The following is a 72,089-nucleotide window of genomic DNA, read 5'->3' as shown; positions in this document are numbered from 1 at the left end:
GCCGTGTTCTCAAGATGCCTTCAGCCTTTCTCGAATTTGTACTAAGTCAGAGGTGATAACTTCTCCTCTGAGCGCTGCATAGGGCGTGCTTTAGTGTTTCTCGTTTGATTAGATCGGTAGGGAACATATGGGTTTGGTTTACGCGACTGGACTTATTTGGATGATAGGACGTTCACTCGTACTCCTGGGTAGCCTTGTCCCGAAGTTCATGGCAGGACTCGTACCTGGTCCATCTATCATTAACTTGCGCATATAGGTCGTATGTACTTAAGATTGGCAAGACAGTTGGATGGTTGACTCTGCCCCAAGTCCATAACCAGACAAGGAGCAGGAAATAGGGCGGAAACATACATCCAATGTCCGTAGAATCCTAATTATACATTATCCTCGCGTATACACTTAGTAGTGATAGACTAACCGTATTCGTCCCAAGCTTCTGTGCTTGAACCTTATCTGCTGCATGCGTGACATTCCCGAAGGGTCTTCTGGAAATACTTGTGGTAAGGTTTCGGAAGGTATAATACTCCTCTGGTGAGTGTTTTGGGGTTTCACAGCGAGAGATGACCCGGAGGTCCGTGTCGGATTTGTGTTTATGAGAGACGAAGGTTTTCGATATTCAGTGGGTTAGGTGAAGGGTCCTTTCGTAGCCATTTAATCGGGAAGATGAGGACTATGCCAATCGAAATTGAATGGCGACAACAGTATCTTTTTAGGTAAAACATGTGTTAAGCTGTATTCGCAAGAGATGTTCGTTAGAGTGATAGCTTATCTTGTGTTTCTTTTCAGTGCGTTCCGTTTTGATTGATGTTATTATTACTGCAAATGATTCATACCACAACAACTAGCACTGGTAGTAAGTGTGTTCTGATAGCTAGTAATGATACTTGATATCATTATCCCTGATAGGTCACTCTATGATCGAGCGGTATATGTAAGTCGCATGTAATTTGATACTGGTGAAATCGTCGAGTGAGTGGCTCCACCCTAACCCCACTACTAGACATGGAACAAGAGTCAGGACGGAATTATTCGCTTTAAGTCTTTAGTATTTTGATTATAATTAACCCCAATGTAGGCACAAAGTCGTCACAGCTCACCTGTAATGATCCTAAGGTCATATATGAGCGTTTTTGATTTGATTTGAACGAGAGAGTATTTTAACTACTTTTTGAAAGATGGTAATTTTAGCAAGCATACCAAATTCATTACAAACATATGGTACTTAAATGTTTTTGTTTGTTGGAAACATTACAAAGGTCCTAATAAGGTTTCCTTGTTTTCTCCTGCTGTTTTGTTCATCACACTCCTCCTGCTCCCTCGTCATTCTTCTCAGTTGGACAGTCTCTCTTGAAGTGTCCCATTCCACCGCATAGGTGGCATACTGGACTTACATAGGCATTGGGGATTGAAGCGATGCGTTGGGTCTGGGTCCTGCAGAAGCGGGAAGTATGTCCGTTCTTGTTGCAGTTTTTACAGTGCATCACCCGGCAAACCCCATTGTGATGGAAGCCACACTTGTTACACTTTGGGAGTGATCCCTTATATGGTTTGGCCGGTGCTTGGGTGACAGACCTTGTGGCTAATGCCGAGGCATGTGTCGTGACTGCTGTTGTAATGGCAGGGGTGGCCATGGGTTGTTGTCTTTTAGCGAATCTTTGAGATAGGTTGCACTTCTTTTTGTCCCAAAACTTTCGTTTCTTGCTCTTGGGTTTGTGGTCTGAGGCGTCTTCGTTGGCAGACACCCGTTGGCGTTCTTGATTGTTACTGTGGTTAGAATTGCCAACACCACCTTCACCTCTGCTGGTGTTATTAGCATTGAGTTGCGCCATGACGGCTGTCACGGCTACCGTGACTGCAGCTTGACAAGTAGCAGAGTCTATTTGCAGGGTTGGCGCCTTGCTAGTTGGTTGGTTGCCTCTTGGTGAAGACATAGTTCTGTTTCATGATGAAAAACAACTCAGTGAGTGGGGATGATTATCTCAAGTGCATTCTTACGATTTATAGTAACATATATAAATTTTTGCACATTGTCGTACTATTCTTAGTGTTTCTGTTAAACACTCCTGAGATGGAGTTACGGAAATGGGTAGAAGTAGTTTTGTACGAATGTTAAATTTACTTATCCTAGTTACTGTCCTTGCCCAACACACTTAGCTGAGGAGTTCTGATGGGATCCGATGCATTAGTGCTGGTATGATCGCACCCTATAGGTCTACGAAGAAGGCACCTTTCAACCAAAATGTTTAAAGGTGAGACGATAATGAGTCCTTAGAATGGCTATACGTCGCGAGTTTTCTAACTAAGTTTATCTTAGTTCAAATTGTAACATATTCCGGTGCTTATGGTGTTCTAAAAGCAATCCATAATGAAAGTCTATATATAATAAACCCATGCATTTTAGTAGTTCTGTATCCAAGTGAAACCTTGTAATTTGATCCAAGCTAGGTCCTTCTTACGACCAATTGATGTATGCTTAGTTATATAATTAAGACTAAGTAGACCTTCGAGTCTATTAGGTATGTCCTAAGACCATCTTGTTAATATGATTCTAGTAATTATGATTTCAGAGAAAATTTTGACCTCGATGCAGGTCTACCTCACATCCATGCAAGGAAAAGTTTTGATTGCAAATAGATCTCTCGATTAGTATAACCGCTTAAATCACAGTGTCGAGCTTACACATAGAATAGAGTAGCACCAACGCATGCTCATGAACCTAATCTACAAGGTCTTGTGAGTAGCATGAACTCTACTCACGACGATCCGTCCCTTGCGGTGCCTGAGGCAAAGTCAATGCACCTTGCAGCTCTGCTAATCGACGCTTGGTTGCAACCATTCTCTCTTCGAATACCGTGTGTCTACCCTGTTACTCTTTTGCCTCTGCCCGAGCGACGATAAGGTCCTAAAAAGAAAGTTGGTCTCTGAAATAGCAGTCTCTTTCCAAGTCTCGGGTACGTGAGATGGTAGGGTCTGTAGTAGCGCACAGTTTCCGAACTCGGTTTGTAGGCTCCCTGTTTTAATCCCCGATGTTCGCGATTTGCCGGGTCTTCGCCGGGAGGGCTCTGTCAGTCGGTCCCCCGTGGTTGAGGTCATAGCAACCTCATTGGTCTCCAAATGGTGACTGCTGTCATTGCTGTCGACTCCAACCCTCGATCACGGTTTCCCAACGGGGCACAGATCCGATGTAGTCGAAACGGTTCGCGGGAACCCTGGCTATGCATGGAGGGTTGATTACCTCCGGTTCCTCTTCTGATTCTTCTCATAACCATCCACCATTTCCCTGGTTGGGAAGGTAGGGGTCGCCTGGTAAGTAGAATCTTGCTATGTTATATGTGCGAGGATAGGAGGGGTAAAAGAGATAATTAATAGATGTCTAATCCTATAATTACTTATAGGGGTGATCCTTATTAGTCACGTCTATAATCACATAGTGCATACCAGTTATACATAATCTGAGATAGAATAGACCTTCGAATAAATGACTCTACTCTAAGTCCACAACCAAACAAGGAATAGGAAATAAAGCAATAGTCATAGATTCTGAGTCTATAATATCTTTAATTATGTATAACCTTAGCGTATGCACTCAGTCATTATAGACCTACTAATCGGGATCTTTAGTTTTTGTTGGATTAGTGTCTAAGTCCATAACTATAATTGGTATGTACTTGACCCGACTCGGCATGGTCCATTTGGGTTGCATGGCATCGGAACATTTGGATAGACCGTTTATGAGGAAAAGACATTTTGTGACATATTAATATATTATAAGTTCTAATATATTAATATAAAATCATGTTATTTAATTAGTATTGATCAAGAATTAATTTTGACTTAATTTACTGATCAAAAAGAGACTAATTAAATATATGGGGATTGATTGTGTAAATCATTCATTCTTATATATGTGGGCTTATGATCCAAGATTCCTTTATGTTGGGTTTAACCCATGTGGTGATCCATGGATACTCCATGGAGGTTAAAACCCATGGAGCATAAGGAATGGGTAAAGTCATGAGTTACATGGTGTAACCCTAATAGCCACACTATATAAGAACCCCTTTAGTTCAAGAAATGGGCACTAGTGATACATATTTTGAGGGCTAGCCGATTTGAACATGTATGTCTTCTTGTCATGGTTATTCCAAGAGTTCATGATGTTGTGTGAACCATTTGAGGTGTCACACTTGGGGCACTAGGCTCTCAAGCTTCATGGAGTCAAGCAACAACAACAAGGAATGTATTCTATCTATTTTATTATCCTAGTATCAATGTTTTGGTATGCTAGTTAGGATAATACCTTGGATAATCATATTTGCGTGTATAATAGAGAAAACATAGATCCAAGGTATTTAGGGTTGCATGTACACTTAGGAGTGTTAGAATGCTCAAAACCCAACAGTGGTATCAGAGCCTTGGCTTGTTTTCAATTATACTTGATGCAAATTGCTGAAAAATGCTGAAAAAGTCGAATTTCGGGCATTCTGGGCACTGGACTCGCCGAGTCCACTGATGAACTCGCCGAGTCCATGAAGAAAATCATCCTACTCGGCCAGTAGGTTGATACACTCGACGAGTAGGAGCCCCAGACAGCATATTTTCGAGTTTTTTGGCTAGAAATGGACTAGAAACATTACCCTAAGATGTTTTTGAACTTATAAACTTGTTTTTGATGTGGTAATGTTCATACTAATCCAATTTCAAAGATAATTGTCAATAGATTCATGTTTTGTATTAGTTTAGTGATTAGGCTAATTACATGAAAAAGTTTGATTTGAATTATCTTGTTCTTATGAGTTGCTTAGATTAATAGAAAAGTTAATTGATTATGTGTTTTCAATCCATTTTAATCTAAGAGTTGATTCTAAAATGTGTTTTTGTAACTTGTCCTCAAGTTATATGAAAAGTCACATTTAAGTTTCATAAAACTCATAAAGGTTGGTAATGGTTACAAAAAATGAAGAGTCTTGTCCTCAAGATATGGAGGTTCAAGAGTCACTTCATTAAGTAATAAAATGTGTAACCTTAATTAATTCCATAAATTACAAAATAAAGAAAAGTTACATTCTTTTATTAGTTTAAAGTCTTCCATAACTTGTCATCAAGTTATGGAACTTGAAGAGTTTTTTAATTAAAACTAATTTAAACACATAAGTTATGGAATTAATTAGTTTTGAATAGTTTCAAAACTTGCCCTCAAGTTTTGGAATTTGAAAAGTTTTCTCTTATGAATACTTTAATTCCAAGTTAGCCCTTAGAATTTTAAAAGTTAAAATTCAAACCCTTATACTATTATTATAATTTTAATTATATAGATAAAGTCAATCTTACCGTTAGTAGGCCTCATTCACGAAGCCGGTCTATAAGGGTATAAGGTTACTGCCTATAAAATGGCAGTTTAATGGGTGTCCACTCTCACCCACCGCTTCCTTGACTGGTGGAGGGTCGTTAGTCGAACGGGTAGGAAAGGACTATAATTCTCCCTTCATTAAAAGTATTAATGATAAATACTAAGTAACTAAACACTTGTAAATTCCCAATCTTAGTTACTTAGGAAAATGTGAATTTGGTGCTAGCCCATAAAATTACACTTTGTACCTTACCAAGTCGTTAGTGGAGCGTGTGTGGTTAACCGGCACACTAACATGGACTAGTAAGAGTGGCAAAGGGTAACTTAACTTTATTATAGATCGGTGGAGCGTGTGTGGTTAACCGGCACATCGATTAGGTAATATTGTTAGGGTACCAAGTCAATTTGTATGGTTATTCACACCTTGTTTGTGATCCTCGGCATCCCAGTCACAAACTTGAGAGGGCACAATCGAGATTCAAACATGCCATTGAAAGTTCAATGTATCTCAAAAGATCTAGGAGTTTCAAATCCAATTAAAACTTAATTATATTTCGTTTTTCATGGTGGAAATTGGTAAATCGTCATTTACCTACCTTCAACTACTTTATAACTTGGATTACGGCATCCCTCTTCCAGTTATAAATAGGTTGTTGGGTCCTAGCCTTAATATTTCATATTGGGTGTTATATTAAGGACTTTAAATCAACTCTCTTGAATATCTCCCAAAAGATGATCTTCCCAAATCTCTTGAAACAAGTTTTCCTAAATGAAGATGATGTCCCATGGAAATCATACTTCTTTCACATCCTCCAATTATTCTCCCTAACCCACAAGTTCCTGAAAAGTTTAAGGTCACTCAAGCAAAGATCTATATGTGATCACATCTTGGAGATGTAGTCAGATATTGACAAGCCGGGAGAGTTGGGTGTCAAAGTCTTGAGAAAGTTGGTGACTCAACTATTTTCTAAGTCATATAGTGATTTCCTTTGGGACTCCTATGAAACAGACTATGACAAGACCCTTAATGATCTTATCTATTTGCTAAGATCAACTTCCTAAAACTTTATGGACATTGACAATGATGACATTGGATATCCAGTAAAGCTCTCTCTTCCCAATGGAAAGGGATCGGCCATAGTCAACTCGGTTGACCAAATGGTAAAGAGAACGGCTAAGTCTGAGATAGTCCCATTATCAAGGGTCTATTGCCAAAGAAAGGGGCATTGGTTGCGAAGCTGCCAAATTTACCTAAGGATATTAAAGTCAATAAGTTTGACTCTACTTTGGGTAAAGTCCACTATCTAACTCTGCTAAGTTTCTATTATGAGATTCTTGATACATGATGTGACTGGGTCACATGTTGATGTTTTAAGAATCAAAGAAAAAGTGAAAAACTTAAAGAAAGAATATGCTGAATCTGATGGCATAGATGGATTTCTATCGCATAGTTTGAAGATCAGATTCTTGAGCTACTGCTTAAGAGTTATGATATATTGCTTAGGAATAAATAACAACAAAGTTTTCATGTGCTTTTGCATTGTAAGGATAGTTTTTCCGCAAAGTTTTAAAATAAAAGAAATTTTTTTTTATTTTATTTATTTTAAAATATCCTTACAATGGCATTTGTGAAAACTTTTGTTGCTTATAAGATTCCATTAAGAGCAAGAGTGGAAATATGAATTTGATTCTTTCATTTGTGGTAGTGTCTAAATTTACCAAATAAGGAAAGATTCTCATCACCTAAGTTTCAGTTGGATAGAAACTTGGAATCATGCAAGTTGTATAGCATGATGAATAAGAACTTTCAAGCATTGGAAAATTTAAGACTAACTACTTGTTCACATGGATGTGTGAGTCAAGTAAAGGATCGAGTACACATTCTTGTGCACTGATCAAGCCCACCACAAATAATCGTTAAGACTATTCGTCATTATTTACTAAAATTCAGTAAATATGGTTATACTTACAAGCTTAAGTGTAATTCTGAGACATTGGAAAAGGTTTCAATGTATGGTAGAGCGAATAAGAAGAATCAACTTAGGCAGAAAGATAAAAGTTTCTCAAATCTGAAAAGATGGGAGAGTACTTTAGTATCATGTTATATAATCATCTTAATTATTAAGAGACCTTATCACAATTCATCCTCTAAGTGCATTCTGGTAGCTAAGAAGAGGAGCTATGAATTGTTGAAGTGGTTAAATCAAGAAGATGATTTATACTTCGTTCCAAAAACAATTCTTAGAGTTATACTCTAAGATTGTAACTTAAGTGACATGTCTTAAAGAAGATTTAAAACACTTGTCAAATGTAAGAGTAAAAGTTTTCTACTCTTGTACATTTGAAATTGGTAAGTTGTGATGTTTTGGATAAAACAAAGACCAACTAAGGCCAATTGTGTGAAGTGTTTGTCTTGATTAGAATCCACACTATCTCTTGAATATCTGACAAGAAAGTCTTATATGTCAAGAGGACAGTGGGATTCTTAAAGGTCTTGAAAGTCTCAAGAACTAATCAAGAATAAAAACCTGAAGTTCTTCACTAGCACACGACTTGAGGTTTATAACCTATCGTGTCGACATGTCTGTCCCTATTCAAGTTGGCTTTGCATAGGAGTTCTGAGAGTTCTCAATTGGTTGCACAGCTACTTGGAAGCAATGGCAGGCCCTTGAGCTGCCAAATGGCAAGAATTTAAGATTGCACAAGTTTAATCCATACAAGTGTGGATTTGTCAGTAACCTTGTCTTGTGATTATGGTTTTGACAAAATTCATATGGATAGGAACTCATACACCATAAAATCTAAGTGTCATAAGGTTTCTCTCCGATTCATGAAAACGATGGTGAGGAAACACTTTCACTAAGTAGATTTTAGCTAGATAGCAATTGTGATATTTGCATTCTCAAAGTCGTTAGTGGAGCGTGTGTGGTTAACCAGCACACTAACATGGACTTGTGAGAAGTGGTAAAGGTCTAAACAATCGAGACTATGATTACGGCATCCCTTTTCATAGTTCTTAAAATTGTTTAGACACACCTGTGAGCTATCTAAGATAAGGTGTATGATATTGATAAAGTTTTATCAAAGCAATCTAGTATCCAAAATCTGAACTTTGGTAAGAAAGTCAATAAAGTATTGATTTCTAGAAGTCCAGCTGATTTCTGATTACATGTCAAAGCTAGTGGGAGCATAAGTGTTATGTTAATAATCATCATGTTGGTGGGAGCATGATAATTATGATAAAGGTTGCAAGTTAGCAATGTTAATTATAGAAAACAAAAGTTTCAATTCGTGAGGCTGCAGGGGTTGAAAAAGTTGTTTTGCTATAATTAAGGGAGAGAAAATTATACTTCATTTCAATTCTAAAAGCTTAGATTGAGATTTTAATCGTATTTAGTCAAGGATATATATATATATATGAATTTCATGTTGGAATGGCTCAACATAAGGAAATTCTATATATGGGTCCATTATTTGCGTTCTAAAATTCGATTATGATTATGGCGTCCCTTTTCATAATCTGAATTATGAGAACTTGGCAAATAGAAATGGAAATGTTATAGCAAAAGACTGGTTTAGTCTTTATGTGAGACATCATGACTCGTGTCCCATATGCTTCGGATATAGGATCGATTTCATGTGCTATATTCATCCTTTCTAAAATTTTCCAAATGCCTGGGGCATTAAGAAGGGAAAAGGTCTAGAACTGGATATGACTAAAAGGATTAAGCAATTGTCGAGGACAATCTAAGGTTTACCAAAGATTGGTTGCTCAAGGACAGTTGGAAGTATAGTCTTAATTCTGGAAGGACCATATTGACATAATCTGTAAGGAGGCAACTCTTGTTCAGAAGTGATAGTCAAAATGGAATATGGAAATGTTTCAAAGTTGGAAATTATTCAATTTGTGTAAGATTAGGAAACTTAATGTAAGAAGGATGTTTCCAAGGAGTTGATCTCCTTGGAATGCTCTGTAATGTTTGTTGTCAAGTCGTTGTGACTCTGTGCATAATCATTACAGGAGGATCAATGCATATAAGTTTAGAATCTAACAGATTTCAGTAAATGGCATGAATTTGGAATTCTTGCATTTGCAGTAAGGATTTGGGACTGTGAAAGAGGATCATTGGAGTTATGTTCAATTGATCTAATTCACAAAGTCAAGATCATAGACAAACATAGTATGCATACTTGGTGTATGGCATGACTAGTGTTTAGAAAACATAGTGTACATGCTTGGAGCATGGGACAACTATTGTTTTAAATTCAAGAATAAAGTTGATAGCTGAAACAGTATACAATGAATAATGTGTAATCATATGGTGATAAATAAAAGGTGTTTTATTTATGTTCATAGGTCTTGATACCATATTAGATTCTATTATTATTGTGTTTCATTTTGCATGTTTTGACTTCCAGAATAACTAGGTCGTTCTTCCTGATTGACTAAGTTATTCAAACTATCCACAGTCGGTCATATGTTGGAAGTAGATATGAATCAAGACTGTCATGGGTTGGCTTGTAGAGGTCTAAGATGTTGGACAAGGGGCTACAACACTCATGAGTGCTCATAAGTTCTAAGTATTGGATTCAACCCGCGCTCATTGGAATCACTTCATGGATTTTATCACGAGTGATCATGAGACGATAATATCTTATATTCTTCAAACCTAGAGATATGAGTTGTTACTATGAGTTGGTTGTACATTGATTGCACGAAAACGCATTCGGTAACTCGGTGTTATAAAACGTGCCTTTGTGTATGATTCAACAAGTAGTAGAACAAGCCATATGAGTCGAAGTTTATCCATTCCTTTTACCTTCACGATAAAAGCAATATCTGTGGGCCCCTCGATGATTTAAAGATGATACATGTGAGTGCTTGGCCAAGCCAGGACTGATTTGATTTGTTCAATCAGTCAGTCATCATGAATCGGAAATCGGGAAACAACAAATGGACAGAGAGAATGATTGATAATCCATATCTCAGTCCATATGATATCTAGAATGGAGGAATATATGATCCCTTATCTAATGGACAAGTCATTGACAAAGGTCAGAGTTCATCTACAAGGTCAGAGTTCGACAGCGGCTTTTGAGAGCTACGATTGCCAGTTGGTTCCTGAAGTCATACACAATAATAGTTTTAGACTTATCCAAGTGGGAGACTGTTGGATTAGTGTCTAAGTCCATAACTATAATTGGTATGTACTTGACCCGACTCGGCATGGTCCATTTGGGTTGCATGGCATCGGAACATTTGGATAGACCGTTTATGAGGAAAAGACATTTTGTGACATATTAATATATTATAAGTTCTAATATATTAATATGAAATCATGTTATTTAATTAGTATTGATCAAGAATTAATTTGGACTTAATTTAGTGATCAAAAAGAGACTAATTAAATATATGGGGATTGATTGTGTAAATCATTCATTCTTATATATGTGGGCTTATGATCCAAGATTCCTTTATGTTGGGTTTAACCCATGTGGTGATCCATGGATACTCCATGGAGGTTAAAACCCATGGAGCATAAGGAATGGGTAAAGTCATGAGTTACATGGTGTAACCCTAATAGCCACACTATATAAGAACCCCTTTAGTTCAAGAAATGGGCACTAGTGATACATATTTTGAGGGCTAGCCGATTTGAACATGTATGTCTTCTTCTCATGGTTATTCCAAGAGTTCATGATGTTGTGTGAACCATTTGAGGTGTCACACTTGGGGCACTAGGCTCTCAAGCTTCATGGAGTCAAGCAACAACAACAAGGTATGTATTCTATCTATTTTATTATCCTAGTATCAATGTTTTGGTATGCTAGTTAGGATAATACCTTGGATAATCATATTTGCATGTATAATAGAGAAAACATAGATCCAAGGTATTTAGGGTTGCATGTACACTTAGGAGTGTTAGAATGCTCAAAACCCAACAGTTTTCACATAAGTTGGTTATAGTATCACCAAATACTCCTATAATATTTTAATGTTTGACTTATGTTTTTCAATGTTTGTTTGTAGATAGAATTGGTAAGTTTTTAGACTTGTTGCAACGCCACAACCATTCCCGGGCATATGCTAATTACTTCTGGGTTAGACATAGTTGACCATGCTATGTCATTCCCAGACCTGGCCATACATCCCCAAGCCTACTTGTGCCATTCAACAATCACAACTTTTGTTTTGTTCTAGTATGATGCTGACCTTAGTATGTATGCATGCATGTATACTTTTAACAAGAAACTATTTATTTCTAAAAGTATAGTTATTTGAAAATGTTAGATCGAGACCTTAGTCCCAATGCATTTATAGTTTGTATATCTTATGTGGTTCGATATACTTAGTTCACTATAAACAATGCTCTGATACCAATCTGTCACACCCCCAAACCAAGGATGGCGGAAACGTCCGGGGGTGGAGGACTTCATGTATAATATCACAACAATGAGTATAATAGTGCTCAAAGTACATACAACCATCATAAATATAATTGAATAGGTTACACCATAGTATATGTTTACATGTCTCAAAATCAATTACATTATGATGACAAAATGAACTGTTTGATGATTAAACGTCCCATCCTCAAAATGCTGTTGATTTCCTGTATCACTGATTTCTTGAGAATACAAGTAGTTTTGAAAAAGTTTCAACAATTAAGTTGGTGAGTTCATAAGAGTTTTGTTTGAGGAAAAAGCCGTTTTCCTTGTAAATACGATAGAGTATGATTCCAGAAAATCCAATATTTTCCTTATAAAGGTCATGTAGTCCTAAATCCCAGGACCGAGAATATGTGTGTGTTTTGTACTTATAATGTTCATAATGGTAATGTGTTTCCAAAGAAAATCCAATATTTTCCTTATAAAAGTCATGTAGTCGTGAATGTCAAGACCGAAATGTACAAGTATTTTTCCATACTTAAAGTAACTCATGCAAGTTTAAATCGACATAAACTCGTTTAATTTAGAAGTAAAACCCCTTTTTAAAGTAGAATTTTCCATGTAAACTGAAAGATTGTTAACTCCCTATGTGAGTCGCTATAACCATACTATGACGAGAAATAACCTGCACAACGTTTTTCAGACGTTAAGATACTATGACTCATGTCACCCGCAGACCTGCCGGTCCGGCTGTAGCTAGCAGCGAGGTGTGGGGTGTCAATCCCAATATAGATCTATACACAATTATCACGCTCTCCCTACAAGAGACTCTGGTTATAACTTACAGGAATTGGAATCGCGTACTCGAACGTACGGGGAGAGAATTGCCTCACAACCTAAGTTAACTAGTTTACACATAGTTTGATATTAAAACCTCTTCCGTGGAGGAAGTAAAATCACCTTTTATGAATAAATTAGTGATATGAAATCCTTAAACTATTACTATTATAGTTTATCATGTAGTATATGAAAAACCCATTTGTTTTGAGAGTAAAACCTTTTTCATGTAGTAAAAATCCATAAACTATGCTTATTGTAGTTTATTATATGTGTTCGAAATGAATGAGTAAACATTATCAAGAATGAATAAATTTCAGTTTATGATGATAAACTAACAAGAAAATACATTCAATACTTAGAACTTATGGTTATACACTTTGCTCAACATACTACAAAGTGTTATGAAAGTTGTAAGCTGTTAACTAGTTTTTAACCTTTCAGCACTGTTTTAGAAAAATCATACGAAGTCGAAAACTGAATCCATAAATTCTGAGAGTTCACAAAATATGTCTAGTTTATTCATAATTTTTATTATGATTTTTAGAAGTCTTTAACTTGTGTTAAAATGTTCATATTCACAGACTGGTCCGAATTCGTTTTTGAAATGATAGGCTGTTTTGTAAAAATCACCATAAATTGTAGAAAAATTGTATGGTGATGCGAAAGTAGTCATTTTGAAGGTATGAACCTGAACGATTTGCATATTAAACAATTTTGAAAGATATTAAGTTTAAGATAGTCTAACCAGTCCGTGAATAAGAGTCAACTTTTCTGATGAAAGCTGTTGTTTGAGTTTAGTTGTGTTCTTGGTGTTTTAAGTTGTATTCCCCCCCCCCCCCCCTTAAAACTTAAGAAAAACATGAAAAGATAGGGGTATGAACTCACCTTGTGTGATTTCAGTAGATGGATGATGAAGAAAGGAAGTGTTCAACTCAAGAACACTTAGAAGATTGCTTGAAGATTCGAAGTTCTAACACAAATATGATGAAGTTTGTGTAAGAAACCTATGATTTGAGTAGAAAGGAGTGAAATAATCATATGAAGGATGATAATACTTACCAAAAGTAGAAGAAAAACTTGGAGAATAGCCTTGACTCTCGAAATTTAGAGAGAGAAAGTGAGAGAGAATGAAGTTTGTTCTTTGGTGGAAAAATGAGAGAAATGTGAGGAGAGAGGGGAGTTTTCCAGCTCTTGACCAAGTGTGTGGCTGAAAAATGGTGGGAAAAGTACTATGGAAGGACTAGGTATGGTGGAAGGACAAGGGCTGGTCATGGAGTGGGCATGGGTGGTTGCTTGTGTCATACACTAAAGTAAAGTCAACACTCCACCAATAATATCCCACCCACTCTTCTTGGATAAGGATTATACCCCAAAAACGTGATTAATTATGAAGTATGGGGTTCTATAAGTTAAAATATGATTTTGGGTGAAAATCCCGTTTTAAAATCATGTAAAACGGGCCTAAAATGAAGTCGTAGTCGAAAACCGGGTGAAAATTGCCAAATCCGAAATTCAGGGCCGAAGGTGCGAAGGTTCGGCTCCTTAGGAGCATAGAACCGAAGGTTGATGGGGGAACCGAGAGTAGGGTTCGGCTCCTTAGGTTGTGCATCTCAGACCGAAGGTAAAGGCTTGGACCGAAGGTAGTCCTCTCGGACCGAAGGTGGCCTCTCGAACCGAAGGTTACTTTCGGTTCCTTAGTAGTTTCGGTTCTCAGGAGGTTCGGTTCTCAGGAGGTTCGGTTCCTAAGAAGGTTCGGCTCCTTAAGAGGGTTTTTCGCGTAGACTTCCGTTTTCGAGCGGTTCTCGACTAAGTCGAGGGTCGGGATGCCCCGAGTGATTATAAAAAGTTGAGAGAGATTTTGAGAGAGATTTGGGAGAGATTTTGCACACTTGGAGAGATTTCTCATTCAGAGAGAGACTTGGGAGAGATTTCACATACTTAGAGAGATTTGGGAGAGATTCCACACACTTAGAGAGATTTGGGAGAGATTTCACATACTTAGAGAGATTTGGGAGAGATTCCACATACTTCGAGATATTTGGGAGAGATTTCACATACTTAGAGAGATTTGGGAGAGATTTCACATACTTAGAGAGATTTGGGAGAGATTTGACATACTTAGAGAGATTTGGGAGAGATTCCACATACTTCGAGAGATTTGGGAGAGATTTCACATACTTAGTGAGATTTGGGAGAGATTTCACATACTTAGAGAGATTTGGGAGAGATTTAAGGTAGAGAGAGATAGAGTGAAAGAGATTGGGAGAGACTTCTTTTGTGACCTTTTTGAGTGTTTGGCTTCGTAACGCAAGGTTTGTAAACCTCGTTAAGTCTCGTTATGATTGTTATATGCCCCCGAGGGTTAAGGAATAATGTTTTATCGAGTAGTTTCATCACTTGCCTTGATTAGGGTTTAGAATTTCCGAACACGTGAAAACTCTAAGTGATACTTTGTATTAAGATTGCGAGTTGTTCAATAAGGAACATAATGGAAACCCTAATATACAAGGGTTAGATGAGTTGACCGGTTTGACTTGTTGACTTTAGTTGACTTTGACTTGGCCAAAAATTGATGGTTGTCACACCAACTCGGCGAGTTGAGTCAACCAGGAAGTTGACTTTCACCCAGATGTTGAATTTGACCTTGACCATTGACCAGAATTGACCCTTAGAGAGGTTAAAAGTATGAAAGAGTAATTATGGAGATTTTATGTGTAAGAGTTTGAGAGGAGTTGATCTAGGAGTCGAGGACAGTACAACTACTACACGACACTCGAGGTGAGTTACCTTCCAGTAGAAGTGGGTAGAAGGCACCAATGCCGACCCACTAGTAAGAGCTATAGTAGAGATTATTGTCTTTGTGACAATTATCTGTATGCCACTATCTGTTATGTTTTATGTGCTAGTATGTTATGATGTTATGTGATAGTGGTAGGAGGGGTAGGTTAGACCCCAGTACTGGTCGATAGGGCCGAAGGGGTATGCCAGCACCCGGATAAGCTTGGCAGTATATGATTTATATGTTTATGCACTAGGATGCTATGTGGTAGAAGTAGGGGGTGAAATAGTCTCTGTTCCGGGTTGAAAGGACCAAAGGGGTAGGCCAGCACCATGATATGCTAGGCAAGGTACCGGTGAAAAGGACCAAAGGGGTAGGCCAACACCCTGATATGCTAGGCGAGGTACCGGTTGACAGGACCAAAGGGGTAGGCCAGCACCTTGATATGCTAGGTAGTTACTGGTTGAAAGAGACCGAAGGGGTAGTCCAGTACCCGGATATGTTAGACAGTATGTTTATTGTATGGTATGTGGTATGACGGGGGAACTCACTAAGTTTCGTGCTTACGGTTTATAGTTTTGGTTTCAGGTACCTCTTCTTCGAATGGTAAGGTGCCGGCATGATTGCAGCGCATCACACACACGATTTTTCGCACATGAGATTCTTGGGATTTGTACTCTAACATTATTACTATCTGATGACATGTTTTTGAGACATATGATATATGGTTTTTATGAAATGAAATAACTTGATGATGTTTTCTATAAATTGTTCTATTAATCGTTATATCAAAAATGAAATTTTTGGTCTAGAATTTTGGGGTGTTACAAGATGAGGTGTTTGGGAAGTTTTATGATTGGAAGATAATTGTTGAGAAAAGGACTGGAAAACAAGTAAAGAGTCTAAGAACTGTAATGGATTTGACTTTCACAATGATCCATTTGATAACTTCTGCAAAACAGAAAATATAGTGAGACACCACACTCTACGACACAAACCACAACAAAATGAAGTGGCATAATGGATGAACCATACACTCATGAAACGTGCAAGGTGCATGCATATATTTGCTAATTTATCTAAGAAATTCTGGGGTGGAAGTAGTTAACACTGTGTAACTCCCACAAATTCAGGCTAGACAATGAAGATATAATAGATAATCTCAGCTAGAGATGTAGTAGCCGTAGTGACTATCTTGTGGATATAAGAAGTGTTGGATTAGATGTCTAAGCCTATAACTATAATTAGTATGTACTTGACCCGATCGTAACATGGTCCTTTTGGGTTGCCTTCACCATAGTAACTGATAGGATGAATTATAGAGAAAGAGGTTAATTATGATTTATTAAGATATTATATGAATAATATATTAATTGAGAAATCATATTTTTTGATTAGTATTGATCAGAAATTAATTTGGAATTGATTTGGTTATTAAAAGAGACTAATTAAATTAAGGGGGATGATATTGTAATTATAAGATAATTGAAAAGTTGGGCTTGTGATCCCTAAGGAAGGGATGGACGAATTCTATATGGAAGCCAACATATATTTCGTCCATAGGGTCTTCTGGAAGGATCTTGTGGGCTGCTTGATGATTAAGCAACTATATTAGGGTTTTACCTGAAACCCTAGCTGCTCTGGTATAAATACACCTCCTAGGCTAAGGAAATCGACTCTATGCTTTTCTAAGCAACCCTAGCCGACTTCCTTAGCTCTCCTCTCTCTCTTGTTCTTCCTTGTTGCTACTTGGTGTTTGTGACTCCATTAGAGGTGCAACAATTGAGGCACTAAAACTCTAAAGGTCAAGATCAACAAACTACAAGAAAATATATTCTTTTAACTTTGTTTTTATGTATTCAATTTCGAAAATTGTATGCTAGAACTAGGGTTTATGCCTTCGATGATTATTGTATGTATAACTTGAGAAAAACCTAGATCCCAAGCATTAAGGTTGCATGTGCACCATATGAATGATGTAATACTCAATACCATTATTGGTATCAGAGCTTAGGCTAGTTTTTCTGTTATATGATGCAAAAGTAAAGTTTTCAAAGCTGAAAATTTTTCATTTTGATTCTGCATCATCTTCACGACGTTACAACAGCTTGCCATGACGTGAAGTCGGACCTGACAGAAAAATTTCGAATTTTTTGTTCAAATTTGATTCGGATAATTACCATAAATTATTTTGAAAATTAAAATTTGATTTTTCTATTGTGGTAATGGATATCCTAATCAAATTAAAACATAATGGTCAAATTTTAAGATAATTACAAGATTATAAGATAAATTAATTATTTGTAAAATTTGAATTGTGTTTATCTTTCCAAATAAACTAATTAGGTCAAATTATATGATTAATTTAATTGGTTTTCAAATTTGATCTAAATATTTTGAAAGTTTTCAAAAATTGCCCTCAAGTTTTGAAATTTAAATTTTTGATTAAAAAGTCTTAATTTTAAAATATTTAAATTATACACCCTAGAGTTTTAAAAGTTTAAAATTCAACCCTTATACTATTATAATACTAAAATATTAATACTTATATATATGTATAAGACGATTCAGTCTTGCCGTTAGTAGGCCTCATTCACGAAGCTGGTCTATAAGGGGGTATAAGGAAATTGCCTATAAAATAGCGATTGAATGGGTATCCACTCTCACCCACATCTTCCTTGAATAGTGGAGGGTCGTTAGCCGAACGGGTAGGATAGGACATTAATTCTCATTAATTAGTATAATGATAATTATAAAAGTAACTAAATGTTTTTCAAAAATTCCCAATCTTAGTTACTTTAGGAAAAATGTGAAAATGGTGCTATTCCATGAAATTGCACTTTGCACCTTGCCAAGTTGTTAGTGGAGCGTGCGTTCTTAACCGGCACACTAATATGGACTAACAAGGGTGGCAAAGGGTAGCTCGAGAATTATCATAGATCAATGGAGCGTGTGTGGTTAACCGAAACATTGATTAGGTGATAAATGACATCAAGAGTACCACACATATTTGCATGGTTATTCACACCTTGTTTGTGATCCTCGGTATCCCAGTCACAAACTTGAAGGGCATAATCGAGATTAAATATGCCATTGGAATGTTCAATGGATCTTAAGAAACTAGGAATTTCATAAAACATAATTCTTTTAAATTTTGGTTTTGGGTGGTGAAATTGGTAAATCGTCATTTTCCTCCCTTCAAATAATTTGCAATTAGATTACGGCATCCCTTTTCTGAATTGTGAATTATTGTGTTTGGGTCCTAGCCTTAATATTTCATTTGGGTGTTATATTAAGGAATTTCTGTCAAATAAAACTTGTTCTTCCTTTTCAGATGTCTACCTCAAACAATGCTTCAAACTCCAACTCTTCTGGTTCTTTCTCCCTCATGAACTTGTGTGGGAGGGTCATTTTCGACAGGTCAAATTTCAATGACTGGATTTGAAACATTCGCATGGTCATTCAATACGAGGAAAAGGAATATGTCATCGACAAAGAGCTAAAGGAGATCAATGAAGAAACTGCTACTCCTGAGCAACTGGCTGAGTATAGGGCTCATAAGAAGGACGCGACAAAGGTGTCGTGCATCATGCCAACCACAATGACTTCTGAGCTTCAGAATTCCGACAAGGACTTCTGGCCTTACGAGATGCACCAAGCCTTGATGGAAAGTTACCATCAGAGTGCTCGGCAAGAAAGGTACGAGATCATTGCTTCCATGATAACAACAAAAATGGAGGATGGAGAGTCTATCACGACCCACTTGCAAAAGATGCAATGATATGTGGACCGCTTGCTAAATTTGAATGTCAAATTTGACGAAGAGTTGGCTATTGACATTATCCTACACTCTTTGGCTCCTTGTTATGATCAATTCAGAATGACTTATCATATGAACAAGGAGGAAGTCACTCTAAGCAAGCTTCAAGGCCTACTGAGAACTGTTGAAAGTAGTTTGAAAGGCAAGTCTGTTGTACCCACTCCTACTGCTGCTACCCCAGTCCTGGCAATTGGACATGGGAAGGGGAAGAAGAGGAAAGCTCCCTCAAAGAATCACAAGGGAAAGTGTCATGATGGATCCTCCTCAAGTGGGTCCAAAGGTGGTTTTTCTACTCCCTCATCTAATCCAAAGGAAGCAGAGTGCTTCCATTGTCATGAAAAAGGGCATTGGAAACAAAGCTGCCCTAAATACTTGTAGGACATTAAGGATGGGAAGATAAAGCCCACCTTCGCAGGTATTTACACTATTCAATCTAACAACTCATCACATGCTAGTTAGTGGGTCCTTGATACAGGATGTGGTTTTCACATTTGTTCTGATTTGCAGGGTCTATGAATAAGTAGGGATGTGGAACATGGGAAGATGAACCTGATCATGGGAAATAGGAAAGCGTCGCCTGTTACCAAGATTGGAGTTTATTCTTGAGTGCTTAGTAGTGGGTTAGGGTTAGAATTGAATAATTGTTGCTACTCGTCAAATATGACGAGAAATATTATTTCCTTTCATGGTTTGTACAAACAAGGTTTTAGATTTTTGTTTAATAATGATATTGGTTCTATTAATGCTTTCTATAACGATACTCTTTATTTTGAAGCATTGCCTTGTAATGGAGTGTATGAAACTGTGATGGTTGTTGATAACTTAGGAAATAATGTGTTACACATTGATTCGTCTAATGGTCTAGACAAAGCATGATTGTGGCATTGTCGTCTTGGACATGTCAACAAAAAGCGCGTAGCCCAATTCCAAAAGTATGGAGTGTTGGAGTCATTTGACCTTAGGTCGGATGACACGTGCGAGACTTGTTTGCTTGGAAAGATGACCAAGTCACCTTTCACTAGTTCTTGTGAAAGAGGTGAGGGTTTGTTGGATCTCATATATACAGATCTATGTAGATCCTTCAGATCCACCACAAGGGATGCAAATCGCTTCTATGTGGCTTTTACTTATGATTATAGCAGATATGGGTATATCTACTTAATCAAGCATAAGTCAGAAACCTTTGAAAAGTTCAAAGAGTTTAAACAAGAAGTAGAGAATCAATTGGGCAGGAAAATAAAGATGCTCAGATCTGATAGAGGTGGTGAGTATCTTAGTATTGAGTTCCATGAGTATCTCAAGGAATGTGGAATTGTTTCACAATTGATGCCACCTAGGACACCACAACTTAATGGTGTAGATGAAAGGCGCTATCGAACTTTGCTGGACATGGTTCGTTCCATGATGAGTCGAGCTTCGTTACCTATCTAATTTTGGGGGTATGCCTTAGAGACTGCCGCCCATATTCTTAATCTAGTCCCAACTAAGAAGGTTGCCAAAATACCTCATGAAATGTGGACATGGAAGGTTCCGTCGTTAGCACATGTCAAGGTTTTGAGTTGTGAGGCTTTTGTAAGACGAGAGACTCACGACAAGCTCAAACCACGTAGTGAGCATTGTATTTTCATCTGCTACCCACAGAAATCCTTTGGATATTTGTTCTATAGACCTAGTGAGAACATGGTCTTCGTAGCACGAAGGGGTGTCTTTCGTGAAAGAGAACTCATATGCAAAGAGGATAGTGGGAGGCAAATTGACGTTGAAGAGCTTCAACAGTTGTGCGATGAAGGAACCTTTAACACTAGCACTTAACCTGAGGATGAGACTCATGTTGAACCAGTTGACCAATCCTTACCTCTGAGACGTTCCACTAGAGTTAGTGTTCCACCTGTGTTATATGGTTTTCATATAACAAGTGAAAGTGATACGTTTATCAGTGATAGCACACTGATAAATTTGGATGAACCTAACAACTACAATGAAGCCATGGCGGGCCAAGAGTCTGCGAAGTGGAAAGAGGCGATGGAGAGCGAGATTCAGTCTATGTATGAAAATCAAGTTTGGAACTTGGTTGACAATGTACCAGTTCGTAAGACGGTCGGGTGCAATTGGATCTTCAAGAAAAAGACTGACATGGATGGGAAAGTACACACATATAAGGCGCGATTGTTTGCGAAGGGCTTTACTCAAACTCCTGGAGTTGACTATGACGAGACCTTCTCACTAGTAGCGAAGATAAAATCTATAAGGGTCATGCTAGCCATAGCTGCGTTTCATAATTATGAAATATGGCAGATGGATGTTAAAACCGCTTTCCTTAATGGGAAGTTGGCTGAAGATGTTTACATGAGTCAGCCAGATGGTTTTGTCGATGCGAAGTACCCTAATAGAGTGTGTAAGCTTGAGAAATCCATTTATGGATTAAAGCAAGCGTCTCGCAGATGGAATCTTTGTTCCGATGAGAAAGTCAAAGAGTTTGGTTTTTCGAGAAGCGAGGATGAGTCCTGCGTATATGTCAAAGCTAGTGGGAGTATAGTTAGCTTTCTGGTGTTGTATGTGGATGACATACTACTCATAGGAAACGACGTTCCAACCTTTCAGGAAGTTAAGGCCTGGCTTGGGAAGTGTTTTGCTATGAAGGACCTCGGGGAAGCTGCTTACATTCTAGGGATAAGGATGTTTAGAAATAGTAGTAAAAGACTAATATGACTTAGTGAAAGTACCTACTTGGACAAGGTGTTGAAATGTTTCAACATGGAGAATTCCAAGAAAGGAGAATTGCCTATCCAGAGCAATACCAAACTGAGTAAGACTCAGAGTCCGAGTACCGATGCCGAAATAGCAGAAATGACTCGAGTATCATATGCTTCCGTCGTTGGCTCGATGATGTATGCTATGACATGTACTCGCCCTGATGTGGCTTTTGCTTTGAGCATAGTTAGTCGATATCAAGGGAATCCTGGTAGATCTCACTGGATAGTAGTAAAGAACATTCTTACGTACCTACGAAGGACTAAGGACTGGGTCCTTACCCTCGGTGGGAGTGATGAGTTGAGAGTGACAGGGTATAGTGACGTCAGCTTTCAGACCGACAGAGAAAATTTCCGCTCTCAGTCGGGCATGGCATTTACCCTGAATGGAGGAGCAGTAACATGGAAAAGTTCTAAGAAGGAAACTGTAGTTGATTCAACGTGTGAATCAGAGTTCATAGATGCAAGCGAAGCGTCGAAGGAGGCAATATGGCTAAAGAACTTCATTGGAGACCTTGGAGTTGTACCAGCTATAAAGGTGCCTATGGAGATTTTCTGTGACAACGAGGGTGCGGTCGCCTTAACAAAGGAACCGAGGGATCATGGCAGATATAGACGCATCGACAGAAAATATCACTTCATAAGACATCGGGTAGAAGAAGGACTCCTCGTAGTGAAGATGGTATCGTCAGAGGATAACCCAGCAGATCCCATTACGAAGGGACTGAGTAGGGTTAAGCATTTGCAGCATGCTATGAGCATTGGCCTAAGGGACGATATTAGTTTTAGTGAATAGATAGAGAGTTAGAAACATGTAATAAATTAATGAAATTGACATTTGATGATTAAGCAATAAGATTTTTATTTATAAGTAAAGTTTACTGTCTTTTGTCAATTGTTTATTTTGTGTTTCACTTTTGCATGTTTTGACTTCCAGAATAATATGATTATTCAAACTATCCACAGTCAGTCATACTTTGGAAGTAAGCTATGTGGTTAGACTGTCATGAATTGGCTTGTAGAATGTCTAAGGTGTTTAGAAATAGCAAAATTTTGTTGCAACATTCATGAGTGCTCTTGAAATAAGATTTTAGTATTGGATTAAACCCACGCTCACATGAATCACTTCATGGAATTTATCACGAGTGATTGTGAGACGATAATATTGTATAGTCTTCAAACCAAGATATATGAGTTGGTTGTGCATTGATAGTACGAAAACGCATCAGTAACTTGATGTTACAAAACGTATTGTTATGTATAATTTAACAAGTAATTAGTACAAGCATATAAGTCGAAGTTTATCTGTTCCTTTTTTTCTAAGAGGATTAAAAGCGATATCTTGGGCCCCTCGATGATTTTGTTTTGACTTATGTGTCGGGCCCGGTCAGGACTCAATTGATGTGTTCAATTAAGTTCTATGTCAAACAAATCAAAAATCGGGAAACAAACAGCTGGACAATGAGTATGACTTTATTCCATGTCTTTGTCCACACGATATCGTGAAAAACAGAGGATTGTATGATCCCTTATCTAAAGGACGCGTTATTGACTAGGTCAGAGTTCGACAGCGGCTTTTGAGAGCTACGATTGCTAATCGGATTTTGAAGTTGTACGTGCGGTTATAGTTATTAGACTTATCCAAGTGGGAGACTGTGGGATTAGGTGTCTAAGCCCATAACTATAACCCGTATATACTTGACCCGATAGTAGCATGGTCCTTTTGAGTTGCATTCACCATAGCAACTAATAGGATGAATTATAGACAAAGAGGTTAATTATGATTTATTAATATATTATAAGAGTAATATATTAATTGAGAAATCATATTTTTTTAGTACTAATCAGAAATTAATTTGGAATTGATTTGGTGATTAAAAGAGACTAATTAAATTAAGGGGGATGATATTGTAAATATAAGATAATTTCAAAGTTGGGCTTGTGATCCCTAAGGAAGGGATGGACGAATTCTATGTGGAAGCCCACATAGATTTTGTCCATAGGGTCTTCTGGAAGGATCTTGTGGGCTGCTTGATGATTAAGCAACCATATTATGCTTTTACCTGAAACCCTAGCAACTCTGGTATAAATATACCCCCTAGGCTAAGGAAATCGGCCCTATGCTTTTCTAAGGAACCCTAACCGACTTCTTTAGTTCTCATCTCTCTCTTGTTCTTCCTTTTTGCTACTTGGTGTTTGTCAATCCATTAGAGGTGCAACAGTTGAGGCACTAAATCTCTAAAGGTCAAGATCAACAAGCTACAAGAAAATGTATTCTTCTAACTTTGTTTCTATGTATTCAGTTTTTTAAATTGTATGCTAGAACTAGGGTTTATTCCTTGGATGATTATTGTCTGTATAACTTGAGAAAAACCTAGATCCAAAGCATTAGTGTTGCATGTGCACCATAGGAATGATGTAATGCTCAAAACCCATCAAGAAGCGCTTAAATTCGACTTCGTATGAAGAAGTTATGCTTCTTCGAAGTTTCGCGATCAAACCGACACAGCTATGCGGGAATCAGACTTTGGTTGCTTATTAGCCTAAGTAATCTAAAAGAAAGTCATATTTTTCGTTGAATGGAGAGCGTGCATACAGAGAATGCCAAAATCTGACTTCATATGATGTCACACCCCCAAACCAAGGATGGCGGAAACGTCCGGGGGTGGAGGACTTCGTGTATAGTATCATAACAACAATCTCAATAGTGATCAAAGTAAACACAACCAACATAAATATAATTGAAAAAGTTACATCATAGTATATGTTTACATGTTTCCAAATCAATTACATTATGTTGACAAAAATGAAATGTTTGACGCCTTAACGTCCCATCCTCAAAAGCACTTGTTTACCTGTTCATTTATTCCCTGAGAATACAAGTAGTTTGAAAGAGTGTCAATAATTAAGTTGGTGAGTTCATAAGATTTTGAATGTAGTGATGAAAACCTTTTCCTTTGTAAAAGAAATGTTTATTCAGAAAAATCCAATATTTTCCTTAGAGTGTGTATTGCAGTCTTAAATCCAAAGACCAAAATGTACAAGTAATTTACATACTTATAGTAAAACAATGCATGTTTAGATTGACATAAACTCGTTAGATTTAATGAAATTCTCGTAATTCCTATGAGTTGTTAATACTTTATGTGAGTTATTATAACCATACTATGACTTAGATGGCCTGAAACGACGTTCTTCAGGCGTTGAAAATGTTATGACATTTGTCACCCGTAGACCTCGAGGTCCTACTGTAGCTAGCAGCAAGGTGTGGGGTGTCAATCCCAATATAGATCTATACACAACTATCATGCTCTCCATCAAAGAGACTCTGGTTACAATACATGACTTATAGTGCATTACTTGAAAAGTAACATGAAGCGAATGTCTCACAATTTAGTCATTAACGGATTTACGTGAAGTGAATGAAAAACCCTTTTCGTGTAAATGAAACCTTTAGTAGTGAACTTGTTGTGTAGTGCATCATAAACTATACCTATTATAGTTTATCAAATGTTAGTAGTAGTAGTGAACATAAACTATACTTGCAATAGTTTATCAAAATGTTTGAGTGCAATGGATATAAACTTTGTTTATTTTAAATAAATTACCATCTTTATGGAGGTAAAAATCCATTTGTTTTCTGTTGTATGTCTATTTACCAAGACAAAAATGACATATAATATAACACATATATGCACATAATGATACACACCTTGCTCAACAAGTTACAAGGTGTGAATGAATAGATAACATTTTTCTAGTGTTAACATTTCTATTCCTGTTCTTAGAAGATTTATAGAAAAATCATCAAGAGTCCAAATCAGAATCTGTAAATTCTGAGAGTTTGGAAAATGTGTCTAGTTTGTTAATACATTTTATTATGATTTTTAGTGACTTCCCACTTGTGTGAAAAAGCCCATATTCACAGACTGGTCCAGATTTGTTCTTGAAATGATAGACAGTTTTGCAAAAATCACCATAAATTGTAGAAATATCGTATGGTGATGTGAAAATAGTCATTTTAAAGGTATGAACCTGAACTATTTGCACCTAATACAGTTTTGAAAACTAAAATGTTTAAGTTGACCAAAACAGTCCGTGAATGGAGTTAAACGTTTCTGATGAAAGCTGTTGGGTGAGTTTAGTTGTGTTCTTGGTGTTTTAACTTGTATTCCCCCCTTAAAACTTAAGAAAAACATGAAAAGATAGGGGTATGAACTCACCTTGTGTGATTTTAGTGGGTGGATGTTGAAGAAAAGTAGTGTTCAACTCAAGAACACTGAGAAGGTTGCTTGAAGATTCGAAGAATTAACACAATTATGATGAAGTTTGTGTAAGCAACCTATGATTGGAGTAGAAAGGAGTGAAATAATCATATGGAGGATGATAATACTTACCAAAAGTAGAAGAAAAGTCTGGAGAATAGCCTTGAATCTCGAAATTTAGAGAGAGAAAGTGAGAGCAAGTGAAGTTTGTTCTTCGGTGGAAAATGAGAGGAATGAGGGTAATATGAGGAGAGATAAGAGTTTTCAGCCTTTGACTAAGAGTGTGGCTGGTCAAATGGTGGGAAAGTACTATGAAATGACTAGGTATGGACGAAGGACAATGGTGGTTCATGGAGTGGGCATGAGGTGGTTGCTTGTATCATACATCAAAGCAAGGTCAACACTCCACCTCTAAGCCATACCCATTAGATTTTTATTCCTAAGTAAGGGTTTTCTTAAAAATATAATTAAATATGAATATTTAGGGTTTATTATGTTAAAATATGAATTTTGGTGAAAATCCCATGTTAAAATCTCGAAAAACGGGCTCAAAACGCTAAAAATATTGAAAACCGGGCAAAAACTGCCAATTTCCGAAGTTCAGGGCCGGACGTTCGGTCCTATTCCTTAGAACTGAAAGTAGAAGAGGAACCGAGAGTAGGGTTCGGCTGCGCAGGGTCGCCTCTCGGACCGAAGATACAGTCCTCTCGGACCGAAGGTGCGAAGGGAAGGGGAGAGCCGAAGGTCAGGTCTCGGTTCGGATTGGTCAGGGGACCGAAATAGACCGAGCCCTCGGTCCATTTCGGCTGAGAGGGTTTCGGTTCTCAAGCAAAGTTTCGGCTCCTAAGAAGGTTCGGTTCCTGAGAAGGGTTTTTCGCATAGACTTCCGTTTTCGAGCTGTTTTCGTCAAATTTGATGGTCGGGATGCCCCAAGTGATTATAAAAAGTTGAGAGAGAGATTTGGGAGAGATTTGACATACTTGGAGAGATTTCACATACTTAGAGAGATTTGGGAGAGATTTGACATACTTTGAGAGATTTGGCATACTTAGAGAGATTTGGGAGAGATTTGACATACTTGGGGAGATTTCACATACTTAGAGAGATTTGGGAGAGATTTGACATACTTGGAGAGATTTGGGAGAGATTTGATATACTTGGAGAGATTTAGGAGATATTTGACATACTTGGAGAGATTTGGCATACTTAGAGAGATTTGGGAGAGATTTGACATACTTGGAGAGATTTGGGAGAGATTTGACATACTTAGAGAGATTTGGCATACTTAGAGAGATATGGGAGAGATTTGACATACTTGGAGAGATTTGGCATACTTAGAGAGATTTGGGAGAGATTTCACATACTTAGAGAGATTTGAGAGAGATTTCACATACTTAGATTTGGGAGAGACTTCTTTTGTGGCCTTTTTGAGTGTTTGGCTTTGAAACGCAAGGTCCGCAAACCCCGTTTAGTCATGTTTAAGAGTCTTACACACCCCTGAAGGGTATGTAATAGTGTTTTATTGCTTTGCTACCTCACTTACCCCGATTAGGGTTCAAGAAATCTAAAAATACAAACTTTTCAAGTGATGATTTCTTATTAAAATAGTGAGTTGTACAGTAATTACATAAAGTGAACCCTAGTATACAAGAGTTAGTAGAGTTGACCGGTTTAACTAGTTGACTTTATTTGACTTTGACTTGACCAGAATTTGACGGTTGTCACATATGAGGAAGTTATGATTTTTCGAAGTTTTAGCGCAGTAGTGCGGACACGGAGATCGAAATCCAAATCGGTTGAGTGTTAGACAAAACAATCTAAAAGAGGAACGAAGATCTCATGAATAGGAGACCATTTATATAAATACAGTCGAGAACGGATGTCATACGAAAGAGTTATGCTTTTTATATGGACTTTAACAGTCAAAGCCTATTAAAAATATAACTTTATAAATAAAATGAGAATTACTTCTTATAGTCTAAATAAAAGTTGTAGTACTCATCAATAGCTATGCATGGATATAAAGAACATCGAAAACGGAGATCGTATGAGAAAGATACAAATTTCTGAAAAACTAAAAACTTTGTGTGAGCATGACGCGTGGCGCGCAGACGCTTTTTGAAACAGCGATACAGACCACCCAAAAGTTGACATGTGGCAGCAGGTGAGAGGATTGATATCACCAAAGAATGAGGCACGCCTCTAAAAGTGTGTGGCGCACCTGGAAATTTTTTATATAAATAGCACCCTTCATCCTCACACCTTTCTCTCTCAACTTCTTAATCTCGATTTTGAGGTCTTTTCTTCGAGGTTTCGGAGTTTCTTAGTATAGTGAAGCTCTGGGTATCTATAACAGAAAATTAGAAGTTATCGAGTCGAAGTTCTGCCAGTGCAGTTTATGGACTTTTGTTTGGAAAATATCTGTAAATTAAGCTACATTTGTATCAATTTCAGTGTAACTTATATTTATATTCATAGTTATTGTTATGAATTTATAAATAAGATTTATCAATGATTCCATGACATATTACTGATTGATCTACTTATGGGGGTGATGTCTAGGCTAGATTTAGGGAGGTGTTTAAAGTGGAATTTCCAAATAGTATACTTTGTATACCGAGTGGACCCTACCTTGGATATGATCTTACATGGTTGCTCCTTAATTGATAGATCTTGATTTAGACATTGGGATTAGTGAGGAATCTAGACTATAAGACTAAGAATTAGTTATGTATGCGTAGGTCACATCAAAGGAAAAACTAAAGTGCTAGGTGAAGTGCTTCCCAAATCACGAGTCGTCACCTTTAGCAAGCGAGTGCATAGTTACTTTCAGCTTACACATAGATATGAAGTATTTAACTACTTAGATGCTATGTCTGCCTACTTTCTGTATTTGCAATATTTGTGCTCAATATGGCTTACTTGGTTATACTATACTTTTAATAAAGTATTGAACTATTTATATTATTATACCTAAAGTATATTGGGTAGTGAAGGGTTATAGAAAGTAAAATATGATGAGAGGTTGTAGCAAACATGGTATTATTGTACTACAAGTATTATTCATCTAGTAGGATATAAAGGATGGGCCAGAAACTATTCTAGACAAGTCGGGTGAAACATGGACATGCTTGCAACCTGTAGGTATTTATAAGTCATACACGAGTAGGTTTACAATCCTGTATGTGTTAATAGATCATACATGGGCATGTTTACAACTTGTAGATGTTGATAAATTGTTTGCAGACAGGTCTACGACCTATAGGACTTGATGAATCATATGAGGACAGGTATACGACCTGTAGATGTTACTGAACTGTACATGGACAGGTGTCTGACCGGTACATGTTAAGGAACCTCATACGGACAGGACTACTGACTGTAGGTATGAATGAAATCTTCATGTGGGTACTCTATTCACCAAATGGTTGTCTTAGTAACACATGTTCCTAAGTAATCCATGAGGCAATATTGTTCACTTAGAGATCCTTTAGGATAGATCCCTTGAGATCATCGGTTTAGGATCAGGGAGTGAGAATAACGGGAATGGGTAATCGGGTTATTTGATTGATGTAAAATATATATTTAAAAGAAATTAATTATATTATCGTGGGTTGAAAACCCTATTGACTCACCATGTTTCCCAACCTGACCCACTCAGTTTCTTTGTATCATAGGAAGTAGTACAAGATTATGATGTTTGGGATCTGATGAGAGATGTGAGGAGATGTAGGCCATAGTATAATAATACGTTGTTATGCATGTAATAACTATGTTTATGTTTATGTTTCTTGTATCGGTTATGACATCCCAAGTTTTTAATAATCAACGAAAAACATTTCTTCGGAAATACTTTTATGGGACAAATTCCACAATATAAAGGATACTCTGTATTAAAATAAGCATAAAGAAAAGGTCTTTTTGGTCCATGAAAATGAGGATGTCACACACTTGTTGCTATCTGGTGAATAAATCATCATCAACTGCTATAGACTTGAAGACTCCTCAAGAGCTATGGTCCGAGAAACCCTCTTAATATTATGGTTTAAGTATATTTGCCCCACATATGATCATGTGAATTATTATAAACTTGAGCCAAAGGAAATAAAGTATATACTTCTAGAATATGCAACAAGAGTAAAAGATTACAAATTATGGTGTACAAAAGAAGGAAGAACTCCAAAATTTATCATGATCATATATGTAACCTTTGGTGAATCTGCCATAGGTAAGCAGGGAGGAGGTGATAAAAGTTAATCATAAAACAAAGATCATGGGTGCTAACCAGAAGGTGGAGTTTGCAACACAAACTCCAGACATAGTTGTGATGACAGAAGAACAACAAGGGGGCAGTGAACAACCTAGACAAAATGAAACCCAAGAACAACTTAGGGAATCTTCGTCTAGTGATGATGATGTTGGAAGGGATGATGGGTCAGAAGCTATAGCATGGAGAAGATCGAATAGGGTTATTTGTCAACCTAAAAGATATGTGGAATGTGTCAATTCATGTGACCTTGACTCCGTTGCTTTTTCTTTGGCAACTGGAGAAGAAATTGACACTGAAGAGTCTGAATCATACAAACAGGCTGTGGCGAGTAAAGAAGCAACTAGCTGGTTAATAGATATGAATAAAGAAAAGCATTCACTGGAAAAGAATGAAACATGGGATCTTGTTCCACTACTAAAGGGAGAAAAAACTAGTGGGATGCAAATGGATCTTTAAGAAAAAGGAATGGATTCCAAGAGTTGAACCAACTAGGTTCGAGGCAAGGTCGACGGTGAAGGGGTTTTCTCAGGAATAAGGAATCAATTATCACGAGGTGTTCTCACCTGTCATGAAGCACAAGTACATTCGAGTTTTTTTTGCCATGGTAAGTGCATTTTATCTGGAGCTTGAACAGCATGATGTGAAAACTGCATATCTTCATGGGAATTTAGAAGAGAAGATTTATATGTCCCATCCAGATAGGTTCCTTGACTAATAAGGATCATATACGTTTGCCGAAGAAATCTTTGTATGGTTTGAAGTAGTCTCCAAGGAAATGGTACAAGAGATTTGATTCATTTATGATCTCGTATGGCTACATTCGAAACCATTTTGACAACTGTGTTTACTCAAAGGAATTGTCATCGGATTCTTACACACACACACACATATATATATATATATATATATATATATATATATATATATATATATATATATATATATATATATATATATATATATATATATTGTCTTATGTGATGGAATTCTCATTGCAGTAGAAGACATGGCTAGTATAAATGAATTGAAGGCGTCTCTGAAGATTGAGTTTGAAATGAAGGATTTGGGAGCTACAAAGAAGATACTTGGAATGGAGATTCGAAGGGATAGAAGAGAAAGGAGGTTGTGTATTTCTCAACAAAAGTACATTAAGAAAGTGTTGTAGTCATTCTACCTGGATCAGGCCAAAGCAGTTCGAACTCCTTTGGTGGCACACTTTAAACTTGGTTCATGTACTATACCCACATCTAATGAGGAAAAGACGTACATGAGCAAGGTTGTGTACTCAAGTGTTGTTTGAAGTATCATGTGTGCAATGATCTGTACAATACCTAATTTGGTTCATTCAGTTAGTGAGTGTATTAAGAAGGTTTATGAGAAATCCTGGAAAAGCTCATTAGGAAGTAGGCAAGTGGATCTTGCGATACTTGAAGGGATCAAACATATTTGTTTGGCGTTTGGAGCTAATACTTAAAATGACTTTCTTGGATATGCTAACTAATACCATGGTGGTGATTTGTTGAAACGCAGGTCATAGACGTGTTCGGATGTGCCAGCAGTTGGAAGTCAACGTTACAAGATACTGTTTATTTGTCTATAACTGAACCAGAGTATATGTTTATGACGGAAGGAATAAAGGAAGAGATATGGTTGCACATGCTTATTCAGATTCTTGGTCTGAAGGTGGAGAATCATGTCTTGTATTGTGACAGTTAGAGTGTGTTGAGTCTTGCAAAGAATCTAGTGTATCTTGAGAATACGAAACACATTGATGTCAGGTTGAGTTCAATTCATGACATTTTGAAAGAAGAAAAGTTCTTTATATTTAAGATTGATACCAAGGTGAATCCAACAGACATGTTAAAAAACTCCTTGCCCACAGAAAAGTTCAATTTTTTCTTGGACTTGGTTGATGTTTGCAAGAGTTAAGTCCCTCCAGATATGTAACGTCCCAAAAATCATGACATAAATTTTTTTGTTTTTAGATAAATAAACCGTTAATACATTTATTTCCCATGAAACCAAGGTAACCAAGAGTTAGAAAAAACATCATCAAATCAGAGTAATTCAAAGAATGCTGAAACATGTGGTGTGTGCCATGCAATTGTCCCGAGCTCTTTAGTTAGAAAACTAAAGTACCTAAAACATAAACTAAAAACCGTAAGCACAAAGCTTAGTGAGTTCCCCAATAAAACATACAACATACAACCACAGATTATCATGCAACATATATATAATTGCCATGGGCTCCCCCATGGTCTTTATATGGTATGCCATGGGTTCCCCCATGGTATTTACATGGAATGCCATGGGATCCTCCCATGGTCTGATATCCACTTGCTTCAGGCTCCCCCCGGGGTCTTCCATGCAAGTATCACAAAGAAAACTAGCATACCACATAACATGTAATGGACCGAAATTGGTGCCTTCGACCCATGGATATAGTGAGAAGACTCACCTCGCACTGCTGATACATACATGGACACTCTTGGCTGCTGGCTGACAGCTTCACGAACTAGCAATAACAAAACAACACCCAATTAACAATTGGATTCCAATCCTTAGCTACAACTCCATCCTTGGGGTAAAAAGACCATTTTACCCCTAATCTGGCATTGTCCAAATCTAAGACCCATACTTACAATCCGAAAGGCCCAAAGGCCAATTGATCAACCAATGGCCCATTTTTCCACATTGGGCCCAAACCCCCTTACATGGGCCTTCCTTAAGGCCCAACCATTCTCTCTAGTCCAACACTTTGTATTCTGGTGGCCCATTAATAACTCAACCCCGAGCCCAAAACCAAAGGATCAACAAAGGCCCACTAATGGTCCAATTCTCCAAATTGGGCCCAATCCCATATGGGCCTTATCCTAAGCCCATATTTCCTATGATACAATTTAGATTACCTCAAGCACTCCTTGGGACAAACTTGGTCAAAGACATTGAAAGGACCCCTTTCTAAACTTTCATATTTCTGAAAGACCCAAATTTTCATACTTGACAATTGTTATTCCGAAACATGCTACATGCATATTCATAAAACAATATTTTATATTGATAAAACGGTTACAAACTACTAGATACAAACCCACTATTTCATAGTGTTATATATTACATAACTCCCCAGGATACTATAGTTTTATACATATGGGAGTGCAAAATACAATAGTTTCAAACTATTCGAAAATCTTCTATCAAAACAGTAGTTTCAAACTATTCAAAAATATTCTACCAGTATATCACTATACTAGGTGCTTATCTCCTGCAAATTAGTTAAACATTGAGAGGGGTAAGCGGTGACGCTTAGTGAGTTCAATAATAGATACAATATAACGTTATGCCATATATATACTGTAATATGCCAGAAGCAAAAAGGAACAAGGAACAACAAAGGCATAATGCGAAAAGCTTTCCATATTAATCAATGAGACATAACAAATTCCATACTTGATATAAAATCAATAAAGTTTCAGCACAAATGGCACAGTAAATACTCGGGAATATCATTTTGCTAGAATATTTAGGCTTTCAGCCTTATCTTAGCATACTACCGAAGCCAAAGTGATGCCTATGTCATACACTTCATGGTGAACGGTTCATACCAATACCCAAGTGATGCTTATGTCATACACTTCAAGTCAGAGGTACAGCCTTGCTATAAAATAGCAGATACAACAACTCGAGATGATAACATGGAAAAGTACATAGCACATATAACACATAACATACAATTGTTCATATATATTAAACTCACCGTGAAATAACAGGGGGTTAAAATAGTAATTTGGGCAGCTCTTCGGCTCTAAATATAACTTTCTTCGTTGAAAACCGGGCCCTGCGAGGGTTGAGCTTCGAAACCGAAAAGATAAATTTTTCGGGCTTCTCGGGAATCTCGGGGCGTGTTTCGGGCTTTGGAATTAGTACCGGGGCTTCGGGGAAGTCGGAATGTAAGAAATATAAGCTAACGGGTGAAAAAGGGCAAAATTCTAACATTTACCCGAGAGGTCTCGCACCCCTTATATAGGTGCGAGCCTCGGATCCGAAGAGAGGGGAAGAGAACAGTTGTCTACGAGGCTCGGAATAGGTGGCAGCAGGGCGAGGCTCGGACGGACAGGTGCTCGCTTCGCATTGGTTGGATGACGCGGCTTCTGGCTTCGGATCGGGTCGGCTGCTTCGGACAAATCAGGAGTCTACACGTGGGTCGGACACGAGGCGCATACGAGATCACGTGATTTCGGACAGATGCCAGCTCCTAAGTGGACCGAGCTTCGGTCCGATGGGGAAGGCGGTGACGACTTCAGACCAATCAGCGGGTGCCACGCGAGGCTGCGGTCCAATCAGAAGACGCCACGTGGATCGAACACTATTCATGCGAAAATTATCTAAAAATGTGCCCAATCTTGTAAAATCCATAACTTTCTCATACGGGCTCCGTTTTTGACGTTCTTTATATGCATGCGTAGAGAAAGTTATGCTCTACAACTTTCGTTTAGACTTTGTCGGAAAATTTTGAATTTATTTTTATATTATTATTTTTAACAGACGGGACTGGTAAATCCGTTAAAAATTCATAACTTCTTCATCCGACGTCCGTTTTCGTCAGACTTTTTACTGTTGTACTGCTAATGACGAGACCTTCGATTCTCGTTTAGGTTGTGTCTGCTAAAAATCACTCGATCTAAAATTCGAGTTTTTAGCTGTCTACTGCTAAGCTGAAATTTAGAAAAATCATAACTTCCTCATACGAAGTCAGATTTTGGCGTTCTTTTTATCGAACTTCTTGGTTTAACGAATACTACGACTTTCATTTAGATCAATAAGGCTAAAAAGTAGTTTATCAAAAACTCACTTTTTACGTCATTCGGCACCGTGCCGGTTTTATCGTGGCTCTTCGATTGGTCATAACTTCTTCGTTACAACTCGGATTTCGACGAGGTTTTCGCCTACGTGTTTCTAACGAGATTATCTACAACTTTCAATAATAAAATTTTACTTATTTAAAATTTTATATTTTCGCTAAATTTCACTATTTAGCTTTTAATTGGAATCTCATAAGACTTCCAATAGTTTTTGAGTGATTCTAAACATAGTTTTACCTTATTTCTAGTAAAAACTATCTGTTAGAATTCAATACTCAGTATCACATAATATTTCATAATATTATTTACTTAAAACACGATTTCAAAACGTGTATGTTACAGACATAAACCAAAAGGACAAGTTCCATAATCCATATTGACCCAACTCGCCGAGTTGGCCCTCATGAACTCAGAAACGGGGTAAACCAAAACAACTCGTCGAGTTGACCCACAAACTCGTTGAGTTTGCCCAAGACCCAATAACTTAATGCCTTAAACTGCGTTCATCGAACCCAAGAGCTCCAAAGCTCATATCTCGACCAAAATTAGATCAAGAAGGGTAAAGTTTCCAACTTTACCCCTAGGAACCACCTAAATGGTTCCAAACCTAAACCCAAGACTTGAAAGAGTGAGGGTTTAACCATTAAACACTTAATCATCAAAGACAATACCCCAAACTGCAGATCTGACCCCATAAGGCTATATGGTCGTGTAAAGTTTCCATATTTACACATAAGCATGACTAGAAGGAGCTCAAAAGCTCAAAAAGGGCTAAATGAAAGACTTAATGAATGCATGAAGCCCTTAAACCCATAAAGTTGGCACCTTTATGCCAAAAGAGCTCATTAAGATCATAGATATGGAAGAATAAACACTTGGGACTTCTACTTCCCCAACAACCACCCATCCATGGCTAAAAGCATACAATATAACCCAAGAAGAGATCTAAGCAGATAATAAGCAAGGTTAGAACTTAATGTTAGGGTGCAAAGTCACTCTTGGATGTAGTGTTTTAGGCTTACCCTCTTGTATGTGTAAATGGGTTGAGTCTTTCCTATACATAGGAAGTGACTCCCATTATGTAAGGAACCATTTGGAGTGTTAGACTAGAGAGAGAAACTTTGTACAAACCCATTTGTATATCCTTTCTAGATCTAATATGAGCTTAAAAAGATTTATTTACTCCTTGTGTTCTTGATTTTACATGATGATTCACTAGATCTTTCTAATTCCGCACATGCCATCATAATCAACACCACAACAATTGGTATCAGAGCGGGTGTTCTTGATTTCATAAAGAATTGATCCTTGATGGCTATCTTGATTTGGTGATTCTTCATGTTCTTATTGATCTTCGTGTTTAGAGAGTGTTTTGTGTTCTAGAAATCGAATTTTTCCTTGATTTGATCCATAATTCGATTTTCTCTCTCTAGAATACTTGTTTGTACCACTTTCTCTCACTAGAATTTGGTTCATATTCACTTTCTCTCTCTAGAGATCTTCTTGATTTTCACTTTCTCTCTCTAGAAAACCCAAGTTCATATCGTTTGATTCGAAAGAAAAGAAACAATTATGGAGAAATGGATGATACATAGTAAAGAAGTTCAAGGTGAATGCACTTTTGAATATCTTCTTTATAGCTTGACTGTTGGATTGAAAAGTGAATGTGATATCGTTGTAAATGGAGAAAAGAATGAAGTTGGAGAATTAATTAGTTGTCCAATTTATCAAACCAAAGATTTGTTTGATCGTTTGGTTACAACATATCAAAAGAGACGAAGAAATAGAAGAGATGGAGAAGTCATAAAAGGAATTTCTCGTGGTGAATGCAAATATGGAAGTAATAAACTTGAATATTATGCAGATTATCGTGAAGCTCGGGATGGTGTTCTTGATGATGATGATGTTCAAGAAAAAGGAGTTCAAGTTGATTTTCAAGATGAAAAAGTTTTTTGCTCGATTGGAGTTCAAACTTATGATATTTTATGTTCTTGTGATTCGTTTGAAGGAATGATTCCTTATCGGAAGCCGGTGGTTCAAGAAATTCACAAGTATCAAACTCCAAAAGATTTGATTCAAACTCAAGAAGTTGTGGAAAGTGGGTTTGTTCATGGAGTCAAGTCTTCAAGATGCAAAAAGATGAGAAAGAAAAAGAAGAAGAAGATTAAAAGGAAGAACAAGCGGGTTTATTCAAAAAAATCGTCAAATGTTGTTGTGAAATCGAAATCCGTGAAGCAAATTTGGGTTCCAAAGCAACAATCTCCAAATGTTACATTGAATTTGAAGTCAAAACCCAAAAGTGTTGGTGGTTCTTTTGAAGATGTTCTTGGTTTAACGAAGAACATGAAGAACATGAAGAACGAGTTGTATATCTCGCATAGTGGGTGGTACAATGTTCAAATTGGAGATTTTCTCGTTCCGACAAAAGAACCAAGATCTTCTAAATTCGATTCGTTTGTTGAAAATGGATCTCAATTCGTCAAAAAGGTATCTCAAATTCTCAAATGGATTCCAAAACGTCCATGATTTTGATTCATGATTTGCGTTTTTCATTTTTGATCGATTTGTCTCGTTGGATCTAATCCGTTTCAACACCATTGGTGATCCAACAATATTTTTTTTAGATCAAGCCCAAATCAAACATTTAATTTTGTTTTGATTTAATCTTGAGCCCATTAATCAGTTACTGTTTGAGCCCAATTCGAAACTGCATGATCCAACACTATTTGCTTTAATCCAAGTTCTATTCAGAATATATTCTCGGTTTCTCATTTGTTCTTCAGTTCTTGAATATCGATTCCAAAACTGTGAATCAATTCTTCGTCACTTTCTAATTGGTGATCGATTGATTGAAAAGAATAATCAACTTCTTGATTATGAATCGAAATCACATGATAATTGATTTTGATTTGAATGTCGTTGAAATATTAGAAGAGTCAAAATTGATAGTCAAAATCGAGATATAAAAGCTTCTGTGAATCGATCGAGTCTTGATATTTGTGTGAAAATTGTTTATTTGGTTTTCGATTCAGCAACTTTTGATTTGTAATTGGTTGCTAAGTGGTATAGTCAACATCGATTTTATGATCTATATCAGTTTTTGGAGGTGAAATTGTTTGGATGTCGAACACTTTGAGAATTATATCGATTTTGACCAATGAAATCTTGAAGTCAAATAGAGTTTATTTCGATGTCAAGGTCTGTTTGATACTATCGATGTCAAGGGTCCTTATGAAAATTCGAAATTGAAGGCTGTCGATTTTGAGTTGTTGATAGTTGAGGTTGATTGTGAAAGTTGAATGCTGTGAATGGGAAGGCTCGATGATGCATTGTCGATGGTCGACTTTGGTTCGTGATTGTTGATTGTCGAGCTTGAATCGATAGTTTGGTTTGTACTTTGATTTCGAAGGCTGTGATGGAGAAAGCGAATGGCTATGGATTCAGTTTTGGAGTGGTTGATGTGGATTTTGATTTGGTTGATTGTTTATGGGAAGCAAAGTTCGTGAAATTGAATTCCCGTTTGGTTGAACTATTGTTGTCGATGAATTGGATGTCGATTGGTTGGGGATGAACTGAGAAAAGTCGACGTTAATGGACTTATTGTTAACGAAACGAGAATTTGGGGTTAATGAACGAAGGGTTAGCGATCGATTTGGCTTAAGATTCGAAGATTTGGAAATCGATGGTTGGAAGTTCGTTTTTGTGGTCGATGATGTTGATGTCGGCTGATTTTAAGGGTATCTGTGACAAACTCAAGAACGAAGGGTGTTTGAAATCAGTGTGATGTATTAAGAAATTGTTGATCAACGAAGGGTACGTGGTTAAAGAACGAAATTTTTTGATTTTGGGAAGAACTGTATGAACTGGGTTGAATGTACGAACTGGGAAAATTCAATTCAGAGGTTGGATGATTAAGAGGTTATTATTCATTAAGAGGCTTCGAATGCTTCGAATTCGTGTGTTTGGGAAAAAATTTCGTATGAAGAGAAGAGAAAAATTTTGGGGAAGATGATTTTCATACAAAGGGGAGAGAGAAGGCAAAATTTTTGTATGATGCAAAATTTTCGTATGCTTCGTATGAATTGAAAGAAGGAAAAATAAATTTTCGTATGAATTGGAAAGAAGGAAAAACGAATTTTCGTAAATGGCCCTTGAAATTTTGACAGGTTGACACATTATCAAACTTTCGTACAAAAAAAAAGAAAAAATTCGTGTGTTTGGTACAAACGTGTCGAATGTTTTGACAAAAGAAGCAAAAGTTTCGAATTCAGCCCCTGAACTTTCGAATATTTGGCAACCTCCACAATTAAATGAGGTTTCGAATGTTTGACACTTTTCACCCCAATTCGAAAATTTTCTGAATTTTCGAATGTTTGGGACAACTCTTCGTATCTTTGGAGCACAAATGGCAGAATTTTCGAAAATAGTCCCTGAGGCTTCGAATGTTTGGCGGTTCATACCCATTTTCGAAAAGGACTGTTTTTGCTAAAAATTGAAGAAAATGCGTTTCAGGCCCCTGCAGTTTGTGCAAATTGACGCTTTCTACCCAGCTTTGGAAAAGGGGGAGAATTTTGCATATTTTGGCTGTTTTGGGCGCAACGGGTCCCTGCAGAATTCAGAAAGTGACGATTTTTACCCGGTTTTTGAAAAATCTTGCAACTTTCACCCAAAAAGTCAAAAATTTTCATAAATTGGAAATTTTTTGTGGCTTTTTCATGATTGTTTTTCAAAGCAAGATTTTTGGTGATTCGTTTTTGGTACACATCAAGGGGGAGTATCGTGAAGTCTATTCCTCGGGCGTTTCTCACCCTTAGTGGGTTTTATAATAATTTTTTGATTATAAAAAGGGGGAGAATGATGGGTATTCGAAGCTTCTCGGGTTTGTCGAATATTCATTTGCGGATTTGAAGACCGGTGTTACTTCGAGGGGGAGTTTGGTCTTGATCGCTCTAGCTCGTTGGAGATTGAAGCCGGACATCCAATCCTAACTTTGAGGGGGAGAATGTTAGGGTGCAAAGTCACTCTTGGATGTAGTGTTTTAGGCTTACCCTCTTGTATGTGTAAATGGGTTGAGTCTTTCCTTTAAATAGGAAGTGAGTGACTCCCATTATGTAAGGAACCATTTGGAGTGTTAGACTAGAGAGAGAAACTTTGTACAAACCCATTTGTATATCCTTTCTAGATCTAATATGAGCTTAAAAAGATTTATTTACTCCTTGTGTTCTTGATTTTACATGATGATTCACTAGATCTTTTTAATTCCGCCACAACACTTTATACCCGAAATGTGCTAGAAATGGAGCAGAGAATGAAGATCTGAAAACTCCTACTTGAACCACCACCTTGCACCAAGCTTCTCTTCCTTCAATGAGCTTCAAACACACCCACAATGAGCTTACAACACTTAAGGAGGCTCTAGGGTTTCAAGATTAGGGTTAAGGGCTATGTAGGGTGGGAATGAGGCCCACACTTCGGACTTAAGGTGTTTAAATAGGGTGCAAACCCCTAAAATTAGGGTTTCTCAATCAGCGTCCAACTCGCCGAGTTCCCTTCACCATTTCGCCGAGTTGGTCCATAAAAACGTGTGACCCAAAAGCCTTCAACTCGTCGAGTTTCCCACCATCAACTTGTCGAGTTGGTCCCTAGGAAAGGGGATTTATTTCCACAATTAATCTTCTAGATTTCGGGTGTTACAACTCTCCCCCACTTAAATTAGATTTCGTCCTCAAAATCGCTCCTTATTAACACTCATATCAAAACCAACAACCTGAGGAACAAAATCGAAAATTCTGCGCACAGGACAATCTTCCCAAGATACCTGAAACCCAAACCGAAACTTCCATCCCGAAGACAACAATCAAACCTTCTGCCCCTGCAAACCACTTCTACCTTTCTGAGACCTGAAATCTATTATGGTGTGACTCCCCGACAGACCGCCCACGCTGAAACAACTCTACGCCAAACTCTCAACGAATAATAGACCAAACATAACACTTCCAACTCTGATCATACAACGACCTATCCAGATCTACTGAAACCATCCTTAGAATAGTTCTTCAAGCCCGATGAAGAACGAATCCACAATTTCTTGAATAAAAACCAATCTTATCTCACCTGAATTCCGAAACCTGAAGTCTCAATGGTCTAAATCCCTTTCAGACTTCTCACACCAAACCGCCACCATGCCAACCTGATCACATCGCTGCTTCCAAGGGAACAATGTTACTAACCAAATATAGCTACATAACAGTTATACTCGACAGAAGCCTCAAATAATCCTTCGAGTAGAAGATTCATCCCCGCAACAGTTAGACTCAAACGAGAACTGCGCAACAGGGTCAAATCAACCACTCTGAGATTATTTAATCCACCGTAAGCGACTTAGCATTTCCCAATCACCCAGTTACCCCGCTCCCACACGGAACCTCAAATCACAACTACTGCCCGGAGCATCACGCGACTTCCGAAAGAAGATCTCGACTGACAAAACTGCCCCAAAATACCTGGCCACCAAATCTACTTCTCCTAATTATGAACACGTTGTGGTTCCTTCACAGATAGTACCATCCGAAGACACAACATAATGGATCGATCTATAATCATACTAAACCTATTCCTTACTCTTGAACCATGCGATTGATGCCCTTGGCATAAAGATACCACAAATTCTTATTTCACCGAAACAAAAACTCTACACAAAACGTGCGCGATACCTAAATCGATATTTTACCTAAAACCGATTCGATACCCCACTCAGAACCCATCATCTACGAATATGCACCTACATTTCACACCACAACCTTCTGATTACCAACACCCTTTACCTAGCCGATAAATAGGTATTCCCAAACCATCTCTGAGACTACCAGTCTTGCACCTGGTGCAACCACCAGGTTCCCAAGAGTCCAACAATAAGGCTACCTAGCCTAAAATCCCTCTGTGTCACATATTGATTACCCACATGATCCTGCAACTCAAAATCCAAACCCTTGACCCAGCAGTCTCTACCAATTCCAACTTGAATTTTCTATAATCACACGGGATCACCCAAGGATCCCACTGCCCACTATGCATAGCCAAGACGATGCCGACCGACGGTTGGAAGTTTCCTAAACTCCCACCAACACAACCTAAGTCTAAACAACCACTTATTTTCTCCCCCACTTGGACTCAATGATGCTCTCTTACCTCTTATACCTTATGAATCTACGATCAATCTCCCTCAAATAGCATGAATCGCACATACCCTACGCTGAACAATCCTAGTGCTCCATTGCTAACCAAACACAATGATCACCTAGCTCTGGAAATCCCGAAGAATACTCTTTGAAATCTTAACCAATCGGATAATCCCAATCACCTCCCATGATACCCCTTTACTGAATAAATCCGAGAACAAATACAGATTTTCCATCATCATACCGCTGCATATGAACCGGTGAATGCTACGGGGCTCCCCGCAGTCTTACAACACTTCCACCCCAACTGATCGCTAGTGAATGCTACGGCCACCCCGCAGTCTTACAACACTTCCAATTTACCACAACCGCCCAAAACCTTACCACCGATGTATCATATCGAACATACCCAAAATCGAGCGCACACTCAACCGAACACCAAAACTGAAATCAATTTATGACTGGAACCCTAATCTGGTTCCCCAAAGCCTGCAAGCAAGCACCAAAAGGACACAATTCAAATGTTAGGAAGTCTCCCAAACTCCCAACTCACACACACCTCAAACCAAACAGTCACTTGGGCCGCCTTCCTCCCCGACGGGGATGCCAAACTCATCCAAGTTTCATAACCGCTCCTGCTCCTGAATACCCGAACGATTCTCCCCCACCTTGATTCGATTAAGTTCTCACGGCACACGAGAATTGAAGGATTCCCAATCCTTCTTACCCTCTAATGATCTGCTGACAACCAACGCTTACCAACGCTAATGTTCCATCACCAACCATCCCACAAGACTGCACAATCCCTGAAGATCCGCTGAACACTTTCTGAATTCCAACAACACTAATGATCCCAAATACTTAAAATGATACAATACCCAACACTTGCAACCCTCAGAATTGATGTCCAAACCAAAACCTCGACAATGGACCACTTCACTAGGCGTCCCTAATAGCCAATCAAACACAACTGGAAAAACCGCTGAATCCTGACCATGAACCATCCACACAATGTCTCTTAGCCGATCTCGACTATAACCCAAAATACAACCGAAAAATTGGATCATGCTATACGATAGGTGACCCTTCAATAACCTACTAATGATTCACGGCATGAAAAGGCATACAACAATTCTCGAAGATATAACCCACAACAACAGGGAATTAGACCGAATATATCGCTTACCCCAACCGATAAAACAATCCAAACCGCATAATAACTGAAAGCAACCGAAGAAAAACAAAAGATAACATACCTGTAATGTCACCTGACGGAGCATGGACCTCCCCTGTCTGACACTGCCACGACCAGATCCTTTCTGCTGGGTCTCGTGCCCTACCCTCACGACTATCAGAGATCCGCACAATAGCCGGAGCAGGTGCACCCACCGCTCTTCCCCTCCTAATCAGACAGACAACCATCATATGGCCCACTTGATTGCAGAGAAAACATAACGGGCTTGCCCCCTCAGGACAATCCCTGCTAACATGATGAATCTTGCTACACTTGTAACAACCCATACTCGTGGAACTACAACTCCATCGTGCAGTTCCCCGTACGCGCCGCACTGACTCCGGCCCTGTTGGCCTCTCAAACGCTGATCAGAAGCATTGGGTCTCTTCCCAGTACCCTCCAATATATACACCTGATCTTCAATAGGCAGGAAGCATACTTGACCTTCGCCTCCTTGGCAGAAACATGTCCTGAACGTGTTAGCCATAACTGCTAACCACCTCCTACTGACAACGTGGTCCCTTCCTCCATCGAATACAGGAGCTCTACAAGCACAAACTCACGGAAAGAAAGAGTGCGAGCTCCAACGATAGCCATAAATTCAGCACAGAACGCTCCCAAGCACTCATCCAAGATCTCCAAAAACCCTGTAAGGGTCGAATTGTTGTAATTAGTCGAAGTATGTTTTGGACTCTTCGAATGTTTTGTAATGTATTTTACTAGGGCGCTTTTATTCGAAGCTTTAGAGTCAATGCCTTAGTATATTTTTTGTATGCTTTCAGTTCCCTATAAATAGGGTTATTTACTAGAGTTAGATAAGAACTTTTACAGACTTTTCTATTGCACTCTGTAAAGAATTCGAAAGCATAATAGAGCGTAACAAGATCATATTTACATCCTGTGTTCAAATCTCACATTCTTACATGAATTCATACTCTGATTAATTCATTACTCGATTCATTGTTTCATCAATTGGTATCAGAGCAGGAATCATATCTCTGATCTGATTTTCACACTGTTCGAAAAGTTTTTGAATCAACTGTTTGATTCAAAAGTTTCCGCACTTTTTGAAAGTGAAAAATTGTCAAGATCTTAGTCTGTGATTCGATTCTGCATTTGAATTGTTGAATCGAGTGTTATTATCATCAATTTGATTTGATTCATCTAGTTTGTTTTCAAATTCTCAAATCTTTTCAAACTTCTCAAAATCTTCTTCCGTACAACAATGGCGAGTTTCAATCTCAATTCGATGACCTCGTTTTCTCATCTGCTAGGTTCATCAACCAAAATTCCAATGCTAATCCCTGAATACTATGATCAGTGGGCTGATCGTATGCAGGATTATTTGAATGGTCTGGATGAAGAGTTATGGTCATGTATCACTGGAAATGTCAATGTTCCAGTGAATGTTCAACCTATTGGATCATCTTCTACAAATTCTGGAGTTGATAATCAAACTGATCGTCTGAAGAAACTGGAGAAGAGGTGTATGAAGGAACTGCGAGGTGCATTACCTCCAGTTGTGTACAATTACGTTAGGAGTTGTACAACTGCAAAGGAAATCTGGAACAATCTGAAAGATAAATTTCAAGGAAGTGAGAAGACAAAAATCAATTCAGTTAAACAGTGTTTGGTTGAGTTGAAAGACTTCAAACAAAAAGAAGGAGAAACAATTGAAGTTTATTGTGATCGTCTGAACGAGTTAATCTATAGTTGCAATCGCTATGGAATTACCAGGACTTCAATGGAATTCAATCTCATCTTTGTAATGGGGCTTCGAAAAGAATGGAGAAGTGTGAGTATGATGGTGAAGAATCAGCAAAGTTTTGATACATCAACTCTCAATGATTTGTACAATCAGTTGAAAACACACAAAAATGAAGTAAATGAAATTGCTAAGGAATCAAAGTTGAATTTGGGAGGTCCATTAGCTCTTGTGTCAAAGATTTCTAAGAAAGAAGCTGAAAATGGTGATTATGAGGAAGAAGAAGGATTCATCATTAATTCGGATGATGAAGCAATAGCATTTTACTCGAATAATCGTGTCAAGAAATTTTTCAAAAAGCCGTTCAATTCGAAGACTAAGCTTGCTGAGGTGAAAGGAAATTATGTGAGTAAAAATGTTGTTGAGGAGAAAAAGAAAGTTGAGAAGCAAGATTCGAAGATAGCTGATGGAAAGGGTGAGAAGAAGCTGAAAGGTGATGCTGGAATAGATTGTCATTATTGCAACGGTGCGAATCATCTTGCAAATGACTGTATGCTTCAAAAGAAGGATGAGAGGAAGAATAAAGTCAAAGATGAGGCATACTATGCAGAGAAGCTTGAGGTGGTTCGTGCTAAAGCAAAGAATTTGTCATTGGTTGCAAAGGGTGAGCATGAGGATGAAGATGAAACTTATCAAATCTGGTCATCCGGGTCAGACGATGAAGAAATGAGGAATCCAACACATGGAGCGTTGTATGCGAAAATGGAGGAGGACTCAGATGATGAGGAATTCGAAGTGAGGGGACGATGCTTCGTATCCAAAGCAGCTGACAAATCTCCAATGACAACAAAGGTACGTAAAATTCTCGAATCTTTTAATATTCCTAAACATGCTTAAGACTCTGAACTAATTTCTTTTGATGAGACGGTTACTTATTTTGATTCAATTGTTGTGTCTGCTAGCAATGAGGCCAACAAGTTGTCAATGGAGTTGTTAGAGGTCAAAAAGAGATTAGACATGAAAATAAGCAAAATTGAATGTTTAGAATTACAAATGACAAATATAATGAGTGATAGGGATAGGTTATCGAGTGATGTTAAACTTTTGCTAGCACAAAGAAACATCTATTGTTATTCTGCTAAACGACTTTATAGCAAATTAACTGATTTACATCATTCGTGTGATATAAGTAAAGAGCAACATAGAAAATTACTACCTTTCCTAGCATTCGAAAGAGCCAAGGTAGATAATATTTCGTATGATTGTGAGCAAATAATAGCTGATTTTGACAGAGTTCCCGATGATAGATATAAATATGAAATTGTCAAAATTGATGAATGTCTTGATGCGAATGAATTAGTTAACATAGTGAATGATACTTTGACTAAATCTGAACAAATTCAAATTTTGAAAAAGACTGAGAATTCAACATCTGATTCTCAATCTAATTTTGCTGATATTGAAGATAATTCTGACAATATTAGTGAAATTAGTGAACTTGAAGATGTTGATTGTTCTCAGTTGACTGTTGTTAATGTTGCTTCAACATCTAAAGGAAAAGAAAAAGTTAAGGATTTGATGGTTGAAAATGAAACTGATATACCCTCAACTTCGAAAGTTTATGATATGAACTTCGTGGATCTCAAAGACAGCCAAACTGATGATAGTGATGATGAAGATGAAGTGAACATTTCGAAGGAAAAGAAATCTTCAAAGGAAGAAGAAACTCCTCGAATTGTGGTTGATCAAGTGTATGGTGATACACAAAAGTTCGAAAAAGTGATGAATGAAAAACGTGAACACTATCTTGAAACGAATTCAGTGGTTTATCCAAATTTCAAATGTACAGATAATGTCATTTTTCCAAATCAAGTTTTCGTAACTACTGGAAATGTTGAGAAAATCAAACCAGAATTAAAGAAGTTAGTTGAAGAGGATAATTCAAAAACAAGTGATGAAGGTTTTTTTGCAAATCAAAGCACAGTTGAAAACAACTTAACAAAGAATTTGTATGTTTTCCAACGTCAAAAACCACAAAGAAAATGGGTTGAAAAATCAGAAATTGAAAAAGAGAATTCAAAACAAGTTGAAAAGGAATGTGAAAAAGTTGACAAATTAAAGTCCAAGGAATTTAAAGGTCAAATTGACAAATTTTCGAAGGAAAACAACATTTTAAAAAGACAAGCAAGAAAGAAAATATTTTGGCAAAATGTTGAGTCTCAAAAGATGTCTGAATCACAATCACCCAAAAATGTTTTCAAAGCTAAAAAGTCATCTTTTTCAACAAAACCTCAACACTCATCTCAATCAAATCATTCAAAGTCTGAAGTGAATAAACAACCAAGGTTTTCGAAAGTTTCAGCAACTAATATTCCAAGAAAATTTTCAAATAACTCAAAACCAAATAAAAAATTCTTTCAACGTCAACATTTTAAATCAACAGTTGATACATCATATGCTAAATCTTTTATAACAAATCCAAAAGTTGATTTTGTTCCTAAAAAGCCAAATTTTCCAAATCAAACGAAGAAAGAAACTCTAAAAACTTCACGAGAAAAAGGAATAACGTCAAGGAAGAACATTGATCATTGGCTTGAAGGAAAAGGAAAGATGTATCAGTCAAATACATTTTCAAAGGAGCAAATTCACGAAGCATATGAAAAGTATGTGAATAATTCATCAAATGGCAGTTCATCGTCTAAGGATTCGAACATTTCAGTCAAAGCTTGGAAACCTGTAATAAAAGCAAAGAATGTTCATTCATATACTCAGAATTCGAAGGGTAATGTCAGTGAACATTCGAAACCATCAAAAACTTATGTTTCGGTTCCTTTAAATGAAGATGTAAATTTAATTGATAGTCTCAAAGCAAAAGTTTGTGATTGGGTTAAAAGTTCTTCATTACATTCGAAATTGAAATATAATTTCCAAGGACCCAAAAAGCCTTGGGTACCTAAATTTTTCCATTGAATGTAGGTACTATGTGATGAGCAATATGATAACAAGTGGTACATCGATAGTGGTTGCTCTCGTCACATGACTGGGAAGAAGGAGAATTTACGTGATTTTCGAAGTCTCAAAAATACTGGTGTAGTGAAGTTTGGGAACAATAAAAAATGTCAAGTCAAAGGATATGGGAAGGTCACGAATGGTCAATTCACAGTGAATCGTGTGGCGTATGTTGAAGGTCTTCAACATAACTTGATAAGTGTTTCTCAACTTGTTGTGGGCACTGACAATCAAGTTCTTTTTAACGAAGAAGGAAGTATTATTTCGAATGTCACAACAAAAGAGGTGTTACTGAAATCCAAAAGGAAATGTGACATGTTCACTTTGGACATCAATCCGATAGTAGGGAAACCTGCTATATGTCTTCTTTCGAAAGCAACATCAGACTTAAGTTGGCTTTGACATCGAAGACTTTCTCATCTCAATTTTCGAAACATCAATAAACTTGTGGTACAAGATCTGGTAAGAGGTTTACCTGTACTTAAATTTGACAATGATTCTTTATGTGCAGCTTGTGAAGTTGGCAAGCAACATAAAAAAGGTCATCCAATTACGATTGATTCGAAATAGTTGCACCTATGGAGCTCTTACATATTGATTTGTGTGGACCTTCGACAGTTTCAACTCTCAACAAGAAACGATACATTTTAGTGATTGTTGATGATTTCTCTAGATTTACGTGAGTTTATTTTCTCAGGCTTAAATCTGAAGTTGCACAAATCATGATTGACTTTATCAAAAAGATGGAAACAACATTGAAGAATATTGTTCGAAAAATTAAGAGTGATCATGGAACTGAATTTAAGAACAATGTTCTTGATTCATTTTTGGTGGACAAAGCGATTTCGCATAATTTTTCATCTCCATACACACCACAACAAAACGGTGTTGTTGAACGAAGAAATAGGTCTCTATGCGAAGCGGCAAGGACTATGTTGGCATATGCGAACATAGTCCATATGAAATTCTCAACAATCGAAAACCTAACGTCAAGGACTTTGGGCTGAAGCAGTATCAACCGCATGTTTCACTCAAAACAGATCTTTAATTCATCGTCGTTTTAACATTACTCCATATGAAATTCTCAACAATCGAAAACCTAACGTCAAATTTCTTCATGTTTTCGGATGCAGATGCTTCATTATGAATCTCAAGGATCATCTTACGAAATTTCAAGCAAAAGCAGATGAAGGGATTTTCTTGGGTTATTCGCATAATTCAGTCGCATATCGTTTGTTGAATAAAAGAACACGAAAAGTTGAAGAAACTTTTAATCTTACATTTGATGATTACTACGTTAAACAAACAAAATCACAGTTTGAAAATCATCCAATTCTGAAAAACATACAAGATGAATCAGAACCCTCACAAACCTTAGATAATGATTATGATTTAATTTTTGGAATTTCAGATCATGCTGTTGATGATGAAATAAATGCAAGTGATAATCATATCTCTGAATTAACAAAGCTTAATGATGCATCAACATCAAATTCTCCAGAGAAAGGCGAAAGTATGCAAAACAATCCAGTGGAGGGGGAGCACTTGGATTCGAATACATTAGATGACAACATGCATTATTTCGAGGGGGGGAAAGAAAGAATGAATAATGATGTTGAGGGGGAGCATTCAGAAAATATTGAAGATAATAATGATTTTGATGATGCTTATTCGATTGTAGGCTCAGAAAACGATGATATATACGAAGAAGCACCTTTGGAATTTGATCCAGCATATCCTCCAATGGAAAAGTGGACAAAAGATCATCCGAAGGATCAAGTAATTGGGAATCCACAAGAGGGAGTTTTAACAAGAGCTCAAATTCGTGCAAAGAATGAGGTATTGAATACTCATCAAGAATTTTGCATGTTCAATGTTTTCATCTCTAAAATTGAACCAAAAACAGTTAACATTGCAATGGAACACTCAGATTGGGTTGTTGCAATGCAATCTGAATTGTCTGAATTTGAACGAAACAAGGTTTGGAGATTAATTCCTAAACCTGAAAATGTTTCGATTGTCGGGTTAAAATGGATTTTCAAAAATAAAACCGACAAAGATGGAAATATTATTCGAAACAAAGCCACACTTGTTGTTAAAGGATATTGACAACAAGAAGGAATCGACTATGAAGAAACTTTTGATGGGTTTTGAGCATTCTAACACTCCTAAGTGTACATGAAACCCTAAATACCTTGGATCTATGTTTTCTCTATTATACATGCAAATATGAATATTCCAAGGTATTTCTCTAACTAGCATACAAAACATTGATACTTGGGTAATAATATAGATAGAAATACATACCTTGTTGATGTAGCTTGAGTCCATGATGCTCGAGAGCCTAGTGCCCCAAGTGTGACACCTCAAATGGTTCACACAACATCACCAACACATGGAATAACCAAGAGAAGAAGACATACATGTTCAAATCGGCTGGCCCTCTCACATATGTATCACTAGTGCCAATTTCTTGAACTAAAGGGGTTCTTATATAGTGTGGCTATTAGGGTTACACCATGTAACTCATGACTTTACCCATTCCTTATGCTCCATGGGTTTTAACCTCCATGGAGTATCCATGGATCACCACATGGGTTAAACCCAACATAAGGAATCTTGGATCATAAGCCCACATATATAAGAATGAATGATTTACACAATCAATCCCCATATATTTAATTAGTCACAAAATGTCTTTTCCTCATAAACGGTCTATCCAAATGTTCTGATGCCATGCAACCCAAATGGACCATGCCGAGTCGGGTCAAGTACATACCAATTATATTTATGGACTTAGACACTAATCCAACAGTCTCCCACTTGGATAAGTCTAAAACTATTATTGCGTATGACTTCAGGAACAAACTGGCAATCGTAGCTCTCAAAAGCCGTTGTTGAACTCTGATCTTGTAGATGAACTCTGACCTTTGTCAATGACTTGTCCATTAGATAAGGGATCATATATTCCTCCATTCTAGATATCATATGGATTGAGACATGGATTATAAATCATTCTCTCTGTCCATTTTTTGTTTCCTGATATCCGATTTATGACGACTGACTAATTGAACAAATCAAATCAGTCCAGGCCCGGCCGAGCACTTACATTTGTCATCACCAAATCATCTAGGGGCCCACAGATATCGCTTTTATCCCGAAGGTAAAAGGAATGGATAAACTTCGACTCATATGGCTTGTTCTACTACTTGTTGAATCATACACAAAGGCACGTTTTATAACATCGAGTTACCAATGCGTTTTCGTGCAATCAATGTATAACCAACTCATAGTAACAACTCATATCTCTAGGTTTGAAGAATATAAGATATTATCGTCTCATGATCACTCGTGATAAAATCCATGAAGTGATTCCAATGAGCGCGGGTTGAATCCAATACTCAGAACTTATGAGCACTCATGAGTGTTGTAGCACCACCTTATCCCACATCTTAGACCTCTACAAGCCCAACCCATGACAGTCTTGATTCAAATCTACTTCCAACATATGATCGACTGTGGATGGTTTGAATAACTTAATCATTCAGGAAGAATGACCTAGTTATTCTGGAAGTCAAAACATGCAAAGTGAAACACAATAATAATCGAATCCAATATGGTCTCAGAACTTATGAATATAAATAAAACACCTTTTATTTATCACCATATGATTACACATTATTCATTGTATACTGTTTCAGCTATCAACTTTATTCTTGAATTAAAAACAATAGTTGTCCCATGCTCCAAGCATGTACACTATGTTTTTCTAAACAATAGCTTTGCCATACACCAAGTATGCACTCTATGTTTGTCTATGATCCTTCCTTTGTGAACTAGATCGATTGAACATAATTTCAATGATTCTCTTTTCACACTCCTAAATCCTTATCGAAAATGTAAGAATTCCAAATTCCTATCATTTACTGAAATCTGTTAGATTTTAAACTTATATGCATGATCCTCTTGTAATGCTTATGCACAAAGTCACAAAGACTTGTCAACAGGCATTACAGAGTATTCCAATGGAGATCAACTCCATGGAAATATCCTTCTTGCATTAAGTTTTTCTAATCTTACACAGATTGAATAATTTCCAACTATGAAACATTGCCATATTCCCATTTTGACTGTCACTTCTGAACAAGAGTTGCCTCTTTTCAGAATATGTCAATACGGTCCTTCCAAAATTTAACACTATACTTCCAATTGTCCCTGAGCAACCAATCTTTGGTAAACCTTAGATTGTCCTCGACAATTGCTTAATCCTTTTAGTCATATCCAGTTCTAGACCTTTTCCCTTCTTAATGCCCCAGACATTTGGAAAATTTTAGAAAGGATGATTATTATAGCACATGCAATCGATCCTATATCCGAAGCATATGGGACACGATTCATGATGTCTCACATAAAGACGTAACCAGTCTTTTGCTATAATATTTCTATGCCTATTTGCCAAGTTCTCATAATTCAGACTATGAAAAGAGATGCCGTAATCATAATCGAATTTTAGAACGCAAATAATAGACCCATATATAGAATTTCCTTATGTTGAGCCATTCCAACACAAAATTCATATATATATCCTTGACTAAAGATGATTAAAACCTCAATCTAAGCTTTTAGAATTGAAATGAAGTACAATTTCCTCTCCCTTAATTATAGCAAAACAACTTTTTCCCAATTGAAACTTTATTTTCTATAATTAACATTGCTAACTTGCAACCTTTATCATAATTATCATGCTCCCACTAACATGATGATTATTAGCATAACACTGATGCTCCCACTAGCTTTGACATGTACTTAGAAATCAGCTAAACTTCTAGAAAAACAATACGTTATTGACTTTCTTACCAAAGTTCAGATTTCTGATAATAGATTGCTTTGATAAAACTTTATCAATATCATACACCTTATCTTAGATAGCTTACAGGTGTGTCTAAACAATTTTAAGAACTATGAAAAGGGATGCCGTAATCATAGTCTCGATTGTTTAGACCTTTGCCACTGCTTCAAATCTACTTGGTGGAAGCGTTTCCTCACCATCATTTTCATGAATCGGAGAGAAACCTGATGACCCTTAGATTTTATGGTGTATGTGTTCTTATCCATGTGAATTGTCAAAACCATAGTCACAAGACAAGGATAATGACAAATCCAAACTCATATGGACTGAACTCAATCTTAATTTCTTATGCAACCAATTGAGAACTCTAAAAACTCATATGCAAAGCCAACTTTAACTGGAATGGGCACAGAAATAAAGTATGTCAATACGATAGGTTATAAATCTCACGTCGTGTGCTAGTGTTAAACTACAAGTTTTTATTCTTGATTAGATCTTGAAATTCTTTTCAGGATCTTTAAGACTCCCACTGTCCTCTTGACATATAAGACTATCTTGTCAAATATTCAAGATATAGTGCAGATTCTTTATTAAGACAAATACTTCACACAATTGGCATTAGTTGGTCTTTGTTTTATCCAAAACATCATAACTTACCAATTTCAAATGTACAAGAGTAGAAAACTTTTACTCTTACATTTGACAAGTGTTTTAAACCTTCTTTGAGATATGTCACTCATGTTACAATCTTAGAGTATAACTCTAAGAATTGTTTTTGGAACGAAGTATGAATCATCTTCTTGATTTAACCACTTCAACAATTCATAACTCCTCTTCTTAACTATCAGAATGCACTTAGAGGATGAATTGTGATAAGGTCTCAAAATCATTAAGATGGTCTTAAAACATGATACTAAAGTACTATCCCATCTTTTCAGATTTGAGAAACTTTTATCTTTCTGCCTAAGTTGATTCTTCTTATTCGCTCTGCCATACATTGGAACCTTTTCCAATGTCTCAGAATTACACTTCGGCTTGTAAGTATAACCATATTTACTGAGCTATAGTAAATTATGACGAATAGTCTTATTGATCTTTTGTGGTGGACTTAACTAGTGCACAAGAATGTGTACTCGATCCCTTAGTCCTTTACTTGACTCACACATCCATGAGAACCAGTAGTTAGTCTTAATTTTTCCAATGCTTGAAAGTTCTCATTCATCATGCTATACAAGTTGCATGATTCCAAGTTTCTATCCAACTGAAATTTGGGTGATGAGAATCTTTCCTTATTTGGCAAATTTAGACATTACCACAAATGAAAGAATCAAATTCACTTTCCAATTTTGCTAGCAATGGAATCATACAAACAACAATTTTTCACAAATGCCATTGTAAGGATACTTAAAATAAATAAAATCAAAAATTTCCTTTTATTTTAAAACTTTGCGGAAAAACTTATCCTTACAATCCATATGAAAACCTTGTTGTTATCTATTCCTAAGCAATGTGTCATAACTCCTAAGTAACAGCTTCAAAATTCTGATACGATCGAAATCCATCTTCGCGATCAGAAGCAGCATATACTTCCTTTAAGCTTTCTCTCTTTTCTTTGATTCTTATAACATCACCATGTGACCCAGTCACATTATGTAATAGAATCTCCAAATAGGAGCTTAATAGAGTTAGACAATGGACTTTACCTGAAGTAGAGTCAAACTTATTGACTTTAACATCCTTAGGTAAATTTGGCATCTTTGCAACCAATGCCCCTTCCTTTGGCAATAGATACCTATGGACCCTTGATAATAGGACTATCTCAGACTTAGCCTTTTCTCTTTACCATTTGGTCAACCGAGTTGACTATGGCCGATCCCTTTCCATTGGGAAGAGAGAGCTTTACTGGATATCCAATGTCATCATTGTCAATGTCCATAAAGTTTTAGGAAGTTGATCTTAGCAAATAGATAAGATCATTAAGGGTCTTGTCATAGTCTGTTTCATAGTAGTCCCAAAGGAACTCACTATGTGACTTAGAAAGTGATGGAACATCCAACTCTCTTAAGACTTTGACACCCAACTCTCCCGGCTTGTAAATATGCGACTTTATCTCCAAGAAGTGATCACCCATAAACTTTGCTTGCCAATAGGGCTTGAGTGACCTTAAACTTTTCAAGAACTTGTGGGTTAGGGAGAATAATTGGAGGAGGTGGAGGAAGTGAAGTTCCAAGAGATTTGGGAAGATCATAGATGTCTGAGCTAGACATCTTTTGGGAGATATTCAAGATAGTTGATTTAAAGTCCTTAATATAACACCCAATATGAAATATTAAGGCTAGGACCCAACACAATACTTTTATAACTTAGAAGAGGGATGCCGTAATCCAAGCTATAAAATATTTGAAGGTAGGTGAATGATGATTCACCAATTTCCACCATGAAAAACGAAATAAATGATTAGGTTTTAATTGGTTTTGAAACTCATAGATTCTTTTGAGATTCATTGAACTGTTCAATGGCATGTTTCAATCTCGAGTGTACCCTTCAGGTTTTGTGACTGGGATGCCGAGGATCACAAAACAAGGTGTGAATAACCATGCAAATATACTTGGTACCCTTAAGTGTTTACCCCTCAATCGATGTGCCGGTTAACCACACACGCTCCATCGATACTATGATAAACATTAAGTTACCCTTTGCCTACCTTGTTAAATACGAGTTAGTGTGCCGGTTAACCACACACGCTCTACTAACCGACTTAAACAAAGAGCAAAGTGTAATTTCATGGGTTAGCACCAAATTCACATTTTCCTAAGTAACTAAGATTGGGAATTTATAAATGTTTAGTTACTTAGTATTTATCATTAATACTTTTAATGAAGGGAGAATTATAGTCCTTGTCCTACCCGTTCGGCTAACAACCCTCCACCAGTCAAGGAAGCGGTGGGTGAGAGTGGACACCCATTAAACTGCCATTTTATAGGCAGTAACCGTATACCCCCCTTATAGATTGGCTTCGTGAATGAGGCCTACTAACGGTAAGACTGACTTGCTCTTATACATATATATATTATTAACTTATAATATTATAAAGTATAAGGGTTGAATTTTAACTTTTAAAATTCTAAGGGCTTAACTTGGAATTAAAGTATTCATAAGAGAAAACTTTTCAAATTCCAAAACTTGAGGGCATGTTTTGAAACTATTCAAAACTAATTAATTCCATAACTTATGTGTTTAAAGTAGTTTTAATTAAAAAACTCTTCAAGTTCCATAACTTGAGGACAAGTTATGGAAGACTTTAAACTAATGAAAGAATGTAACTTTTCTTTATATTTTTTTTGTAAATTATGGAACTAATTAAGGTTACACATTTTATTACTTAATGAAGTGACTCTTGAACCTCCATAACTTGAGGACAAGTTATGGAGTCATAAAACCATTCAATGAAGACAAGACTCTTCATTTTGTAACCTTTGCCAACTTTTATGAGTTTTAAGAAACTTTAATGTGACTTTTCATGTAACTTGAGGATAAGTTACACAAACACATGTTAGAATCATCTCTTAGATTAAAATGGATTGAAAACAACAATTTCTAATAATTTTTCTATTAATCTAAGCAACTCATAAGAACAAGATAATTTAATCAAACTTTTTCATGTAATTAGACTAACCATTAAACTAATACAAAACATGAATCTATTGACAATTATCTTTGAAATTGGATTAGAATGAACACTACCACATCAAAAACAGGTTTATAGGTTCAAAAACAGCTTATGGTAATGTTCCTAGTCCATTTCTAGCCAAAAAAAACTCGAAAATATGCTGTCAGGGGCTCCTACTCGTCGATTGTATGAACCTACTCGATGAGTAGGATGATTTTCTTCATGGACTCGGCGAGTTCATCAGTGGACTCGGCGAGTCCAGTGCTCAGACAGCCCGAAAATTGACTTTTTCAACATTTTTCAGCACTTTGCATCAAGTATAATTGAAAACAAGCCTAGGCTCTGATACCACTGATGGGTTTTGAGCATTCTAACACTCCTAAGTGTACATGCAACCCTAAATACCTTGGATCTATGTTTTCTCTATTATACATGCAAATATGAATATTCCAAGGTATTTCTCTAACTAGCATACAAAACATTGATACTTGGGTAATAATATAGATAGAAATACATACCTTGTTGATGTAGCTTGAGTCCATGATGCTCGAGAGCCTAGTGCCCCAAGTGTGACACCTCAAATGGTTCACACAACATCACCAACACATGGAATAACCAAGAGAAGAAGACATACATGTTCAAATCGGCTAGCCATCTCACATATGTATCACTAGTGCCAATTTCTTGAACTAAAGGGGTTCTTATATAGTGTGGCTATTAGGGTTACACCATGTAACTCATGACTTTACCCATTCCTTATGCTCCATGGGTTTTAACCTCAATGGAGTATCCATGGATCACCACATGGGTTAAACCCAACATAAGGAATCTTGGATCATAAGCCCACATATATAAGAATGAATGATTTACACAATCAATCCCCATATATTTAATTAGTCTCTTTTTTATCACTAAATTAAATCCAAATTAATTCTTGGTCAATAATAATTAAATAACATGATTTCATATTAATATATTAGAACTTATAATATATTAATATGTCACAAAATGTCTTTTCCTCATAAACGGTCTATCCAAATGTTCCGATGCCATGCAACCCAAATGGACCATGCCGAGTCGGGTCAAGTACATACCATTTATAGTTATGGACTTAGACACTAATCCAACAACTTTTGCCCCTGTCGCAAGACTCGAGGCGGTTCGTATATTTCTGGCTTATGCAGCTCACAAAGATTTTGATGTTTATCAAATGGACGTGAAGTGTGCATTTCTAAATGGAGAGCTTGAAGAAACTGTTTATGTGGAACAACCCCCAGGTTTTATTAACAAAGAATTTCCAAATCATGTTTATATTTTAGATAAGGCAGTTTATGGTTTGAAACAAGCACCATGAGCATGGTATGCAACTCTTACCTCATTTTTGAAACAATCGAAATTTAAATAAGGATCAGTTGATCCCACATTATTTCGAAAGAAAGTGGGGAATCATCTAATGCTTGTTCAAATTTATGTTGATGATATTATTTTTGGCTCGACTGACCCTGCTTTGTCTAGAGAATTCGAAGATTTGATGAAAAGTAAGTTCGAAATGAGCATGATGGGAAAAATCAATAATTTTCTTGGTTTGAATATTCGTCAAAACAGAGAAGGAATTTTTATTAATCAAGAAAAATATACAAAGAATCTGTTGGAAAAGTTTGGATTGACGAATAGCACGAAGTTACAAGTTCCAATGGCAACGGGCATGAAGCTAACACCGTCGTTAGATAAACCTGCTGTTGACATAACTTTATATAGGAGCATGATTGGTTCATTACTTTATCTCACAGCTAGTAGACCTGATATTATGTTTTCTGTGTGTAATTGTGCTAGGTATCAGTCTAATCCACGAGAACCACATCTCACTGCTGTGAAGAATATCTTTCGTTATCTTAAAGGAAGAATTTCGTTAGGATTGTGGTATCCTTCGAACACTGGGTTCTTTGTACAAGCATATTCGGATGCAGACCTGGGTGGTTGTAATCTTGATCGAAAAAGCACAAGTGGTGGATGTCAATTTCTTGATGGCAAATTGGTGAGCTGACAATCGAAAAAGCAAACATGCGTATCAATTTCAACAGCTGAAGCAGAATATGTGGCTGCTGCTGCTTGCACTTCACAAATAATATGGATCCAAAGTCAATTGCGTGATTATGCAATTAATATGAAAAAGATTCCATTATATTGTGATTCTCAAAGTGCGATAAGTATTTGTCATAATCCTGTGCAGCATTCGAAGACTAAACATATAGCTCTTCGTTATCATTTCATCAAAGATCATGTGGAAGATGGAAATATTGAAGTACATTTCGTGAAAACAACTGATCAGTTAGCTGACATTTTCATGAAAGCTTTGGATGAAAAATCCCTTGTGAAGATTATAGAAGGACTTGGAATGATCGATGGAAATTATGTTCCATGCGAAAAAGAAGAATGATGCATGATAAGGAATGATTCAGAGGCGCTGACTAAAAGATAATGCAAACTCATTCAGCATTCAGAGGTTACTGTTGATAGTCAACGCTTCGACCCCTTCGAATTCGTACATTTGTATCAAGTATTATTTCAATTTTCGAAAATTCAAAAATCCAAAAAGATTTTCATTTGTTGTGTCATTTAATTTTCGAAAATTCAAAAATCCAAAAAGATTTTCGTTTGTTTTGTTCTTTAATTTTCGAAAATTCAAAAATCCAAAAAGATTTTCGTTTGTTGTGTCATTTAATTTTCGAAAATTCAAAAATCCAAAAAGATTTTCGTTTGTTTTGTTCTTTAATTTTCGAAAATTCAAAAATCCAAAAAGACTTTCGTTTGTTGTGTCATTTAATTTTCGAAAATTCAAAAATCCAAAAAGATTTTCTTTTGTTTTGTCATTTAATTTTCGAAAATTCAAAAATTCAAAAAGATTATCGTTTGTTCTGCCTTTATTTTCGAAAAATCAAAACAACAAAAATATTTTGTTTCTTATTTCTTTTTAGTATTTTGATGCAGATACTCATGAAGATACAGAGGAGATTATGCTTGCAGTACTCGGGTAAGGTACATTTTTCGTATGAATCGATAAATTTTTCATCATTCGAACTAGTTAGGATGTCCCTAGAAGCATGCTGCTGTATGTTGACCAAAGCCTCCATGACTCAATGCGTGTGTACGAAAGCCTTAATGAAAGTATTCATACGAAGATTTCTTCCCAATCAGGCTTATATTCACATTAGTCTCTGAGCTACCTTACTCTTCTCAAAATGAGTTAAGAGTTTACTGTTTGGTCCAAACACAACAGAGGTACTTTTCGTGTCTTACATCAATCTTTTTCATCCATAAAGTTCTTACACGATCACACACGAAGACATATGTCCGAGAGGTCTCTGATCAAACCCATCGAGACTTAGATATATCAAAACTCTGTGTTTATGATCTGATATCATGAGACCATGATGAAAGTGAAACCCAATTTTCATTACCTTTTAAGGAATTGACGGGGAACTAAGTTCCAGATTTTCACGAAACTTTTGTTTCTGTACCAAAATTCGAAATTCCAAATCATATTCATTTCAAATGAGTGGTCTTGATCAAACATTCGAAACCCACGATGTTTGTTACCCAACAAGATCCAACACACAAATTTTTTTCTTGAATATGATTTCCGTCTGAGTTTCATTCGAATGTCCTAGTCATTTCAAAATTTTTCAAAGCCAACTTGTCACTGACTACACTGGTCAAACAAGTAATTTCTGTTACAATTTCTCACCTTATGTTTAGGATGAAATGTAACAAAATTTTAAACCATCCACGAAGCATTATAAAAGAAGCCCTTTGATACTTATCAACAAGTATTCGATTGTAATTCACGGGAACCCACACAAGCTATTGATCATTTCTCTTAATGATTAATGAAGTAATCTTTGCCCGGGATTTCATCTGCTTTTGTGTCAATGGTTTGACATCACAATATCCTAAATTTTTCATATATTTGTTTCTCGTCTATATTCTTTGGAACACTGCACTCACGAAATCCTTGAGGTTCTGAGTAATACCAAATCAGGCTGATGATTTCGAACTTCTGGCGTATGACTTCGCTTTTCATCCCAAAAGTGAAAGAGCCTTGCTTCCATTCGAAGGGTTTTGACGGTTACAATTTTCTTGGGGATTACAAGACAGGCTGTTTATAAATGACGTATGGTATTCTGTCCGTTTTTCAAGGTGATGTGACAGCTACTTTTTGACGCATGGCTATTTTTACGCAGTAATGGTCCGATTTTCAAGGTGCCACGTCGGATATCATTAAATACATATCCCGCTTCAAATTCAAATTTAAGGGTTACATATAAAAGGGAATTCCAGGGGTTCATTGTCAGTTTACGCGATCAAAAAGCAAATTTCCCAAAATTCTCTGTTCATCATCATCTTCAAACCCTAACAATGGCGACTTCTGCTCATGTTGATTCTCATACCACTGAAGATGCCTCTTCATTACCAATAATGAAGATTCAAGCAACAAACTACTACTTGGAGGGTGAAGTTTCTCAATACCCGGAAGAATTAAAGATGCTCAAAGTTGCTTTGAAGAACTCGGTTTTGGCCAAAGCGATGTTCAACTCTTTCTCTGTTCCATTGTCCTGGCTTTCTCAAGCAGGATCAACTGCGACATACAACAAAGCAACTGATACGATTACTTTTCATCTGGTGAACGACAAAAAGGTCAGGCTAACCAAGAAACTATTTTGCCAAATTCTTGATATTCAGAATTCGCCTCCATATATTTCATTTACTTTTCCACAAATCGTTCACATGTTTAATGAGATGTGATATCAGCTACCATTGTCCAAGATTAGTGATTTTAAGAAATCTGGTCTTCCACGAATCTGGAATTTCTTATTTGGTATTTTTCTACGATGTTTGACTGGGAGATCTGTTGGCCTTGATAAAGGAAGAATGGAGGTTTATGCCATGGTTGCTGGAATCTACTATGATCTTCAAGTAGATTATTCTACACAGTTGTGGAAGGAATTCCAAAAGGGTGTAGAACACACGAATGCTATTCATGGTATTTCGTGTGCAAGATACTGGAGTTTGATTTTGCAACACTTTTACAATAAGGAAGGGATTTTGGTACCCACTAATGAAGACAAAGCAGTTTTTCAATCTTAGCACTATCCGAAGGAGGTTACAGATAATGCTGATGTTTTTCCTACAGTTGCTCGTATTCCAGATGCGATGCTTAAAAGAGTTGATTCTTCGAACCCTGTATTGGTAGCCTATTTAACGACAATTGATTCTTCAATTAAAACTGGTGTTTTACTGGGAGGAGATGATAAGAAAACCAAGAAGTCGAGAAAGCATGAAACTGAGTCCAGATCTTCGAAATCTCCAAAGAAGAAGCCTGAAACAATTGAAGTGATTGTTGATGATACTCCAGTAATTGAGCCAATTATTGAAGAAACACAAGAACATGTAGTCCTTCCTTCGAAGACTGGCATGTTTCGAAGAATTAAAATGAAGTCCACTCCAACGCACAAAGTGGTTCGAAAACCTCAAATAACTCATCAAGGGATTCTAATTAGAGAAGTGCCCGCACCTGTTTCTCCGGTGTCCAAGAAAAGAAGAGCTGAGGATATGGCAAAACATTTATCAAAGAAGAAGAAGAAGAAGAGAAGAAAGCTGGTCATTTCTACTGAGTCAACTGAAGATGATGAAGAACGAATTCCTGAAACTCCTGAGAAGACAGTTGTCATACCACCCGAAGATTCGATTGCCAAATTAGTTCCTAAGGAGGTTCGAACTTCAGGCATCCCTGCACACGTATCTAATACGGATGCAAATGTCAATATGGGTGAAGGAGGTTCGAAAAATGAAGCTACAGGTCTATCTACTTCTGCTCCTTTTGCAAGTATTGTTTCTTTACCATTATCTTCTACTCCTCTTAGTTCAACAACAGATTCCCCAACATTCGAACACATTCTTGATCAACCCTTTACTTCTATTTTTTCTTCTCAATCTACTGAGCCACCCAAACCCACTTCACCTGTTCAAGAAACCATTTTTGTGGAGACAGAGACTGATAATGAGGGGTTTGGTAGTATGTTTGATGAATTGGAATTTCATGAAGACGAAGAACAGTTTCCTGATCATGTGCTACTGACCATGAAACAATTCAAAATCCTGAAGCAGAAGTTGAATTCGACACTTCAATCCCAAGCTGGTCTGGGGGGTGGTTCATCTGTTTCAAGTCTGGAGATTGATTCGATGTTGAAGATGTTCGAAGCCAGAGTTGTGAGCAAAGTCTCTGGAATGCTTAGAGACTCTGAATCACGAATTTTGGAGAAAGTTGATCTCAATGATCAAAACAATGAAATTCGAATCAATTCTCAAAATTCGAAATTTGCTGGTGATCTGAGAGAGCTGAAGAATGTTGCAAAGGAAAGACATGTTCTTTTTATTCAAGATGTGAAGAAAGTTTGAGAGGATGTAAACTTGCAAATTCACAAACTTCGTGAAGATATGAAAAGAGAAATAGCTATTGTTCAACACGACTATGCATCATTGCATCAAAAGGTTGATATCATTTGTGACGCAGTCACTCGATTTGTTAAGTTGTATGAAAATTTGAGTCCTCAAATTACTCAACTTTCAACATCCGAAAGTGCAAGCTTTGAAGAAGTGCTTAAGTTGCTCAAGGAGTTAAAAGAGATTTCTGATAGGCCGGTTTCTTCTCCATTGGTTGCTCCTGAATTTTTATCTCAGAAGTTTATCCAATTCGAAGCCATTCTCAACAAGCAACTTGCTCCTCTCTTTCGCATATCAAGTCTTCTTCCAACCACAAATGCCCCACCTGTTTTCACAGGGGTGCAAGGGGGAGAAAGAAAAACTAGTGAGTCGAAGACTAGTGGAGAAGATGCGAAAGTTGTGGGAAAAGTATTTTCTTCCAAAATCCCTACAACAAAACCAATAATTGTTTCTGCTGAACAGGTGACTTCAACAGTCATAACAACAATGCCAATTGCAAGACCAATTTCGAAAGGAATTGTGATTGGTAAATCTTCGGAGACTGGTGGGAGTGGTTCAAAACCAAAAGAGACAACTGACAATCAAGCATTGAAAGATAAAGGGAAATCGATTGTTGTGGAAAAATCAAAAGAAGAAAAGAAGGCTGAAGCTGATGCTGAAATCGAAAAGCTCAAAATAGTTCAAATCATTATGACTCAGCGAGCAAATGATCCGAAGGGAATGGATAAAGGGGATCCAACTAAACACTATAACTACGAAACAATCGAGGCCAAGGTTGCATTTAATCACATGTATTCATTTGAGAAGAAACCAAAGCAGAGTTATTTGGTCACAAATACTGATGCAAGCCAGCTGGATTTTCCCATAAACGAAATGATGTTTATCATGCCTCAGTTCAAAGCAGAAGGGAATTTTAAAAATAAAGATGAAGGTACACACATGAAAATTCGTTTTCATGCTGTTCTTGGTAAAGCCCCTAAAGAAGTGTGGTCATTAATCAAAATCAAGAAGGTCATAAGTATGAAAAAGGATGTGGTTTTCGAAAACACAGTCCAAAATGTTAAGTATGTGGTTGCTAGGGCAAATGGAAATATTTGCGAATTCACTGTTGCAGATTTTCCATTAATGAACTTGTCTGATCTTATACAAGTTGCATTACTTTTGAAAGATAAATCATTCTCATTCCTTCAAAACACAGAACCAGATGAATTCAAGATTGGAGTAGCTCACATCAAGATTTTTATCGAAAACTATTATGAGTGCTTGGCACTAACAGATGTTGAATTAGCTACTGCCAAAGGAATGGAAATTAAAGCTCCGATGGCTCCTACGAAGACTCAGGCGGATTTGAAGAAGTATGCTGATGGTGAAATTTGCCTGAAGCCTTTTGGAATTGTCTTCGCAGGAAAAGACAAAGCTGGAAAGTCTAAACGGTTCTTATTCCAAGCAAGTGAAGTCGATAGATATTCAACATCTCAATATACGAACTTGATTGTTCGTATGAATCATTGCAAGAAGAACAATGAAGGTGACAAGAAAGAGCTGAAGAAGATTATCTCCTGGTACACGGAGATTCGAAGAGTATTACTATATTCCATCACACTTCTTACAAATTGAAGACTTCGACTATGATTACAAAGGGGGAGATTGTAAGGGTCGAATTGTTGTAATTAGTCGAAGTATGTTTTGGACTCTTCGAATGTTTTGTAATGTATTTTACTACGGCGCTTTTATTTGAAGCTTTAGAGTCAATGCCTTAGTATATTTTTTGTATGCTTTCAGTTCCCTATAAATAGGGTTATTTACTAGAGTTAGATAAGAACTTTTACAGACTTGTCTATTGCACTCTGTAAATAATTCGAAAGCATAATAGAGCGTAACAAGATCATATTTACATCCTGTGTTCAAATCTCATATTCTTACTTGAATTCATACTCTGATTAATTCATTACTCGATTCATTGTTTCATCAAACCCCCTCCTTGACCGAACCCAAGATCGCAGGAGTCTTCTTCAAAACACCAAAGATAATCTCCTGACAAAATAAATTCCCGTTTCTGCTCACAAATCGGATCAGTACCCTTACCTGAGCCAGAAGCAGAATCTAAACCTCCTTCCTGGAAGCTCATCACCAAACTGAAATACAATCATGCAAAAGATCATAACATACTCAAGAATCCTCTCCCCCAAACTTCTTAAATTCTCCAAGACTTTCCCCGATTCAAGTATGGGTCCTGTGCTTTCAGTAGTACGGACCTAATATTACCTTCCACACCTATCCATACTTTTGCTCAAGGATCATCCTGAATCCTCTATGTCGCCTACTGCACTGATGCACTAAATATTCGCTAAACAACAACACAAACCCCACCAAAGCACCTCCTAACACCCTGCCATCAGCTGCTGAAGAACTCCTCATAATTCCAGTCATCCAACTCATGAATACCGTAATATTCACTTAGTAGCTGACTCCCATCATCCAAGAGTTCCATAAAGCACAAAGCAAGCAACATTCGTGCAGTAACACTCCAATCCATAGAACATTCACCCCACACACTACTACTGATGCAAGAAATTCCAGCCTTACTGCCGGTTGCTTATGCATGCGAATTATACACAGAGTAGGATCAAATAGACTGTCGAATAACAGACTCTACCCTAGGACCACAGCCAGACAAGGAACAGGAAATAAGGCCAAATCAATTATTCTAAGGCTATAAGATCCTAGCCGTATATAATTTTTAAAGCATACACTTAGCAATTACTGATTCCAATAGATATTCCCATCTTAGCATAGCATCCAATGCACCTAATACAACAAGGTATCACATATATCAAGCCAATCTATCTCGTCCTAATCAGCTCTAGCATACAAGTCTACCAGCTAATATAATTGACATACAAAGGCATCTCTCCTAGCATTCTATCATGCAAAAACTGAGCAAATCCTTAGCCCTAACTAACATGCGCTTCACAGATTCATAAATCAAGTCATATCAAATAACACGTATGGATATTTTGGGAAAACTTACTTGAGCTCGGTTGATTGCATGCACAACACCCTTTCTTATCTTAGAAAATTCTTTTCTAAATATAATTTTCTTTTTGAAAACGTTACCATGTCCTCAGTTTGAGTTCAGACACACCCGAGAGTATGCCCGAATCCCTCAAACCAAGGCTCTGATACCAACTTTTAATGTCCCGAAAATCATGAAATAAAAATTTTTGTTTTTAGATTAATAAATCGTTAATACAATTCTTTCCCATGAAACCAAGGTAACCAAGAGTTATCAAAAACATCATCAAATCAAAGTAATTCACAGAATGCATAAACATGTGGTGTGTGCCTTGCAATAGTCCGGAGCTCTTTCCTTAGAAAACTGAAGTACCTAAAACATAAATTGACAACCGTAAGCACAAAGCTTAGTGAGTTCCCCAAAATGCCATACAACATACAACCACAGAGTATCATGCAACATACATATAGTTGACATGGGCTCCCTCATGGTCTTTATCTGGTATGTCGTGGGTTCCCCCATGGTCTTTACTTGGAATGCCATGGGCTCCCCCCATGGTCTGATATCCACTTGCCTCGGGATCCCCCCGGGTTCTTCCATGCAAGTATCATAGAGACAACTAGCATACCACATAACACGTAATGGGCCAGCATTGGTGCCTTCGACCCAAGGATATAGTGAGAAGACTCACTTCGCACTGCTGATACATACATGGACACTCTTGGCTGCTGGCTGACAACTCCACGAACTAGAAATAACAAAACAACACCCAATTAACAATTGGATTCCAATCCTTAGCTACAACTCCATCCCTGGGGTAAAAAGACAATTTTACCCCTAATCTGGCCTTGTCCAAATCTAAGACCCACACTTACATTCCGAAAGGCCCAAATGCCAATTGGTCAACCAATGGCCCAATTTTTTATATTGGGCCCAAGTTCCCTTACATGGTCTTTCCTTAAGGCCCAACCATTCTCTCTAGTCCAACACTTTGTATTCTGATGGCCCATTAATAACTCAACCCTCGAGCCCAAAACCAAAGGATCCACAAAGGCCCACTAATGGTCCAATTTTCCAAATTGGGCCCAATCCCATATGGGCCTTATCCTAAGCCCATATTTTCCTTAGATACAATTTAGATTACCTCAATCACTCCTTGGGACAAACATGGTCAAAGACATAAACCAAAAGGACAAGATCCATAATCCATATTGAACCAACTCGCCGAGTTGACCCTCATCAACTCAGAAACGGGGTAAACCAAAACAACTCGCCGAGTTGACCAACAAACTCGCTGAGTTCACCCAAGACCCAACAACTTAATGCATTAACATGCCTTCATCGAATCCCAGAGCTCAAAAGCTCAGATCTCGACCAAAATGAGATCAAGAAGGGTAAAATTTCCAACTTTACCCCTAGGAACCACCTAAATGGGTCAAAACCCAAATCCTAGATTTAAAAGAGTGAGGGCTTAACCATTAAGCACTTAATCATCAAAGACAATACGCCAAAATGCAGATCTGACCCCATAAGGCTAGATGGCCATGTAAAGTTTCCATCTTTACGCATAAGCATGACTAGAAGGAGCTCAAAAGCTCAAAAAGGGCTAAATGAAAGACTTAATGAATGCATGAAGCCCTTAAACCCATAAAGTTGGCACCTTTATGCCAAAAGAGCTCATGAAGATCATAGATCTGGAAGAATAAACACTTGGTACTTTTACTTCCCCAACAACCACCCATCCATGGCTAAAAGCATACAATCTAACCCAATAAAAGATCTAAGCGAATAATAAGAAAGGTTAGAACTTTATGCCCGAAATGTGCAGGAAATGGAGAAAACAATCAAGATCTGAAAGCTCCTACTTGAACAACCACCTTGCACCAAGCTTCTCTTCCTTAGATGAGCTTCAAACACACCAAAACACACCCACAATGAGCTCACAACACTCAAGGAGGCTCTAGGGTTTCGAGATTAGGGTTAAGGGCTATGGAGGCTGGGAATGAGGCCAACACCTAGGACTTAAGGTGTTTAAATAGGGTGCAAAACCCTAAAATTAGGGTTTCTCAATCAGCGTCCAAGTCGCCAACTTCCCTTCACCAACTCGCTTAGTTGGTCTATAAAAATGTGCGACCCAAAAGTCTTCAACCCGTCGAGTTTCTCACCATCAACTCGCCGAGTTGGTCTTTAAAGCCTGTTCCAGTACCATTTAATTTTCACATTTTTAGGGTTTTGTACTGGGACTCGACAAGTTGGGGAGCCCAAATCGACGAGTAGAGATCGATATTGGACGTGGGACTTAGGGTCTACTCGACGATTTGGAAGGCCCCAACTCGACGAGTAGACACTGTAAGGGAAAGCCCTAATTTTCAGGGGTTTGTACCCTATTTAAGGAACTTATGGGTCATTTTTTGCTTCCCTCATCGTCCTAACTCTCCAGAGAGAAACCCTAGCCGTGCTTTAGTGCCTTCTTGAGTGTGTGTGTGTGTGTGTGTGTGAGCTTTGGAGAGTGAATATTGAGCTTTTTGGAAGGAAACTTGAAGATCGAAGATATTGAAGTGAGAAGAGGGCTTTAGATCCGAAATCTACTTAGTGTTAGAATCCATTGGAGGTAGAGAGTTGCTACCTTGATCTCTATTTGATTAGATCTCATCTTATAGAAGTATATGGTCACTTTTGGTGGAAAATGGTGTCGTACTCGGATTTGAACTTGTCATGAGGATATGGTTCCAGATCTAGAGACCTCTAGGTCTTCATGGACATAAAGTTTCTCCCTTTACCTAGTCTAGGCCCTTTTCCATGCCCTAAACATTGTATGAACCTTAATTTTAGTGATTTAGCCTTTTGAGGCCTTGCATGCACGTAAAGTTTGCAACTTTACATGGTATTTCAGTCTTAAGGGACTGGATCTATAGTTTGGAGGTTTGGATTCGGCTGGAAGGACTGATTATGTTAAGACAAGGGAAAACTCGACGAGTTGCCCTGGCGACTCGATGAGTTGGAGCGGGTTTTCCCGTTTTCGGTCTGCAGAGTAAACTCGGCGAGTTGATAAGATAACTCGACGAGTTGGATCATGTTTTTTTCCCATTTTCGGTCTGACTAGTAACTCGGCGAGTTGATGAGATAACTCGGTGAGTTGGTTCGGGTTTTCCTCGGTTTTCTGAACACTGAAGGAACTCGACGAGTTGCTAGATGCACTCGACGATTTGGGTCAACATGGACTGTTGACCTTGACTTTGACCATGGTTGACCAAGTTTGACTTTGAGGATATTTTTGGTATTTCGGGATTTTGACAAAACCAGTCACATGATGATTGTAGACAGTTGAGTTGGAGTTGTGCGTTGGGACTTATCTGATCTTATCTTATCAATTCAACATTCTTGAGAGGTAAGTCTCCTCACCATACCAATGGGTCTAAGGCACCAAGGCCGACCCATTTTATGATATGGTACACAAGTTGATGTAGTGTTATGTGGCATGTTAGTTGGTTATATGCTACAAGGTATGCTAGTTGTATATGTGGTATATTTGTATTAAAGACCATGGGGGAGCCGATGGTACTTGGATGTCAGACCATGTCATGGATTTCCTATTAAAGACCATGGGGGAGCCCATGGCACTTGGATGTAAGACCATGTGGGGAGCCCATGGCTTTCCTATTAAAGACCATGGGGGAGCCCATGACACTTAGGTGTAAGACCATGTGGGGAGCCCTTGACATCCTGGAGTAAGACCCTGGGGAGAGCCCACGACATCCCTATATGTTGTATGCATCGCTTATGTGGTTTATGTAGCTTTTATAGTTAATATGGTATATGTGATTATGTGGACTGTGTGGGGTATGCTCCGGGGAACTCACTAAGCATTCGCTTACAGTTTTTTGATTTGTTTCAGGTACTTCTGAGCCTAAGGGCAATGGCAAGGCTTGATGGCACGACATGCACTCTCCAGGATTTGATTTGATGGGACACTCTGATATCTGAAATAAAATGTTGATGTTATGGATTTGAAAACAATTGTCATTGATATTTCACATTTTATTGGAATGTTTGATTAATTAAAAATGAAAAATTTATTTGGAAATTTGGGTCGTTACATGGTCCCTAGGAAAGGGGATTTATTTCCACAATTAATCTTCTAGATTTCGGGTGTTATAGGATATGGATGGAAGGAAGGGATATGAAGTTCTTCATTTAAGGTGGAGTTCAGGGGATGTTCAAGTCAATATGGATATGGATAAATGTGACTTGAGCATTATCAAGGAGCATTTGGGTTCAATGGAGCACTTGGAACTCAACGGAGCACTCAGAGTGGAATGGAGCATCCGAGAATGGAATAGATCATCGTAGAAAGGAACAGATCATATGAGAAAGGAACGGAGCACCTAAGTAGGGAATGGAGCATCTTATGACGCTCCATGATGAAGATGTGGCATCTTGTTGATGGAGGTGCCATTAATAAACATGGATGCACCATTTGGGAAGCTAGATGTGCCACTATGGAGACGGTGCTCGACTTTGGAAGCGAGACGAGCCATCTAGAAAGAGGGTGTGCCATTTTTGAAGGAGGTGCGCCAACTTGGAATCTTGATCCACCAACACTTGAAGATGATGCGCTATCCTCAAGCATGATGCGCCATCCATTGGAAATGGTACCCAAGGTAATTAACTAGTTGGTAATATTTATAAATAATAACAGGGTCCTTTTGGGTTGGCGTCATGATACAGATAACATTAAGGAAATGGAGAAAATAAATTGTTAATATATTAAGGAATTAATAAATTAACTAGAAATTATTTTTGTAATTAGTTAAAATGTTTTAATTAATTAAAGGGTTTGAATATTAATTAATCCAAGAGAATAATTGGAATATTCCAGAAGCTCATGAACAGTTTAAAACCCTAAAGGATTTATCTATTGATTATAAATAGAGGGATTAGGATTAAACCCTAGAAGACTTTTGGAGCCTCTAATTTCCGTTCTCCATATTTCTCATTCTTCTGCATATACGAAAATCATAACCCCTCTCTAGGGTTATGGGATTTTCGTATAAACCCTAATAGGGTTTATTCCTTGTTTGCTTTTGGAGTCTTGGGTCTGACTTCATTAGACGAGTTCCCTTTTGGGCTCTCTATCCATTGTAAGGTTGTTCATCACATAATATAAGGATCAAGAGGTAAATGTTCTATCCTTCTTTTAGTTTGATTTTAAAGTATGTTGCTTAAACTGGTAAAATCTAGATTCTAAGATGCATGTGCACTTAGGTGAATCTTTTGATTATTCTACTACCTTAAGATTGTGTAGGTGATGCAATAAATCCCCAACAATGGTATTAGAGCCAATAGGTTTTAGTTTCTGGCACTACATTGTAAAATCAAGAAACTAAAAGAAACCTGGATTATCGTAGGGCGCGACTAGACCTCTCCTGGATGCGACACATCTGCCGGGATTTTTCAGATTCCATATTTTTCCAGTTTTTTTGAAAATTCATGGATAAACCTATTGATTAAAATATTATTTTAATTATGTAAATCAAAATATTCAAATAATGAAATTAGTTTAGAATATTATTGAATTAGAGTTTAAATTTGAATGTTAAA

The sequence above is a fragment of the Lactuca virosa genome, chromosome 1, assembly GCF_052849685.1.
Source record: "Lactuca virosa cultivar CGN04683 chromosome 1, Lactuca_virosa_CGN04683_v6, whole genome shotgun sequence".
Taxonomy (NCBI): Eukaryota; Viridiplantae; Streptophyta; class Magnoliopsida; order Asterales; family Asteraceae; genus Lactuca; species Lactuca virosa.
This window is presented reverse-complemented; position numbering follows the sequence as displayed.